The sequence below is a fragment of the Ostrea edulis genome, chromosome 1 (assembly GCF_947568905.1).
Source record: "Ostrea edulis chromosome 1, xbOstEdul1.1, whole genome shotgun sequence".
Lineage (NCBI taxonomy): Eukaryota > Metazoa > Mollusca > Bivalvia > Ostreida > Ostreidae > Ostrea > Ostrea edulis.
Window position 1 is genome coordinate 79,085,626 of NC_079164.1, and position 56,778 is coordinate 79,142,403.

Consider the following 56,778-nt stretch of genomic DNA (forward strand, 5'->3'; position numbering starts at 1 on the left):
CAGTACCCCTTGCTTGTCGTAGAAGGCGACTAAATGGGGCGGTCCGTCGGATGAGACCGCAAAAACCTAGGTCCCGTGTCACAGCAGGTGTGGCACGATAAAGATCCCTCCCTGCTCAATGGCCATAAGCGCCGAGCATAGGCCTAAATTTTGAAGCCCTTCACAGGCAGTGGTGACGTCTCCATATGGGTGAAATATTCTCGAGAGGGACATTTAACAATCAATTCATATCCTGTAAATTAACAAAGCTCGTCAGATTCAATAAAAGGGTTATATTCTCAAACAGACCATCATGTGCGGATCTAAAGTTCGGCCGGGATCCGGAACACTTCCCCCCTCTGGAATTTGCAAAATATATAGCATATACTGGTGATTTAAGGGGGCGCACACCCCTATAAGATTTTTAAAAATACTAATTTAGGGCTTGGTATTGTCTGGAAATTTCGAATTGCGATGCTTCTAACTGTATTGCAATATTTTCAACAAGAGGCCTATAGGCCTTATCGATCACCCGAGTACTAGTTAAAAATATCATTAGTCCCAAGGGCTAAAAATATAGAAAAAAATCCTGTTATGAATATCTAATATTCTAATATTCAGCAACAGTATAAAACAACATATGTTCTTAAAACTTCAATGTCCTCAAAAGTGCATATACTGGAGAGAGAGAGAGAGAGAGAGAGAGAGAGAGAGAGAGAGAGAGAGAGAGAGAGATGGTTACATACTGCTAGGATATTTGTATTTGGTTCTGCAGGTCATGAGTTCAACCCCGGGCAGGGACGTAAGTAGGTATCCAAAATATAGTAATTTTTTCTGTGCTTTGTATTAGATATTTCTTCACTAGGGCAGTTTTGTTTATTTACCTAATAAATAATTTTGCACAATCTTTGTGCTTTATATATACATGAAATGTTAAATCTATAATATCATTCTAATATCTGATTATACATTTATCTACAATAATGGGTTAGTACATGTAGTCTAGTCAGTTCACAGCGTTGGTACACTAGGAGTATCTGGTAAAGCAGCGAAGGTGCTACTCAAAGTAGAAGGCGCAATGGTCGAAACAGTTGATGGCGCTGCAGTTCCCACCGCATCTAGAGATAAACATTTTGAAACCTCTGGGATTAAAGCAAAACGAATGAAATTATGTGCTCATCAGCAATTACTACCCGGCTGACTTTAGTGTTACTGTTCCTGGACCAAGACATAAAACTTATTTGATAATGCGTTTATGTGTTGTCGACAACTGCGTGATCAATTAACGTATTCACCTAGTACGCCAGTTTCGAGAAAAGAGCTCTTCTGTGAAGGAGGTACATTTAGTGGAACTTAGAATACCGAAGTGGGACAGAGTGGACATACAGTCAGTGAGGAAGACGATAAAATGTATTAAAAGCGGTTTCTCTTTTAAATGTGTATATGTAGGAAATACAAAATACTATTTAAAAAAAAAATGTGTCACTAATGTGGAAACATAAAAACAATGTCATATTTGCAAGTAATATCCTGGGTATGAAATGTACGAGCAGCGAAATAACGTGATATGATGAGAAGTTCCTGTATCTGATTGATCCCTAAATGCTTATCATTTACTTAGTTTGTGTGTCAGTCGAATTCGGGTGATGAACCTGCCTATGAGAAACTTACTGAGCACATTCACATATGCAGTGATGAATATTTGTCCCACTCTCGTATGTAAACAAGTACGGAAGCCTATAAGGGTCAAGTTAATAAAAAATAATATGTCGAATAAACGACATAACTATGTCGAATAAACGACATAACTATGTCGAATAAACGACATAATATATGTCGAATAAACGACATAACTTTGTCGAATAAACGACATGACTATGTCGAATAAACGACATAATATATGTCGAATAAACGACATAACTTTGTCGAATAAACGACATAACTATGTCGAATAAACGACATACATGTGTTGAACTAGTGACATAAGGAAACGTCACACAATCTCATGCATGATGGATGAAGACTTGCACACGTTTCTACGGGAGAGAGGAGTTGGTCCAGATGCGATTCAAAAGATGTAAGACGATAAAATATTAGAAATACACTATTGCATCACTATATAGTATAATAAGTTGTTGACATGTTTTGATTCAAGCTAGTCCCATCAATTTTGCCAATTTTTTAGTCATGTGTATTTTATTGTGTATATACAGTTTTGTATTCATGATTGCTCTATATTAATTATGGCAAATTTAAGATATGCTCTTATTGTATTGTATGTACCTTTTTGGGTTGTTCTCATTTTCCTAGTGACAGGTGTAACATATATTTTATATGGGACAATTCTGCTACATGTATATTGTTTTTACTTACATTGGCGTTTGTAATAAATGCTCTTTTTCAATTCAAAGTATGTTGCTATTATCTATTGGCAAAAAACAGAGCAGAGTAGACTCTGGTAGAAAGATTTGAAGGAATAACAGTCTATGGTATAAAACATAGACGATGGTATAAGTTGTTATTGTATCTATTTTAATGCTATAAGTTAGCCTTACATGTGACACATCCGTAGGAAGTACTACGACATATCACAAGGTCGCGGTACATTTTCATATCATGCATATGACCGATATGCGATTTATACCTCAGAATTTTATTTAATTTCGAGGCACAAGGTGTTGTATTTTGATGCATGTTTTAGTTTTGTTAAAGATTGTGAAAAACATCTTTACGCCCTGCTTAAATTCTGTATTTGTTTGCATTATTGCAAGCTGCAAAATACCGGGTTTTTTCCTATTATTACAGTTAAGCATGTTCAACTTTTGAGATGTAGACCGAATGTTTCGTGTAAACAATAACCGATCATAGACTTCTCATAGAGCTTATTTCTGTTAAAGTTACGAGGAAGTATAATAAACCATTAATTACATTGCATATTTTAGTATTGTTTTATTTTAGTATATCATATGCACTCGAATCATAGTCATCAAAATAAGGAAACTTAGCACTGCACTAATTGAGGGGTTTGATTTCTTCGATATTGAGATCAATCATAAGCGATCTCCGCAAGTTTCTGTACAATGTTATGCCTTCTCCTACATCCACGGGATATTGCCACCCATTTGTAACTCTCCGAAACAATGCGTGTATTCAACTGTAGAACTATTAAAATATCGTTTATTCGACAGAGTCATGTCGTTTATTCGACAAAGTTATGTCGTTTATTCGACATATTAAGTCGTTTATTCGACAAAGTTATGTCGTTTATTCGACATATTAAGTCGTTTATTCGACAAAGTTATGTCGTTTATTCGACATAGTTATGTCGTTTATTCGACATATTAAGTCGTTTATTCGACATAGTTATGTCGTTTATTCGACATATAGTTTTTATCAACTTGACCCTTATAGGAACTCTGACGTATCTCGAAACCGGCGTATTCTGTTGATGTAGATTTTAACCGCTTCACGCTGCAAGCAATTTCAGAAGTTTGAAACGACTGCAACACTAAATCCAGACAGACGGAGAGAATGTGTTTGGAATAAAAATAATTCTTACTGTATTCACAGACATAGGGATAATTCTCTCGCACAAGTCCAAGTGGATCTAACTTTTTACAGGGGTAGTCGTGCCAGTGACCGGAATCGGAGTACTTCATAAGAACACAGTCCTCGTCAGCTACGCTGTCAAGGAGAAATCGTACGCTTCTGCCAGAGTGAGGCGAGTGGGGTTGCCCTGGTGCCCAAAATGTAAAGGAGTTGGTCTCCCCTTCAACATAACAATTTCAAGTTATCAAATATTGTATTGCTCAATGTCACAGTAACACCAATACTACAAACAATATTCTCGCGAGAGTAAATTTTATGGTCATATGAGACCTCTTATACTTTGCTCTTTAAATCAGATTCTAATAACTACCTGTGACCCATGCAAACGTTCCTTCTTGGTTTGTGTCGGACAAACCTATCCAAACACCAGTTGCGTGAAATGAGAGCGATTTTAGTGAAGACATGAGGAAGGTCTGTTCCTCGTTGTCGTTGACGACTACGAGTGTTCCTCCTCTAGCAGCGCAGTCTCCCTGAGCTGCCTTCCAGTCCCTCTTAATGTGAAGCTGGAACTCATAGCAATGTGTCCCGTGAGTTTTTAGTGTGGCACCATGTTGGATTTGGGAAGGACAAATACTTACATCGTCACCATCTATATTATACAGACGTTGGTTAAATTTCAAACAGTTATTTTTAATGAAATTATGACAGTCTTTGAAAAATAATCTATGCATGATTAATAAATTCCTAAATGAAGAAACACTTACATACGACAGTCGCCAGCAAAAGAATACACAAGGACAACATTGCATAAAATGTGCTGGAAATCCATTATCTTATCTATATATATGCACATTAAGTGCAAGGTAGTGCATGGTGGCTTATCACAGGAATTACACAGTCCTTAAAATATTTCATTGGTTGGTGTGAAACCTATACTTTCTCTCTAGAAACTATTCTATCAAGGATCAGATGTACTACAGGAGAACACGTTGAACTCTGACCTGTATGTCATATTGTATGTAGACTACCCAGAAGTCCCAGTCAGTGGTTATATCAATTGAAGCACAATTCAAAAGGGAAAAGCATGTAATATCAGTAAATGCTAAAAAAAAAAATAATTTACTGAACATGAAAAATTACCTAGACGTTGCGTACGGTGTATATTGGACATCTCTTTGTGAAACTTTACTGGAAATTGGATAAGCAATATTTCAACTGTTTTAACATTTCGACTTCGCACATTACACAAATTTGTCCCCATTTTCAATATGTTCGCAAACAAACACAATCCCTTGACAGTGTAAAGATACAATCATCCCATGGATATAAATTTTGAAGATTTCATATAAAAATCTCAGATATCCCTCGGTTAGACAAGACAGCTTCAAACTCTCTGGATGACAAGATATCTGAAAGTGAAATATATGTACATACAGTTCTGAAAACGATTAAAAAAGTAAATTACCAGTAGTTGATGGCTTCACTGTTGATTTTTTAAAAGTGTTTTTGGAAGAACAGTATCAGCCGTTAATAATAGAAAAAGAGTTCCTTATCTCGCAGAGACTGGGCATCATTACGAAAGATGATAAACCGAGACAGTTTCTGAAAAATTGGCGTCCAATGGTTTACAGAGAGGTTGTAGACAAGGTGCTCCTATTGCTCCTTATCTATTCATCCTTTGTGTAGAAATTTTAGCTATTCTTGTCAAACAGAATACAGATATCAAAGGTATGATAGCAAATAAGGAACACAAAATTTCCCAATACAGTATGCTGACGACACAACTTTGGCTCTCGATGGTTCACCAAAATCTCTTTTCGCTGCACTTGACTCAACTTTCTCTGAAATAGAATAGACAGTTCAAAAACAAAAAATTGCTTGGATAGGCTCTAAAAAGTCTCTGATCAAGTATATCACCATACAAGGTGGAATCTAGAGTGGGGACGCACTACCTTTCAACTTATTTGGAATAAAAATTAAATTTTGATACGCCAGTGGAATAGAAGAATACTTAGTCCCATTGGTCGAGTCATAGTTGCCAAAACACTGCTTTACCTAGGCTAAATCATATGTTTATTACACTACCAATTCCAGATAAAGATACTTTGTCTTTTCTGAGAAACTGGTTTTTTATACTAGTATATATGATTTATATAGAATTCAAAGATTGACAAGGTCAAAAGACAAATTTTCGATCAAGATTACTTTTAAAAAGGTTGCATAAAAATGGTTGAGGTGAAAAAAAATTTATCTTTAAAATAAATACAAATGTTTTACTAAACTTTAAAATTTTCCCGGATTAAGACGTTAACAGTCACAAACCATGGGTGAATATTTTTGGCAGTCCATGGCAACTATGGGGTGATGAAAATGTTAGATTTTGGAGGTGAATATGTTTCTGCTGATATAAATCATAGCAATGACCTTTGGCGTGTTGTTTTTCAATGATGGTTACCAATGGTGAGAGCAATGAATGATAAATATTCCATGCAAAAACTTAGTTCTATCCCAGTGTGGCATAATACAAATATGTGTGTTGATAATAAAATCATTTATAGTAAAACATGGTATGAAAATAATTAGACTTTTTAGATGAAAATGGAATTTTTCATTACTACAAGATTTTTTTTCACTAGGAAATGTATGTACAATGCAATACAACAGTATTACCAGTGCTATATCTAAGTTTTAAAGGATATGTCTGTTAAAAGATCAGATGTTTAAAAAATTGTACGCCCCTTATTCCTAGGCCTTTTGCTTGGAATCTATGTTGTTTAACGAAATAAAAAAAAAAACACTCTAACTATCGATCTTAATAATAATGTTTTATTTTAATAATTCTATAGATGTAAGATTTTATGTCATACTGTCATTTGATTTCATTTAATTGTTTGGGGTTTTTTTTTGGGGGGGGGTGTTTGTTGTTGTTGCTTTTCTCACCGCTACTCTTGTAAAGCGCCCTAGAGTAATTTGTTTTATATAAGGCGCTATATAAATTTTATTTATTATTATTATTCCAATTCAATCCAAAGATAGAACACTGAATTGTCTGTACATCTGGAAAGCAATTGTTCTGCCAACGAGTTGTTTTAAGTTTGTTGCAAAACAAACATTGATACCCAAGTTCAGTGGTTGCAATACCGGTTTTTTTTTTTACAAGCTTCTCCCTATGAGATATTTCCTTGAGAAAATCAATTTCATTTCAGTTGTTCATTTCATACATTATATTTATGTAGCAATATTCCGTTATCACCTGCATATGGTGTTTATATCTCTCAACTGATTCGATACGCAAGAGCTTGTTCTGCGTATGATCAGTTTTTAAATCGAGGCAGGCTATTAACTTCTTCTTCTTCTTCCAATAATCTGCATACCACCTCTGGTGTGTTGTTGCAGATGACTATTTACAAATGCCCATGGGAACCACCGTGCCATCAAACTGTACAGTGAATATTTACATTAGGTGCAGGTGCGGTTAAAAGCCATAGCTGGTATGGTAGTATGTACAGCTAAAGCATTATGGTATTATGGAAGGGAGGTCACCTGGAGGCTGTCTTTGAATATATCCAGTGTGGAAGCGGTGACAGCTCTTGTTGGTAGGTCAACAAACAAGTTGATGTTACAGGGGTTTCAACAGTATCGATTTCACAAATTCCATGGTTGTTATAATGATCTAGCTTGCCAATACAACCTATCATTGGGTCAAATCCTGTCTGACGTGTTTCATATCGATTGTTAGGCCGTTCTTGGTACACTGATGTTGACTACGAATGGCCCCGTTTACCTGATCAAGACATAGGGCTTACGGCTTGAAATTCGACAGACTTTGGGAATACTGAAAAACTATTTTTGATTTGTAACCTAGAATAAGAAGTATTCCACCAATTATGCTGTATGATGAGAAAGAGTGCGAGAATGTATAAAATGGTTTATATGTATATTCATTACTTATATTGATGATTATGTGAATACGAAAAATGAACGATTAAAAAATACCCCATGTTTCCGTTATTGATATCAGCCCATAACACAAACAACCTACATATTTATTCCTAAAATGGAAGAAATAAATGATACTGCAAATTATTCTATGCTATAATTGTTTTTAATTTCCCATTCAATAAACAACGAGCTATTCCACGATACATATAATCTCCACAAGGTAGATACAAACTAATAAAATGTATTTATTAATGGACCGGATTTCATGCAATATTTTTCCCTTTTCAACACTGCTGTAGAACTTCGAGTTCAGATATCAACTAGTAAATAAATTGGCAGTAGTTTGCACAATGCCCTATCCAAGTGAGCCACATGAAAAATGAAAAACAACGAATGGCAATTTCCCTTCATGTAGGGTATATAAATATTTTGTCATCTTTAAGCAAGCAAAAGCCACCTGTATATTCTTAGATATGTCTAATGAATTATCACATCAACCCAACATCAATAATCTTTGGGTTTTTCAGCCAATAAAAAATTCATGTGACTAGCTGTTCCATATAGTCTTCTCACTTAATGTTTCGTCATGTATTTTTAAATACTTTTTTGCATGTTGCTTTACATCCCATTCGAGAAATGTTCACCCATGTAGAGACGCCGCCAGTTGTAGGTGAAGTGCTCATGGCGTTTACCACCGAACCAGTGAGTTTTTAAAAAAATAATATACATATCGTGACATGGGGCCTCCATTCTTAAGGTCCTATCCAAAAGACCCGTGACAATTTTTAATACAGGGCAGTTGGCTACGGAACAATCACTGCCTATCTTAGGTTTCATGCGGCGCCGAGACCGAGAATTGAAACCGAGCTTCCCGGTTGCGAAGCGAGAATCCTAACCAATATTGGCGAGCTACGGTAGTAACTGTTCCATAACCAGGTGTCCAGCATCACAAGTTGCCACGGGTCTTTCGAACATGACCTTAAGAACGGAGACCCCATGTCACAAGCATTAAAGAAAAACTGGCATGCTGAGCTTTCGCGTGTCATTTTATTTTCTTACAATGCCAGTGTCGGTCTTACCCTCAATGATGCCAACACCATACTTCATTCAGTGAGATAGATGCAGGTTTTGGATGTTTCCTCTTGAAACCGAAAAAAACCTTAGTATATTATTCTGTACGAATCCGGTTATTTTAGCTACAAATGTAAATATATTCCCTTCCAGTGCATGGCATTTATATACCCTTCCAAGTGCATGACTTTTCCTTCATTCTAAATTGCCTAATGTTTGTCCAAATCTCGAAAGGAAACTTGTGTATTTATAACTTGATTTTATTAAGTACGTGAACATCATATTACGTCATCACTTTCAGCCTATAACGAGTTCGCCCACGGAACCTGAAGCAGACGCTGACGTTGTGGTAGGGACGATGTCGGGTTCTGGGGTTGTTGTCGAAGGCAATGTGGTGGTGGGGAGAGTGGTGGTGGGAATGGTGGTAGGACTAGGTGTAGATGGCCTCATAGTCTGTGGCGTTCCTACTGTGGTAGTGGTGGTCGGTCTGGGTATTTGCTCTGTCAAAGGTAATGCGGTTTTTAATGTGGTTATTAAAACATGCATTAGAATTATCAAACGTTTAAATGAATCGCAATGTTGTGTATCGCGTTTCTGTAAACTGATTTTCTGTTTTAACATTAATCAACTTACTGTATTCACAGACATAAGGGAAGTTTTCCGACACTAGACCAATGAGATCTAATTTTGCACAGGGGTAATCATGCCAATGACCAGAGTCGGTGTACTTCAACAACACGCAGTCTTCATCCACTAGATGGATCGGTAAAGGTAAGGAATCCAGTATGAAACGTTTCCTGCCAATGTTTGCTATCAATCCTGGTTGTCCCGGGGCCCAGTATGTGAAGGATGTTGCCTCCCCTGTAAATCGATACTACTGTCTCGCATTATTGCGCCACAATAATATTGAAATCCATACATGTTTCATATAACAAACCCCGTAGGATCGTTGTTCGTCGGTCAAACTCGTGTATTTATACTATACCAGAAACCCAAGCGAATTTTCCTTCTTGTTGAGTATCAGTCAATCCAATCCAAACACCCTGGCCGTTAAACGGAAATGACCTTAAGGCAGACATCATGAAATATTGTTCCTCTATGTTGTTGATCACAACCAGTGTTCCCCCTTTGGAGCCGCAGTCATTTTCTGCTTCACGCCATTGTACATGTCGATGGATCATAAATTCATAACAATGTCCATTGTAAGTTCTTAGAGCTGTGGATCGGTGCAGGTTCGGGGGGCAGTTCTGCAGTTCGTCGCCATCTTTAAAAAAAAAGAAGGTTGAATGCAAAATATTAAAATATATATATAGGAATTTCACAATGATCACTTCTAGTCAATGGAAAATTCCCTCAATACACAATGGTGTGTATATGCCTTTAAAGCAGTGTAACATTGATGGAAAAGGGAAATGAGGTTCAGAGCAGACCAAACAAAGCAAGGAATTGACGAAGACTAGACCTCAATCGTGTCCTATCACTTAGAACAATTAGCATACTGTTAACCTCTTGGGGGCATTCACGTTTTCTGTCCAGAGGTAGACACGGGTTCGCTAAGTTCAGTCAGAAAAATATTAGATTCAGGAGTAGTAGAACGTACCAGTGTACAGCTTGAAACCTAGAGAGAGGGGCGCATGCTGGACCCTGAAGCACGTGCATGCGTGTCCGAGATGACACACTCAGGCAATTATATCGCTTGGTTAGTGGTAAATTCTAACACAAGCGATACAATTGCCTGTGGTTTTGACTAAAAATAAATTTATATGGAATAATATAATTTCAGGGGCATAACTTTGAAAAATATTTCTGAAATTATTTGCACATATTAGAAACTTGTTTTCACACTTTAAAAGGTACTGCTATATCTGTAATTCAAATAACATTGTAATTGTATATAGTGTTTGAAAGCGACCCATTGTAGTGGACTGCATTTAGATTTTTTGTAAAGGTTTAGTGTCTTGATCAGGCCACCCAGTGCCACTGAATGCTAAGTCCTGAACGTAGGTGCGAGGGCGACGATGTTACGATGGCAAAGGAGCGAAAACATATAAAGGTGACGGAGAGATCATAAAGACACATTCACACTCTTAGTAAAAAAAAATTATTTTAAAAAAAACTTAAGACATTCTATATTTTATTCACATTCATGCTTAATTTCGAAGTTTTTAACCCCTCCCTCCCTCCTCCATACGTATTGGAAGTACATTTGTAAGTACATGTATATTGTATACATGCAAGGATGTGTGGCGTTTACATCTTTTATTTCTTTACCATATGCCTGTTCATACAAGTTGTTAATTATTTTCCTTTTGGACAAATATTCTTTGAAATCTGAAAAAATCAATTAGTGTCAAATCAATGAAGCCGGCCTCTTTGAGAGTAATAAGTTAAGAAAGCTTAATCTGCACTTATATCAATTACATATTTCTTCGTCTTAGAATTATAATCCTCCGGATGATTACGCCGTTTTGATGTCGACTTCAATAAGAACTATTTTCTCGCCTTCATTCACGAGATTAACTCAGTTTTTGGGCAGGGGACGCTATCTTGAATAGTCAGGTCATTTTCCCCCTGGACGTCAATTGATGAAGTTGTGATTCAGGTAAAGAAACTTTTACTTATTTGCCTTGTAGTATCAATTTTCCAGTACACTTTAGATTCTCGTTTACCTCATATGTGAAGTATAGATCATTGTAACATTTTATTTCAAAACTTGTGAATTTTATATTATATCAATTCACGTTCTTCATTGTCGAAAAATGTTTAATTTTAAAGTAATACTAGATCTAAATCTGAAAATTCTATTTTGTTGTAAAAATGTGCTATATATTAATTTATGATAGTTTTGTTTGTAACTTTAACCATAATCACTGATAAAATCAAAACAAGATTTAAGATTTTATCAAAATAAAGATTTCGGTTCTATTAAATATTTAGCATTATATAGAAATCAATTTTTGTACCATTAAATTGTTGTACGGGAGGATAATAATAGTAAGTTTGCTTCATTCAGAGCCTCTGGATAGGTTTTCTAACACAAATATTAATAACAAAAGTTTATAAATCTTAATTTAAAATGTTATCATTGAAATAGTAAATCACAATTTTGCAACAAAACTTTTCAACATGAAAATGACAGCTAGTATCGCTTTAATTCGTCCTTGTTTTATACAACTGTTACATTTTCTTTCTTCAATGACAAATCAAAATTGTCTATATAATGCTATTTTGTGCTTGATTAATTGTTGTTATTGTCCTTTATAACTAAATCCCATGCAAAATAAAATGACAACATTCGATTTGGTGGAGATACTTTATGTAACGTCCAATATCATAATGCTATTTCAGTAACTGTGAGAGACTATTGTCTTCATGATTATTTTTGTTTCTGTGTTCACACTTTGTGTTTGTCACAATAACGGTCGTGGTAGCTCAATACCTGGGAGGTCATGAGTTCGAGCCCCGCTCGTGCATAAGTTTAAAGCCATACATGCTATAACTGACGGTATTTTTTTTTTAACTATCCAATGATGCACCAAATAACACCTGTCGGTATATTACTAATATAATCCCCAAGATCTGAAGAAATATTCAACAAAATAAACAAGGGAATATTGTTTGAGAGCATATATACCTACAATGAGCGTTTCGTATACATGTGTAAACCACCATTGCGTCGTTTACATGGATATGGGGTTTGGTTTGAACATATCTTATTGCATATATAATATACAACAGGTTTGAACACAAGCTCTTACAACTTACGAAGTTCTCACCTTAGATTAATTGATAACAATTGTCATAAAACATATGTATAGACAAAATAAATACATGTACATTTAGCATAAAGTGAATTACTATCATGAGAATCTGCGTGAATTAAGTATAGATTTGTGAACAGCATTAAAAATTTTGCTGTTAGTTTCATACCCCAAATTGTCACTTCCTCAAAGTAAAATCCGTGAAAAAGTTCGTTAAATATAACATTTCTTGCTGCTGAAAATCTTTTACAAAGAAAAAATTATATGCATCTTCTCTCATACCACAATGACAGTTAAGAGAATTGACAATGTTTTTCGGTGTAAATCATAGTTAAGCAAACAGTTATGTCTTAATTTAGTATAAATTATATTTACTATTCTTTTGCCAAGAGGAAAATGTTTAGGCACTATTGAAATATTAATATTATCAGAAATGTTTCGACAGAACTGACAGATAGAGGTTGTTTTCTTTGCTTCGTTTGCTAAAGAGTTCCATTTGCGAATGGCATCTGGAAAAAATTATTTATCATATATTTCTTGCTTAGTTCTAAGAGGTATATAGTCATATTCGTAACGAGTACTGTAGCACGATGTATCCTTTCGAAAATTGTCAATATCAATATGATATCGCCTAAATATTGTGGTACAAGATTGAAATGAATTTTATACATTGTCATTAATTTTGCGATTTCCCGTCTTTCATATAGTGGTTCCCAACCTGTTTTTAAATATAATGATTCTTTGGATGCAAGAGTTGGCAGTCCCGTTACAATTCTATAGCTGCATGGAGCTGTACTTTTTTTCTTTTCTAACTTTTCAATTTCTGCAGAAGAACATCCATCCATATGACTGTAGCAAATTCTAGTATAGGTCTAACAAAAGTCATATATACAATTTCGTTCATTTGTTTCTACATAAAGCCGGTGAATTTGAATTTCCTTAGAAATCCTAGGGTTTTATACGCATTGTTTACAACACCATTGATATATACAGACCATTTTAAATCATTAGAAAAAGTGAGACCAAGATCTTTGTGGGAAGAAATGATTTCTAATTGACAATTTTGAAAAAGCAGTTTTAGAATTTCATTATGCTTTGCCTTGGTAAAAAATAAAACTTCAGTTTTATTAGGATTAAATTTCGAAAGCCAGCTATTTTACCATTCTTCAAGAATTTTGATATCATGATTCATAACATTTTCTATATTACATATATTCCTATCTGCATATTGAATTGAATTATCATCTGCGTACAATCTACAAAACGATGACATATTTTGTGCTACATCATTAACATAGATTAAATACAAAAGCGGCCCCAGTACAGATCCTTGAGGCACTCCAGCATTGATAGTTAAACTGGATGATAACAAATCCTTATACATTACTTTCTGACGTCTATTACACAAATAACTTTTTAAACCATTGAAAAAGATTTCCACATATTCCATATTTTTGTGGAACGATGATTGCCGGGTTGTTGAGACCAAGGTCACATGCAACTTTAGGCGGTAACCGACGTGAGTACATGTAATTACACGTGTCGTTTGACAAGAAGTACTATAAGTGTAAGAAAGTAATATATTACGCAAATGTGTCACCCAAATGAAATTTTTAGTTTGATTTGTTTACAAATCTAACACGTGCTCAGTGCCTCTCTCTCGCTTTTCCCGAACTGGTGACCTCCGAGGTCAATGCACATCGGAGATTACTCGTACGAGCAGGAATTACTGACAGGATGACAATGATTCAAGAATCTACAGTTTCTGCTGATTCGAAGAGTTTATTGCATCAGATTCACTCTGATTTCATTAAGTTATATGTATTCAATCACAAATATGTTAAATATCTCTTCTTTTATGTTTTAATTTACTGTGGTATTTGCCGCCAGTTACAGCTTGTATTCACTGGGGCTTGTTTCATAAACTTGGCAAGCTATACTATATAATATTATATAGTATAGCTTCAAATGCCAAATTTATTAAACAAACACCCCCGCATGTACTGCTTTAAATTAGTGGTACTTTACGACAGCTAGCGACTTCTCAATATGTCGGAGGGAAAAATCATCGAGAGGACGTCAAACAACGTTAACCCCATCGTTGTCAACAGAATTTTGCAAACAACGTAGCAATGGTTTTTTTAATAGTTGTTTTTCATTTCACTCGTTATCTCTAACCTGAAGTGGTGTTCATTAACTGTTACATGTATTAACAAATTCATGTGATAGAGCTGTTAATGAAAACAATCATTTGTCTGAATAACAATCCCTGCATAACGAAGGGATCTCTCTATCAAGGAGTTACCCCCCCCCCCCCCCCCCCATTTATACTTTAAAAATTTCCACCAAAGACTTTTCATTTAATATTATTATAATCACTGTACATAATGTTCTTTATGTCAATTTATAAGTGTCAAGAACTGATCATGTAATTTGTTATAGTGGCTGTTTTTAATCCCTCATAAACAATGTTGAATATCAGTGATCAAACCTGTAGCTATTGTTTAATGGCGTCCACGTACCTGTAATTATTGGTGGTTAAATATACCATTACGACTTGCTGCGACTCGGGGCCTCGGTTTTTGCGGATATGAAGGACCGCCCCCATTTAGTCGCCTCTCACGACAAGAAAGGGTTACTTAAAGGACCTATTCTAACCCGGATCCCCATTAGTTTAAGTAGAGACTTGTTAATGTGATGTCATTAGGTGCAATAAAAAACAAACAAACCATTTTTAAATAAAATTAAACCAGGTGCAACACACTTGAAAATTATCACGATATATTTTAACAGATTGATCTATACCACTGACAAAAAAATAGAACGAACGTTTAAAAGAATAGTTACACTTACAGACTAGACCGATCAAAAATGTCGATAAAAGCAGTGTCCTCATTGCGTAAGGATCCACGTTGTTTGTGATCTTAAGAACTCCTTATCAGTACAAAGTTCGGTGTCTTTAGCTACAGAATACGAAATAATGCAAAACCAAGCAATAGTATATTCACTCCCTGTTCTCCATGAAACGGTTCATGGTCACCAAGTCGTGTTACATGCATGTTAAAACAGCTCTGAAGAAATAATTCTAGTTATCAAAATGTCTATAATAATATTCTTTGACATACATATATATGTAAATGGAAATGATTAATTCACATTTCTAGATACGAAAGGTTTTGAATTGAACATGCATATAGTCCTCGATATGTCACCACGAACTTTTACACAAAAACTGTTTGTTTTTACAGACCACCATAATGGTAAGGAAATACAACGGTTTCCTCTCAAAGCTTACTAAAAAAAACCTGAAGCACAATAACTAAAAACGTTATCCCTACACTCCCATAACCAGACCTGTTGTTTAAATATGCTTTGAAAATTACTGATGTTTTTTTTTATATGTATAGTGTGATCAAAAATAGGTGGGGTTTTTTCCCCATGCACCTCGAAAGATTCAGGTATATACATGTACGTATCAAAGGCGTAACTCGGCCTAGATTGAACCTTCGGAGCCACCCCCAAAAAAGCTGCTCATGGATTTTACATACACCACATATGTCTTAAATATCAATACGTATTAAACGGTATAGGTAACGTCCATAGAATGATAGTAGATTCATCAAGATTCGCTCCATCAGTTGTATCTATGCAGATAATGAAAATACAGACACTATCTTATCTAACGAAGGGAAATAAAATGTTTGCAGTGGCGGATCCAGTGCAGGGCGCACCTTACCCCCCTCATAAATATGATCCATTTTGTATGGAAATAAGTCCAAAAACACTATAATATATACGTCTTATTTTGTCATAAGTTCATAACTCACTACCAGTTTCTGGACACCCCCCCCCCCCCCCTTCATAAGGTTTCGTATTTCTGTGTAAAAACCATTTACGGACATGCGTATAAAAATCCTCGTCTTTGCCATTCCTCTTCGGGAACCATCTGGAACTCCCTCAGAATCTCAAAATAGAGACCCAGTCAGAGTGACCGAATATTCTCTTGTGGACAGGCATGACCTATATATATATACTGTATGAGCCCCGGGGCCAATAGTATTGTATTGCTCCAGCCAGCTAGATGCCCAGTGACATCTTATTTCATTTTTCCTTACCGAAGTATAGAAGGAGCGTAGGGACTCTTGCTAGTAAGAGTATGTACATGTATTATACACGTATATACTATATATACTTATAAAAATATAGATATCTGAATTGATTGTCATTCATCAGGTTAAATCATATCTTGAAAGCAGGAAACAATGTGTAAAAATTAGAACATGTGTTTCTGATATCTTGACTGTCACAGCAGAAGTTTCACAAGGTTCTATTTTGGGTCCTCTTTTATCTTTATTATACATAAATGACCAGGGGCGGATCCAGGAATTGCGGTTAGGGGGCGTCACTTTATGAGGCAGGGGGTCTGGGGGCCGCCTTGAGGCCCCCAGTGGGTCCAGGGCCAAGCCCTGGTGGGGGCCCAGCTCCTGGATTTTACAGATTTTATAGGGCTTGAAATATGTCTCCTATTTAAGTCATTTGCACTATTTTCTATCATTTTTAATAAAGTGAATTTAGTAAAATGACGCAAATTTTAAGGGTTTTTGGAAAAAATTAAAGTTCTTCCAATTAAGTAATTCAAGAAATCAAAAGATTTTGTCATTTATTTCTCCGGCAGTGGAAGATATTATTGCTTCTTTTATCGGTTAGTACATTTTTCTAAACAAGATACCAAGATTTACCTAAATTTGAAAATTTTAGGGGAGGGGGGGGGCGCCGGCTGCGCCCCCTCCCTCCCCTTAAATCCGCCAAGTCAGGTTGATGACCTTCCGTTGCATGTAAATAATTCAAATATTGACATGTTTGCAGACGATGTTACTCTGCACTCTAATGGTTATAGTACGAAATATTTAGAAGATGTACTCAGTTCAGATATTTGTGACATTGAGAACTGGTGCTCTCAGAATCAAATGGTGCTAAACGTGAATAAAACAAAATATATGCTTATGGGTACACAGCAAAGAAAATCAAAATTAGAGGCCCGAAATCTAAAACTTGTTGCTAGAAATAATTCAATTGAAAATGTTCAGACTGCTCAGAAGCTTCTTGGTGTACACATTGATGATACATTACTTTACACCAATCATATTGACTCAGTATGCAAAAACGTAAACTACAAATTATTTACACTACGCAAGATAAAAAAGTTTCTACCCCTACGTACCAGAAAGCTCTATTACAATGCATGCTCGACTATTTGGGGCAATACATCCAAACTTGGTATGGCGCAATTTTTTGGACGCCTCCAAGGATTAACTCATTTATGTATATATTGTATGCATGTTCCATGTACTCTATAACTTGTAATTGTACTTCCACTACATGTATTTTTCTAGTCAGTCTCAAATGGGGATCACACTTTACCCGACACCTATGTTCATGTTTCAGCAGGTATTGTTTATTCAGGTGATCCCCCTCAATGGTTTGTTGTACATTTTACTTAACAATTTACCTTGTCATTCAATAGATGACATATTCGACAAAACTGCATTACAGTGTTGGGTTATTTGTTACTGCTTGGACGGCTTCTTCTCATAGGAGGCATAAAGTATATTTAAGTTACAAAAAAGAGCTGCAAGGATAATTCTGTATGCAAGTCCAGATTACTCTTCTAAACCATTGTTTGAGAAACTTAATCGGCTGACATTTTATGAGCTAATTGATTTACACAAATATATTTTATTATTTAAAAATGTTCGTGGTTTGGCTCCCGATTATCTTGGTGATTTATTTGAATTTCAATCCTCTGCTTCTTATCGTCTGCGTTCTGAATCAAATCACGATCTTCGATTGCCAAAGTTTAACACGCAATTATTCAAGAACTCTTCACAACACTAAGGTGGAACAAACTACCACAATGCATAAGGCTCTCTCAGTCTCAACATATATTTTTTTAAATAATGTAGAGAAATACATTATCTGCTGCCATACCACTATTTAAGCATGCTTTTTTCTTCTCGTATATAAATTCTATGCACATGATGCATTTGTCTTTTAATTGCAATCTGGAATATTAAATTTTGTGATTATTTATCACGATATTCAATTATATTAAGCGATATAGATTGAATCTTGTTACATAACCTTGTATATAATTGCATGTATCAAATGGAAAGCCGAGGAAGAATAGTGCGTGCACTAATCAGGTCACCTTGAAATAAATTATTATAATTATTATCACGCTTTAGGACCCTCCATACAATAAACAAAACACATTTTTTCAACAAAATTCATGTGTCCTTTAAAGTGATGTATAAAGAAGCCACTGAAGGCTAGCGGTGAGGACGCTCGATTTACAACCGGTAAGTCCTGGGTTTAACTCTCAATACCAGCAACACATCAAACCCAAAACGTTTAACACCAGTAGCGACTTCGGAGCGCCAAACTACCAAAATCTAAGATAATTATAGATAATCATTAATAATAGAAGATATCATTAATTCAGTTTTTGCGCACAATAATTAAATTCATGCGTGCAGCAAATCAATGGATCGATGTGCGTATCGATTGACGAGAGCAGTTATTTAGATTTTAGAGTACACAACAATTCAATTATTGCTCTCATCATTGTAGTGGAATGCTCACAAAAATTAATTTAGAGTTCGATATAATATATAATATCGATATAATATATGATGATCTTTTTTGATTAGCAGAAAGACACAAAGTCTGCTCTGTGTTTGATTAGCAGACACTAGATACAAAGTCTGCTCTGTGTTTGATTAGCAGACACTAGATACAAAGTCTGCTCTGTGTTTGATTAGCAGACACTAGATACAAAGTCTGCTCTGTGTTTGATTAGCAGACACTAGATAAAAAGTCTGCTCTGTGTTTGATTAGCAGACACAGACACTAGATACAAAGTCTGCTCTGTGTTTGATCAGCAGACAGACAAAAAGTCTGCTCTGTGTTTGATTAGCAGACACATACACAAAGTCTGCTCTGTGTTTTATTAGCATGATCTTTTCCAGAGGTACTCAATTTAAAATATCTTTAATCATATACGATTTTTTAAACGTAATTAATGCGTGCCGCAATTCTTTTAAAGCGAGCAACAATTCAATTCCAGCATGGATATGTTGAATTGAAAATATTTCCATTTAAATAATTGCTCTCTCTTTCTCTCTATAAGAATTAATGCAAATTAATTTATTTAATAATATCATTAATTCAATAAATGAGAGCAACTGAATATTCAATTATTGTGCACAATATTTGAATTGATGCACACAATAATTCCATTGAAGAGGAATAATTCAATTATTGTGTTAATTTAATTGAATTCATGCACATATTAACTGGATTGAATTTATAGCATGCATGGTTGATATCATCAATTCATATAAAGAAATCTAGAGCAACAATTCAGCAGAATAATTCATGCTATCAATAATTTAACTAATGCTTGCAATAATTCAAAATTGAAGACATCACTATCACTAAGATATCACTATTTATTTGATTATGGACACAATTTCAGCTGAAAATTTTATTTTTCCATTTTTAATGTTTAAAATGCTTCACTAAGGTATTTCTAATGATCATCAAAAATTTGAATGTCAGTTGTCGAGGTACATGGGAGATAGAGAGTTCACAATTCCTTGTTATGTAAACAAGGCTCGTGTCCTGATTTTGTTTACATGTTAGATATACTAATAAAAGTTTGCTTAAAGCAGATTTTGCAATATACAAGTTAATTCTCAACATAATTTAATAGTTGCTAGTGTTTAGCACATCTCACATTGTTTTAAACATGCTATCAAGCAATCAATATGTAAACAAAAACAGGGCACGAGCCTTGTTTACATAACAAAGAATTGTGAGTGCTGTATCTCATTTGTAACTCAAAAACCGATATTCAAATTTTGGTTGACCATTAGAAATATGTTAATTAAGCACTGTAAACAATAAATATGGAAAAATAAAATTTTCAGCTCAACTGTGTCCATGACCCTTTGATTTGATGATACCAGGGATGGGGTCAATCACATTGAAAATGTAATTTTAAAATACTTCTGATTTATACATCAATGATTTTGTCACTTAGGCCCTGCAATTACATTGATTTTAACCAATGTAATAAATAACTTTCAATTAATTTGAAGAATGTGAAGACATAAAATACCATCAAAGACTGCATGAGGCATTATCACAGGCACCTGAAGTATGAATATTACTTACACCCCCCTTTTTTGATAATTATTTTTGTGGCAATAATTTGTCTGAAATGTGTGAATTCCCTGTCTATCCATCCCTCTTTCGATTTATGTAATCATTTCACACTTTACATAAATGTATGTAAGCTTTAAAGATTAATTCCAGGCCTTCTATCGGTATTTAATAAAATACAGCTTTAGAGATTGGCTTTCTACCAGTATAATAAAATACACTTGTGTATTTTGTCATACAGGTAGAAGGCCAATCTCTAAAGCTTACATAAAGCGTAAAACAATTAGGAATACATAAATCGAGAGAGGGCTGAGATAGACAGGGAATACACATATTTCAGAGAAATTATCGCTGCAAAAAATATCAAAAAGAGGGGGGGAGGTAAGTAATATCCAAATTTCAGGTGTTTGTAGCATTATTTGATGCTTGGTATGAAATGGGTATTCCAAGCCAAATCGTCTCAGGCGACCATGAACTTCAGTGGCAACATCCCTATGATTGTCACTTTTTAAGTACCGTTAGTTGTCATTATCAGACTATCCAGATATCCTTCCATGTATTAAACAATTCAGTTTCATTACCATTATCATTGTGTATTGCACATAAATCCATTAGACACTGACCATATCTAAACAAGTATTTGACGACCTGGAAGTTTGTAATTCATGTACTAACAATTTATATGACTGCCATTATGTAACTTACAGTATAATTAAAAAGTGATTTGATTCATATCTTATTAAAGAATAAAATTAAACAAATGTTCGAATTTATGCTGTCATATTCCCCACAGTACATCCTTCAACATTAACAATCTCATTTCTTTCTCAGTCCTTCCGACTTCAGCAAGTTTGGCACACTGTAACGACTTTTCTGTCACAAGGCAAGCCATCGTTTCAAAATTGTTTCTTATTCAGTAATTCTTCATCTATCAAAGCTGAAAATACTGGACGGGAGATCAATTTACGTAAAAAATAATATCACAACAGCCATCCCAACGCATGAAATTGCGACATAGGGACTAAGTCTCTCTCCAATCCGTGCACATTTCCAAAATGTTCCAAGCAATCCCGTTTTATTTTTGTCCAATAAACTTGGGGCGATGGATCTTACATAAGCACATGTACAAATCAGCAACAAAACAACAGTCAGTAAACTTTGGAAATTGAATAGTGCAGACATTTTTGCATTTTCCTTTACTTCCGGTTACGTGTCTCTATTGAGAGTAACTTCCCCTGGATCTATTTTTAACATTTACGGACCTATAATGTGACGCAATATACCTCATGACTATAAATATATTAATCCGCGACTGCGTTTACATACATATAAAAAAGCAAAAAAATTTGTTAAAACTCTGATCAGATTATTCATTATCTAATTCTATATACTTGTATTTAAGTATCGGAGAAAATACAACTGATTTAACATTATTGTTGAATATGGATTTAAGAACTACTTTGCTTTGTGTAGGGATTTGATTGTTTATATCAGTGGTCAGCCATTTTGTTGACAGAGTAAAGGAGAAATTACGCCTGAAAAATACAGCAATAATGAAGTGGGAATACAAAGAAGAACATCCTTTTGAGAAGAGAAGAGCAGAGGGGGAGAAAATAAGGAAGAAGTATCCCGACAGAGTGCCTGTAAGACGTTTTATTAAATTATATTTAGGTGGAAGAAATGTCTGACAAAATGGTCGAGGTTTCAGCTGTGCAAGCGTCACCACACAGCGTGATATTGAGTTATTCCTTTAGATATAGAATCTACATGTATACACTCATAATACATAGTTACAATTCTTTAAGATCATAATATTCTGTGTTGCTCATAAGATGTTAAATTGTCGGAATCAATTGCATGGATGCGTATAACTTCTGTTTAATTATAATTAGTCTGAACAATGGTGCAGTTCCGAGCAAATATTAAAAGCTTTTATGTCACAATAACCAATTGTGCATCCTGTGGCTCTTGATAAATGTTGTTCCAGGTTATTTCAGAATCCAACAGGTATTATTTTAGGCCTCAATTTTAAGTAATGCTCATATATTTCTCCCTGATATAGACATAAGGCATTACTCTTTTTCTGTTTTTGCTGTATCAGCACTTTGAATAAAAAAATGCAGATATAGTTTTATTATTTTACAAGTTTAACTTGTGTTACAGGTCATTGTTGAAAAGGCACCAAAGGCTCGTGTTGGAGATTTGGACAAGAAAAAATATTTAGTTCCCTCAGACTTAACTGTTGGACAGTTCTATTTCTTGATCCGAAAAAGAATTCACTTGAGACCCGAGGATGCCCTGTTTTTCTTTGTGAACAATGTCATTCCACCAACCAGTGCCACAATGGGATCACTGTATCAGGTATTCTTTTTCATTGTTTCATCCATTCTCAATTTCTTATCTTTCCATTATACGTTGATGGGTAAGGTTTTTAAAATTTACCAGAAAGTCCTAATCAAGTCGACTAGGCAATTTTAGTTGCATTGAGTCAGTATTTTGAAATATAATTGGTTACTTGCCAAAAAAGTAAGATATAACGCAGGCTTTATAAGATAAATTCAAGTTGTATCGAAAGGAAAGTAAATCTGTAGTAGCTAGGCTTTGCGTGTAATAAAAATTGCATTACCATGAAACCCAGTTAATGGCAAGTTAGACTCTTTGTAAATCTGTTTTAGGAACATCATGAAGAGGACTTCTTTTTGTACATTGCATACAGTGATGAAAGTGTTTACGGTGCATAAAAAGGGAATTTGCGTATGATATCGGACATTCTGTGATGGTATTGCATATTGGACGAAAGAAAAGTTTATAATAATTGCTTTTCAAATCTACATTGTTGTACATTCAGTTAATGTTTCTGATCGCAACAATCATTGAGTTTACTCTAGCATGTCGCCTATTTGCATTTTTTTTATAAAAAAAAAAAAAAAAGCAACATAGTTCCTGTATTAAAGTAATTTTCTCATTTTAAAATATTTTATCATGTTCACAAGAGAAATATTTGTAATCAGACATGCATATGTGCAACTCATTTTGCAAAAACAAAAATCAACAAAATTTATAGCGAATTTGTTTTAAGGGATTTTTCTGGATATCTTGTCCCTCTCAGATCTTGGTCTTTGTATCATTTTGTGGTGTTTTATTGTACATTTGGTGTATGTTTACTTGTACATTTATGTTGATAAATTTTTATCAGTTGTAACAAATTATAAATAAAATTATGGAAAAAAAATGACTACTTATGTTTGTGAATGCTCATCCAGATAATAAGGGAAGGACAAGGTGTTCAAGGATGGATTTTTGTCATAATTCAGACAAATTAAAAGATGTGCACAATATTGAGTGTATTTTCTTCAGTTATGAACCATGTGGGTCATGGACATGATAGAGCCTCATTATACTCTTTCTTGCATACACAGTTGTCAGGAATATTTAACATTAATGATTTCTGTGGATAGGGTAGTCTATTTTTGTTGAAATCAATGACACAGTTAAATATAACTTTATTTGCTAAGTGAAATAATTGAAAATACTCTTCTTTCCCTTAAGTAGAACAATCTCACTATAGGAAATGAATTCTAAAACCATGTGAATATACTATTATTGACAACAATAACAGTATAGAAAATTTTTAAGATATTGTGAACTTCCTACCCCCAAAGAATCTATTTGGGATGCTCAACCCCTATTATTCTTTAAGGTAATTTATTCTTCCATTTTGTTTCTATAAACCTTTCATGAAGAGGTTTTGTTCAATTTTTGAAATGTGTTATTTTGTAGTAATATACAATAGTTTGTATGTTGGTCTGGTTGTATCTCCTAACTTGCAATGAAAAGGTCCTGGGTTCAATCTTCAAATGGTCCACATATTTTTCTCTTCTTTGCTACAATAACTTAGTAATGTCCATATATACAACCTTCTGTAATACATATGATTTCTTCAGAAAGAAGCAAATGAATATTTGAATTATGTAACCTAAATTGTGTAGATGAATCTCATTTCCTCACTGATTGTCCATTCTATGTTGAAGAGAGAAATATGTTTTTTTTTATGATACAAGCTCAAAATTTTATCTATTTAACAAATAAAGACAAATTTACATGGTTGATGATTAATGAAGACAAATGAGTAATTGTCAAATTGAGTTAATATTTAGTTCAAACTTTCAGAAAATAAAGTGATGCTTTAAAACTGCAAAAATCAATTTAGTTAATTATTCGTATGTTGGTATAATACTAATATTGTCCATTTGAGTAGACACCTGATTTGCAATTCATATATGTATGTACTTGTTTCCCCCATGTGATACATCCACATGTAGTTTGCAGTTAATGTTGTCTGTAGTTAATGTTGTAACCTTTTTTTTTTTTTAAATTTTCCTTCTTTATAAGCTGTTATGCCCTCTGGGCCCAAAATTGGATTAAACTTATCAGATGATTTACATGCAAGAGTTGGCAATTCAAAGATCATAAATTTTAAGTAAAGTCTTTATCGTGTGTAGCAGTCAGCCGGCGGATTCGATTGCCGATGGCCAGATAGCTCAGTTGATAGAGCACCTGACTTGAGATTCAGGGGGCCCAGGTTCGAATCCTGGTCTGGTCCGTTGCATTTTCTCCCTTCCTGCTGTAGACCGGCCCCTGGATCTGACAGGTAAAAATGCCTGCCAGGGGACCCTGAGTTGATGTCTTCAGGTGTGAAGACATTTAAAGAGGGAGGAATATATCGGTCATTCAGGTTCAATTGTCGGTGGCCAGATAGCTCGGTAGAGATTCAGGGGGCCAGGGTTCGAATCCCGGTTTGGTCTGATGCATTTTCTCCGTTACACATGTATAGGCCCAATTCAAAAGCTATATCAGTTAAAGTTGCAGAGAATCAAAGACAAAAAAAAAAGCACCATGTTCCTTGATCCACTCCTCTTTTTGCGAGGCAACATTAAAAAAAGAGCAGAGGATTGATGTTAATCAGATTGGGGCATAATTTATCAAATATAAGGATTGTGTTTGGGTAAAATGTTGAAAGTAGCAGTATTGTTTTAGTGGGGATCCATATTTTTGAGATCACAAAATGTCACTACTAAAATTGGGTATTAGTGTAAAAGTAGAACATAAATGTACTGTCGAATGAAATATTAATATTCTTTCAGAACATTTCACTCATTGGACATTGGTGTATGTCCTGCCCAACCTATGAACCTTTGTCAATAGAGTTCAGATGATCTTGACTTGAACTCTTGTTTCAAATGCTTCATCCTATAAATCCCTGGTTTTCCTTCTAAAGCATAAAGTTCAATGTCCATCTGCGCCTCGTTTACAGGATGGAGGATTCATACGAGCTATGGTAGTCCTGCCCTGTTCAAAGTCCGAGTTCCCAGATGTTTGTCTGTTGAATTTTCTCTATCAAAACTTGTATCAGTTTCCAACAAGTCCTGAACTTTTCAAATTAAATCTAGCCTGTTAAATTTATTTGCACACACTTCCCTTTCCTGTTTCATTTCCAAACTGTTTCTAATTCATGTACTCCATGATGAGGAAAAGAACTGGATTGCTAGCAATACCTTGCAAATCAGATTTTCTACAACTAAACAATATACATACCAGCATACAGCAGGATACTCATTTTACACGTGGGACATAACACTGCAGATGTCAATGAATGCATACTTTTGTACGTTGCAGGAACACCTGTTCCAATATGTATAAATATTTCACAGTGTGATGCCACTAGGCCCTATCTCAGTTTCACTGGTATTTAATGATGATTCCAACAAACATTTTTCAAATTTAAACAGCTTTATTGTCATATGCTGAAAGAATACATGAAAGACATCATTAAAGAGTTATCACATTTTGAGATTCATTCTTGCAAGATCTCAAAAGTATAAAGCATGACCAAAAAAATCACCAACTTTAGACATTGTAATATATCAATCTAATTAAAATTCTACATCTGGTGCAGCTTCTCATAGATCCAAGCATTGAATTATATTTAGATTGGGCAACATACTGAACTGAAGGATATAAAATTGACAATGATTTCACATTAATGGACCTTACTTTATAATGCCAGTAGTTATATTAAGCACACAAAATACTTTCACAAATTGTAAGTAATGATGTCTACTATTGATATCCTCTATCTACTACAGCTTGAAAAAAAATAATCAACATATAATGTAAACACACCTGTTTTAAAAGTAAGTTTTGGGCATTCATTCTCCATTAAAGCTGGCATATGGATATCAGTATTCAATGTAAACTTATGACACTAAGTATTGACTAGATAACAATGTAAATTTTATATGTTATGTACATGTAACATAATTAATTTGAAGCTGTTTGAAAACTTGAATTGAATGAGAAGGAAATGTGATTTCATGCTTACAATTGCAAAACCAGGTGTACAAGTATTTGCCTTCAATCTATGTTACAAAGTTGCAGTGTTGCATTGGAGTGCATTTAAGCTTGTGCAAATTCAAAGCAAATCAAAGAAACTTCCATGTATATTAACTCGATTATGGCAGAAAAGCTTTTGTCCATGTGATCGTAATTCTGCAAATCTGACTTGCATTTCCATTGTAATCTGTGTGATTCTGCGGATAATCATTTTCATCCATTTCATCGTAACCATCTCTACTTAACTGTAACAGCATACACTGAGCAGGATTTGGCATGAATTGTCTGCATGAAGAACTTCAATCACAGTAACTATTGTCTCATTATACCTCGTGACTGTTTTTATTACAGGTATTCGAACTGCTCTTGGTTTGCCTTCATGCACTTGAGGCTAACTGCGATCATCAAGTGTAATTTCTGTTTCACACAACAAAACATGTCTTGTAAGGGGTGTAATCATATTTTGAGTTACATACTTAAATACAAATTGTGTGGTCTTGTAATTTAAGTAGTAGCATATAGATATGGTGTGTGTATCTATATACAGGATCTCTATACGTAATATATTCATATATTCAACACCTATGCTTATGCAAAATCCGAGATTTAAAATGAGGATTTGTACGAACATGTACTTAAACTTGGAAGAAAGAAGGCCACATATTCTTCAAGACCTTAAACAAAACAATTTGTACCACGTAAAAAAAAAGTACTTCTACAGTATAACGTACAACTGGCAGAATTTCTCTTGATATTGATAAATATCATAGAAAGTACAAAGGTATTTCTAAAAACCAATAATTCATACTACTTCAACCATATCAATGATTAATGCATCATGGGATTGAACATACTCTGGTTCAAACTGAAAATACGGAATATCAAAATAAATCACAATTAACTCTCAAACATTTCAATAAAACAATAATCACATTTCAATTGTTACAATGGATTTCACTAAATGGAAAACAAAGCTTTTCTTTATTCACCTTGCTTTGCCTGTTATTAAGTACAAAATGTAATTATTTATACACAAAAGCTACAAAACGTGGACATGAACACATTGATTAATCACTAATCATAATCACAAGCACCAGAGATAAAATCTGGACAAAACATTTCCTCTAAAATTGCGTTTTGGAAATCCTGTACATGTAAATGCTAAATAAAATACAGTGATGTCAATCATTCACTCTACATTTCACCCCTTAAATGTACATACATATACCAGCTCTCTCAAATTCAAGTTTTATAAAAAATAAAGATGAAATTTGCAGAAATCTGACACTCTTGAAATGTTAGAATTAAGGATCTACAAATGAAATCATGATATATCGCACTCCTTTTGTTACGACCAGGCCTTCGTGGTAGTGAGTTAATCGTCCTGGGTGCATTATCATCCAGCCTTTACGTGTTGCAGTCACACTACAGTTGTACCGCAAAAAGCGACATCCACCTCCCTAAATTGAAAAATAAATTCCAGTATTTTATTCCTGCCATGCTTAACTGTTGGACAATTATTACAACGCCCACGGCTATCTCTAGATGTACATGTGCATACTGGCACATGTATTTTACGAATAACTCATTGTCACTATTTCTCAAACAGAAGTACCCCATTAATGGTGGAAATAGTAAAATCAGAAGCATACTCATTATTCTTTTATAATTCATCACCTCTCTGCTGAACTCAATTTTCCCCTGACATTACATCTTTTTATTACATCATTTAGTTTTCATTCATGACAATTTTGATCGGTGCGGTACACTTTCAAGGTATACCGACCGATACTATGTGATTAACTAACTGACCTCAAAATCCACTTTCGGTGTGTTGAGAGCAATGTTGATGGTGAAGGTGGAAGAGTCATGATGTGGACGAAGTCGGTCTTGCTCATCTGGTCGATATCGCACCACAAAGTTCATGATGGATCTAGGAGGCTGAAAAATCAAATAAATGGTAAAACAATGCTAGATTACTAACCTTTAATAATTCACCCGCTTTGTAAATTTCAACACACAAACTGTTGTAAGGGATTGGTTTATTGTAATAGTCTTCAATTCCACTATTATTCTATGGATTAAACTGTCCTTAGATCTGATACCTTTTTATCTATATAATCCCCCCCCCCCTCCCATTTTCTGTATGACACTAGCATTTCCCCTTTATGGCCCTCAGACTTACATCACTATGGTACCCAGCAAATGCCTTCTCCTGGAGAGGAGAAACAAAGACTTTGAGGAAATGTAGCCATTGTTCTTCCAGACCTGCCTGTCGCATGTGTGTGTCCACGGTCGGTACATTCTCATACCCTCCAGCCAGACGGGGATCCTACAAAAAATGTAGTACATTCTAAATATACATCACAACATGTATTATTAGCTCTTGATAAAAACAAGGTATGTTGACTGTTCCTTCTTTCACATTAAAATCCATGTAAAGAAATTATAGCGACCTTTGACTTATTGACATGATAATTACCAGTAACGACCCACGACCAATTATTGCTATGAAGTTTGATGACTGTCAGGTAACTTTATACTGGTCAAAAAATATTTGCACTAATCATAAATGAGGTATCTAGAACACATTTGTCCTTTTCAGATTTGACAGTGAAAAATTATGGGAAATGATCTTGTCCTAAAGCAACTATACTCTGAAATCTGATGACTTATGAAAAGAGTTGTTGGTGAATAGGGGAAATGATCTTATCCTAAGAAACTTGCCCTGAAATCTGATGACTTATGTAAAGAGTTGATAGGTTCTAAATACATGTACTGATCTGATATAAAACAGGTGGGGGGGGGGGATGACTACATGTTTGTCCTTATCAGTCATACATGTACAGCTCTTTTTCTTATTTTAAAACAGAAGCAATAAAGTGTGATGATCCATGGAAAAGGGCAACACTAAATACCCTAGCCTTTTCATTGTGGGGGCATAATACTGGGAAAATGTATGTATGTAGTGGAAATAAGGATTCCTTTTCCTACAGTTTAGAAATTACTTGTTGAGTTTTGGATCTGCTTCTTTCATAGACTAGGGGATGTCCAACATAAGGAATAAATACCTTTAGTATTAAAGGAAATAGCACTGTTTTTGGAGGAAAATGTTGGGGTATCTCCAAATAGGACTGTACTAGGCTGATAATGTATCTGCTAGTATAGCCCAACCTGCAGGTAAGTCTGTTTAATTCAATGTTCTGAAAGGTACTCACTTCATGTCTGCCACCAGACCACTGGTTAAGATGTTCCAATTCCTCCACAAGCTCATCACAAAACTTGACATTCACAATGGGCATCCAGAAAACATCTGGACATGGCTTTAAGTAACAAAATCAAGTGATTATTTTCTATCTTTCTTAGTGGTACTAATCAATACTAAATGCCATACACCAAATTTTACTCTCCCGCATGGAGTATTGACAAGATTCACAAACACCCCTCTCATAAGATCATCACAAACCAATCTGTCTTTCCTTTGAGATATGTAAGCTGATGCTTGATTATTACTAATCTGATATCAATACTTTTCTCTTCACTGCTTCTTCTGAATACCTAACATTTATGTAGAATATCTAATCACAAACCAACTACATTTCACATCCCAATAAAGTTATCGATATTGAGTCTTAGACAATCTTGTACAACATTTCTGTTCATCTTTATTGTTTTATTAATAGACGATTCCACATTATTTATTATTTTATCAATAGACGATTCCATGTTATTTATTATTTTATCAATAGACGATTCCACGATGCAAAATTATTCTGTAGGTTTTGCACTCTCTTCAACCCATTCTACACATGACCTTGGGTAACCTTGCATTTCTTTCCTTATGTCCTCTAGACATGACCTTAGTAACTGCTGGTATTGCAGCACCACAACATAACAAAGTAATGTAAATTCAGATATATGTCCTCAACTTCTTTCGATCAGAATGTCTTTAATAGCATATTGGCAAATCTTCATTATTGTTTTTAATTTACGCCTACGTTTTGCACTCATGGCCTTTGAGCTGGGAGGGATCTTTATCGTGCCACATCTGCTGTGACACGGGGTCTCAGTTTTTGCGGTATCATCCGAAGGACTGCCCCATTTAGTCGCCACGCAAGGGGTACTGAGGACCTATTCTAACCCAGATACCCATGGGACCATAAGATTAGAAACATATCAAAAACTATAATGGTTCACAATGATATTTGAACAATTTTTGTTTTTATATAAATCAACATACACAGTTTTGATCATTCATTTGATTTTCTCATTTTTCATGAATACTAATCATACTTTAGACAATTTTTACTGCAGCAAACTTCTCTATCTTATAATTTCAAAAGCAAGACGTGACTGATAATTAAATAGATTAAATATTTAATAAGATGTATGAGCAAGTACACGTTTTGGGTTTTCTGAATAAAGTATATGTTCTTTGTTTTCTGAATCAATACACACACACTCACACTACACATGAAGAAAAGGCATTAAAAACTGGAAATTTTATCAAATCACAACTCTATCTGTGGCATCTGTATCACTGAAATCAATATGTATTCATTTTGCTTCAGAAATTACCAGTGTTTATAATAATGAATTATGAACTGTCTGCATTCATATGAGAGTCTCACCTAATGGGCTAAACTGACCTCTTAACATAACTTAATCTTAATCTAAACAAAAATGCTTTTAGCGTTGAAGAACTCTGTACCTGTTCCAGTTGGCTGTCTTGTTCGAGACTCTGGGAATAATTTTCATGTATATACTTCAGCTCCCAATCCTGAAATGAAAATTGCCTTTTGCTTAAAAATGAAGCTTCTTAAAAATGCTTATAACCAGAAATACTGCCATATGGCAAATGATGATACAATATAATGAATGCTTACATAGGGGTTCCGCATGAGTTGATACAGGTCATTGTGAAGATGAGAGGTATCCATGTCATCGTAATCCACAAGATGACCCAAGGTCTTTCTGTTGGTGGCATACATGAAAATACCCTGGAAAGCAATGCACATCAGTCAATTCACAATTCAAACAGTTTCTAATTATTTTTTTCAAAATACAATTTTACGACTGTATCAAATACATGACAAGACAAACGAGGCACACAGGCCACACTGGTCACCTGAGCATTATAGTTTAAAACTATCAGTAGTCCCAAGGGCTATAGAATCTAGAAAAAAATTCCTGTTCTGAATTCTAATATTCAGCTAAAGTATCAAACAAGATGTGTTCTTAAAACTTCAATGCCCTTAAAAGTGCCTATATATTGATGAAAGGATTAATTTTACATAATACAATATTAACATAAATACTATATACCAAGTTTGACCCTGCCCTGAAGTCCGAACCTCTATCCCGGGGATTATGAAGTTTACAATTTTGGTAGAGGTCTTCCTACTTTACATCACTATGCATTTATTTATTTTTTATTTTTTCTTAAAGATATGCAGTTGTGAAAAAGATTTTTTAAAATTGGTCAATTTTTTGCCCCATTATTAACCCTTTAACGCCCAGTGACGCCTTTTAAGTGCCGACAGGATTAAATTGGTGGCGTTTTGTTAATAATTGGAATATAGCAAAACAAATTATATTTTCCAAAAGTAGAGTAAACACTAAACAATTTTTCTACTCAAAGTTTTTCTGTACGATGTTGGAACTCGTCGAAAACATGCATTCAAAATCGCACACCATTGCCGGAAAGTAAGAAATTAAACCAAGATGACAAAAATTGTGTTATCTTCTGTTAGTAAAATCTTTCCTACAAAACACAATAATCAAAAATGTATATCATATTCGGAAAGCTTGAAACATTTGCTACATTTTTTTCTTACGGTCATATTTAGGTACCAGCAAGTATCGTAGGCCTATTTCTTCATGAAAGTAATGCATTTTACAAGTTGAAACGAGAAAAATGCACTTTGACGTCACTTGAGATTAGTGTGTGTGTATTGCGCAAATAGATTATGGAAAGATACATAACTATATTTATGTGGAAAAAGTAAATAAATTCATATCGGTAAATCGGTGATTGGGTTTTGGTTTTTGACAAAGAATATATATTAGAACTACTGTTTTACAACCTAAATATATCTATTTCCCTATGAAAGCATGTCAGCCTTCAGCCCAAGTATATGCGTGTGAACAAATGACTATTGCATACAGGATCTGTATTTTTTGTCTCTTTATCTTTTTGACGAATTATACAATCTTAAAATAGTAAAGTTTTGTTTACAGTTAAGCGGCTCACATGCATGCCATATTTCCATTAGATGAATAGGCAATCAATATAATGTAATATAATTCACAATTTTTTATAAGTTAATCATTACGAGCGAGTTTTCAGTGCGAGTTAGATGTAAACTTCTATGTGTACTCATATAAAAGCTTTAGCGTTTAGATAAGATTTTCCCCTTTAGTTGAAATAACAATCCATTAGAAAGAAAAAAAAAAAAATAATAACTTGAGTACAAGTATAAGTACAAGTATGTCAGATGAGTTGTTTTGACTTGTTCCGGTTGTCATGACTGTAATGTAAACAGCGTGTAATTCAATCATGGAGGACAGCGCTGTCCAGCGATACTGACTCTGAAGTTTTGTTGTCAGATGGGTCAGGCATTTGTGTAGATGTCTAAAGTTATGAAGAATTTTCTTCTGATACGAACATTGAATCAGAATATATAGATACACAGTCACTGCTGTGTACATTGGACAGTCATTTGAGTGACACTGCAGACGAGGATTTCTACCTGGAACTCCTCACGTCAACTCCATAGCGTAAATATTGTGGATTTCCAAGAGGTTGGTCATTCTGGTATTTTGATATCTTGAAAACCATGTACATGTATATACATGTAGATATTAGTATCTTCCTTCAGCAGGTCTCCAGTATTGAAGATACATATCTACCAGTAAATATACAAACCTGAACATATCTACAGTGAAACTTCTCTAAACCGGCCAGCTCTCGGACCGAAAAAAATGGCCGGTTTAGAGGGGTGGCCGGTATACCAAGAATTTAGCATTTAGAGACATTTCAGCTCAATCTTTATTAGATATTTCATTGACATACCACAAACCATATAATATGGTGTTCAAGGACTATTATTTCACTATTGGAAATAAAACAAAATAATTTACTAACATGTTTATTTTCAATTTATAGCACTAAAACTAATTAAACATGAATAAACAGTTTTACATTGACATGCATAAATAATGGAAAACATTCAGTTTAAATAAAACTGCATTAATTAATACACAGAGTAGGTACTGCTCACTTTGATATGGGGATCTATGATCAATTAATTAGTCCGCCTGTACCTCCAGGTAATTATTAGGAGAAATAGTCTTGCTGCAATCATCTAATTTTAAACTAAAAATTTATTACAGGATACATAAAGAAAACACAGAGGCCTATTATTGGAATTCCTCTTACCTATAAAAATTCTGTGTATGTCCATTGCTTATATCGTTAACAAATTTGTTTTGACGTTTTTTAAAAGTACAGTAGTAAATATAAAATTTTAATTTTGATGTTTCTTAGGAATTTTAAGACTATGGAAACCCCCCAAAAATCATTTATCTTTTGAAAAGTATCATTAACAGTCATGGGTTTGTTGTTTATTAACTACCACTTATATCCATGGTGCAACAATATGGCGTATTGATTGTATTCATTCTTTATGTGCATATCTGTTTATAACATTTCATAAAGAATTTGAAAGGGTCACTTGGATTAGCCAAGCACCAATTAACACCCTGGACAGCACAGGTAAACTATAGAACTTATAGAGGCCACTTGTGTTTTTCACACCTCCGGTTGATAATTTCCTGCCAGTTGGTCAGTCATTTTTCACATCTGGCTGATCTTAATCACCCTTTTGGCCAAAATTTTCTAGTCTTCAAACAGTGGCCAGTATTACAAGGGTAAATTAAACATTGTTAACAATTGTACTTTAAAAAGTGGCCGATGTCCGGTTTTCAGGGGTGGCTGGTTTTGTAAGACCTTTGTAAGGAAATGTTAAGGTTTCTGCCGGGACTTTGAAAATAGGCCGATATTCAGGGAGAACCGGTTTTCTGAGGGGCCGGTTTGAAGAAGTTTCACTGTACCAGTATATATTTCTATATCTAACAAACCTTTTTTCTAAGACCTATACAAAATGCCATGTCTGGTTCTGTGTTTTCCATAGCAAAAATGTCTCTTATATCCTTCATCAGAGATCCATGGATGAGGTATGCACTTGTGATGTATGGTACATTCCACAGTCCTCTGAAACACCAAGCACAAACAAATTAGAAATCGGAAACAAATCCATGTACATAAAGATTTATTATGTATCTTGATACTTTCCCTCTAGATTCTATAAAGAATATCCGAGCTTTTACTTGACCTTTTGCACTGTGATTGCCAAGGGACTATTTTAACTCAATGGTGATGTTACATGTATATCTGCTTACATAACTGATCAATGATTGTGATGTCATATCGGCTTACAGATATTAATGGATATAAACACTTTGTGCTACTGAAAATGTAAACAAATGTGCATTTCTTTAATTAGAAGTGCATAGAACTTAATGAAAAATTTCCAAAACTCTGTCACGGTCACAAGGTCAACAAATCTGGCATCGTTGGAAAGTTCTTCATACAAAAATTCCATATGCTTAATATAAAAACAATACCTCTTATGATTTGAAAGATATGGCTTATATTCAAATTTTCTAAAAGTAAGAGAAAGGTCAATGTAAAGGTCACCAGGTCAAAGATTTTGGTGTCAATAGAAAGGTCTTGCCACAAGGAATACACATACCAAATATGAAAGGTCTACCTCTTATGGTGTAAAAGATATGATCAAGGTTAGTTTTTTGAAAAATTCCAAAAATGAGGTCAAAGTCACAAGGTCTGGTATCATTGGAAAGGTCTTCTCACAAAAATGCACATGCTACATATAAAAGCAATACCTCTTATGGTTTATATTTGAATTTTCTAAAAGTAAAACAAAGGACAAGATCTTGGTGTTAATGGAAAGGTTGATTGATTGTATCTTGTTTAACGTCTCTCTCTCTCTCTCTCTTTCTTGAGAATTTCTCACTCATATGGAGACGTCACCAAGACCGGTGAAGGGCTTCAAATTTAGGCCTTTGTTCGGTGTTTACGGCCATTGAGCAGTGAGGGTTTCTTTAGTGTGCCACACTTACTGTGACATGGGACATCCGTTTTTAAGGTCATCTCCGAGGACCCGTGACATTCACACCTGATGACGAGAGTTTGGTGATGGAACTGTCAGTACCTGTTTTAATGACTTAGGTCTGTTGCGGCTGGGATTCGAACCCTGGCCTTCCGCATGCATGGCAAATGCTCTAATCTCTAGACCACCACGGTGGTCGTTAATGGAAAGGTCTTGCAACAAGGAATACATGTAAGTTTGATCTCTTACTGCATGGTGTAAAAGATATGACTAAGGTTAAAGTTTTTTGAAAATGTCCAAAACTAGGTCATATTCAAGGTCGTACTCAATGTCAAATATTCAACAAATCTGGTATCATTGAAAAGGTCCTCTTACAAGAAATGCACATGTTAAATGTAAAAACAATACCGCTTACGATTTGAAAGATATGGCTTATATTCAAATTTTCTAAAAGTATGAAAGCTCTACCTTTTATGATGCAGAAGAGTTACCGACTGAATATTGGAAAATATACCCACTCATGGTTGTTGCACAAAGTGGACTAAGTGGCGGGCATATTTCCTCAATATTCAGTCAATAACCTATAATCAATTTACTCTTATAAAATCTTCAAGCAAAGACAGTAAGTAAAATATTTTGAAAATTTCATAAACTAGTGATTATTCCAATAAGCACCAACCCTGCTGACTAATTAATTTAATACTAAAAGCATTTTCTGCTTATCTACTATAAAAACACCCGTTTCATCATTTTTTTCCCCCTTTACTCTTTGGTAAAATTCTACCTATTAACATGAAATTCTTACTTTTGTAAAAATTGTGTAACACCCACCCCCTTTCAATACATGTATAACAATTAACTAAAACATACAGTAGTGCCTTACATTCTCTTCCTCTCCACAATGTCTATGTAGTCCTCTGATCTAGCATACCAGCCTTCCCGGTTCACAGCTCCCCAGAAATTGGACCAGAGCTTGAAGGGGCGTGTCAGTGTGGGAGCCAAAACAGTCCTTCAATGTAGATAATAACGGCAATTATTCGAAAGCAAAAATAGGCATTGGAATATCTCCCACATATCACTATTGTAGAACATGCACATTCACTGCTCAACAGTACTGTTACAAGTCTCTCTATCATTACTGAATCACTGTGTCGGAATCTAGTTTCTCTCCATCATTACTGAATCAATCACTGTCTCTGAATCTAGTTTTTCTCTATCATTACTGAATCACTGTCTCTGAATCTAGTTTCTCTCTATCATTACTGAATCACTGTCTCTGAATCTACTTTCTCTCCATCATTACTGAATCAATCACTGTTTCTGAATCTAGTTTTTCTCTATCATTACTGAGCTGAGTATGGTGGGTTATTTTCTGTTCTATATGTCTCTGATAATTCATGAGCTGAGTATGGCGGGTTATTTTCTGTTCTATATGTCTCTGATAATTCATGAGCTGAGTATGGCAGGTTATTTTCTGTTCTATATGACTCTGATATTATTTCATGTCAAACTGAGTATGGCGAGTTATTTTCTGTTACCTGTTTTGTTCCATGAGTTATATGGCAGGTTATTTTGTTATATATGTCTCTGATATTTGATGAGCTGAGTATGGTGGGTTATTTTCTGGTACCTGTTTATATGGCGAGTTATTTTCTGGTACCTGTTTTGTTCTATGAGTTATATGGCGAGTTATTTTCTGGTACCTGTTTTGTTCTATGAGTTATATGGCAAGTTATTTTCTGGTACCTGTTTTGTTCTATGAGATCTATCAATGCATCTGGGTCTGTGATCTGAGCATACACATCTGCTGAAAACAGGTACTGGTCACTTTTCTGCTTACACACTTCACTACAAAAAAAATAGACATTATGGTAAATAAATGAATTCTTCTATCTTTATATTTTTATCGCAACAATTTCAGAATACAGTATGTATATTTTTCATCATACAGTGTATTTCATTCTGGTTTAGTCCTACTGCAAAGTAATTTTGAAGGTCTATTGAATATGTAAAACATCTTTTAATAAAATTACTGTGAACCCAAATCTGGTTTGCTAAATTTTGATACAATTTAAAACAAATCAATAGCATTGCAAAAGTATATGAACATTAAAATGTCTGTATTTAGGTAAATTACTATATTCTATAACAAAAAGAATTTCATTTTAATTTCAACACATTTTAATACTACATTTCACTATAACCATACAGTAAACAAAGAAAATAAACCTATAGTTTAGAATTCTCTTACATGGCCCAGTTTCTGGCTGCCGATTCACTGATTCCGTCCGATGGCATCAATATGGTGGCAGACCTATACAGATCATTGTATTTCTCCAAGAAATTCGCCACATCCTTGTTGTGGAATTCCACCTGTCAGATGAAACATATTACATCTATATACATGCTTCAATAGACCAATTCTTTTACTACTGATATTATAACGTTAAACAATACCAGCATTCATCATTGCAGACCAACTTTTTGAGCGATGAAAACATGCTTGAGAAACACTATCCACCTCATTACAGTAAAATCCTACTGAGACAAATCTGTATTTTTGAGTTAATGGCATGTCATTGATGACACATTAGATAATGAATCTTTGAAGTGTTTGATTTACACATACAGTATGAATATGATTTTGTAAGAGTCATATATACTTGCCAAAACTGCCACAGTTCCTGGTGAATGACCTTTATTTTTGTTACAGTACCCTAGCCTTTTCATTTACCCTCAATCTCATATAAATTATGGTTAGAAAGTCATGGCACCATGGTTAAACAGACAAACCAAAAATACAGGTGAAAGTTCGTAGCACAATGTGTTCGGCAAATACTCTACGCATGTATTGAATGAACCAGTTAAATCATGAAATTTACACTCAATTAGAACTTTTTAACATTTTAACAAAGACAAGAAAAACAAGACTTGAAAGAAAATGCTTTGCACCATCAACAACTCCAAAATGCATGTACATACGTTGTTGTGAATGAACAGGTCAACCCTTGATTTGGGATACTTCTGACTAGCTATTCTCTCCAGGAATTCCTCAGCAAATGGACTTGGACGTTCAAAGAAAAGTGACAGCAAAACAGTGGGGAATTCTTCATCCTGAAATACACCAAAAACAGAGTTACATATACAACAAAACAGTGGGGAATTCTTCATCCTAAAATACACCAAAAACAGTGACATTTACAACAAAACAGTGGGGAAATCTTCATCCTAAAATACACCTAAAACAGTGACATATACAACAAAACAGTGGGGAAATCTTCATCCTGAAATACACCTAAAACAGTGACATATACAACAAAACAGTGGGGAAATCTTCATCCTGAAATACACCAAAAACAGTGACATATACAACAAAACAGTGGGGAAATCTTCATCCTGAAATACACCTAAAACAGTGACATTTACAACAAAACAGTGGGGAATTCTTCATCCTAAAATACACCTAAAACAGTGACATATACAACAAAACAGTGGGGAAATCTTCATCCTGAAATACACCAAAAACAGTGACATTTACAACAAAACAGTGGGGAATTCTTCATCCTGAAATACAACAAACACAGTGACATTCATCTGTTAAAAAAGCATAATTAGAAAACAATAAAGCTTCTGCATCAGCTTGAAGTTTGAACAGCCTCCATTCTATCATTCAATTAAGCATATTGTTCTTGTATAACATTGTCCAAATAATTTGAAAAAGTATGTTCTGATGAAGAAGGAAGAAGAGAGAGAGAGAGAGAGACACACAGAGAGAGAGAACAATTTTGTTCTTACTTTCAAATTTCTGATGCTGATAGTGTCTTCCTTACAGGCAAGACATCCACTCTGTGTTGTCCAGCCATCTGCCAGATAATTGGAGAATCTGTTAAATTCAGGCTGCAAGAGACAATCAGAAATCATAAGACTTAGTTAGATCAAAGGACTGAGAGGTTTAGATGGTGTTTTAACAAAGTCAATTCTTGAAACCTGAACCACATCAAAGTACTGTATTTCACATTATCATTTTACCTAGTATTTAATTCAATGATATTAATGGCATTGCAAAATAAAATTGAGATCAAATATCCTATACAATTGAACTATACAGGGTCAGCATGATACTTAGCAGAAGAAATAAGAAGAAGAAGAACTGTAGCTCTCTGGGGAAAAGATTGGGACAGATCTAGGAGATACCAGTTTGACCAGAGCATCAACAAATGTTTGAAGTACATGCATGTCTTGACACAATCATAAATCGGGAAAATATGTTAGGATTTTTTTAATGATATCAAATCTAGAGATAACAATGTAAAATACAGAGATGAAATGCTTGAATCATGCACAGCAAAAATAGCACTGAAAACTGAAGGTTTTTAAAATGAGTGGATCTATAAACAGTAGAATTTTACAATGGGTGGATCCGTAAACTGAAGGATATTGCAATGGGTGGATCTGTAAACTGAAGGTTTTTACAATGGGTGGATCCGTAAACTGAAGGATATTGCAATGGGTGGATCTGTAAACTGTAGATTTTTACAATGGGTGGATCCATAAACTGAAGGATTTTGCAATGGGTGGATCTGTAAACTGAAAGTTAGTACAGTGGGTGGATCCGTAAACTAAAGGATTTTACAATGGGTGGATCTGTAACTCTCTCTTGTATATTTCAATTTTTTGCCTAATTAAGCTAGTCCTGCAGATACTGTACATGACACCAAAAAGTAAAAAAACAAGAGATGTTTGTAAAACACATATGCCCCCCATGGTGCAAAATTGAAAAGGGTTATACACACACATCATTTAATTGATAGTAGTATCATCAATTCAAACTATTGAGAAGACAATATCTTCCTATGTCAAGAGTGAATTGACCATGTGACCTAAAAATCAATAGGGGTCATCTACTTCTTATGCTGTACCAGTGTACCAAAGTTGGTGTCAATCAAGCAAATAATTCTTAAACAAGAGATGTTTGTAAAACACATATGCCCCCCATGGTGCAAAATTGAAAAGGGTTATACACACACACATCATTTAATTGAGAGTAGTATCATCAATTCAAAATATTGAGCAGACAATATCTTCCTATGTCAAAAGTGGATTGACCATGTGACCTAAAAATCAATAGGGGTCATCAACTCCTGAAGATGTACCAGTGTACCAAGTTTGATGTCTGTCAAGCAAAGGGTTCTCAAGATATTGAGCGGACAGTATATTCCTATGTACAGTTTAACCCTCGACCTTTGACCACGCGACCTCAAAATCAATAGGTGTCATATTCTCCTGAAGATGTACCAGTGTACCAAGTTTAATGTCTGTCAAGCAAAGGGTTCTCAAGATATGGAGCAGACAGTATATTCCAATGTCCAGTTTGACCCTTGACCTTTGACCATGTGATCTGAAAATCAATAGGGGTCGTCTTCTCCTGAAGACGTACCAGTGTACCACGTTTGATGTCTGTCAAGCAAAGGTTCTCAAGATATTGAACGGACAGTATATTCCTATGTCCAGTTTGACCCTTGACCTTTAAACATGTGACCTCAAAATCAATAGGGGTCATCTTCTCTTGAAGATGTACCAGTGTATCAAGTTTGATGTCTGTCAAGCAAAGGGTTCTTGAGATATTTAACGGACAGTATATTCCTATGTCCAGTTTGACCCTTGACCTTTGACCATGTGACCTCAAAATCAATGGGGGTCATCTTCTTCTGAAGATGTACTGGCGTACCAAGTTTGATGTCTGTCAAGCAAAGGGTTCTCTAGACATTGAATGGTCAGTATATTCCTATGCCCAGTTTGACCCTTGACCTTTGACCATATGATCTCAAAATCAATAGGGGTCATCTACTCCTGAAGATGTACCAGTGTACCAAGTTTGATGTCTGTCAAGCAAAGGGTTCTCAAGATATTGAGTGGACATTATATTCCTATATCCAGAGTAGATTGACTCTTGACCTTTTGACCTGAAAAACAATAGGGATCCTCTTCTACTCATAACCAACCCACATATGAAATATCATTATCATCAAGTGAATGGTTCTCAAGATATTGAGCGGACAACATGTGGTCTACCGACCGACCGACAGGTGCAAACTAATATGCCCCTCTTCTTTGAAGGGGGGCATAAAAAGATCCCTTTCTCATAAATATTTAGTATGTCTTTTATAACCTTATAGTTTTGCCTACTTTAAGTTACTATGTTAACCTCAGTTGATTATTATTTTATGTCTTTTTTATGTATTTATTGTTCTTTGTTTTAGTTTGTTTTACATGTAAAGCACTTTAGGGTAATTGTGTTGATTAGATAAAGTGCTATATAAATGTACATTAATAACACAATTATATTGAATGATAATGTAAGAAACTATTAATCAATCGTAATGAATGTGTGTATGTGAATTCTACAGTTACAAGTATGTATCAAATTGTCTATTGTGCTAAAATTACACATATAAAATTGTAGATGTTGTTGATTCATCTGCTTGAACAACACTATTTCTGTCAATGCATTTAAGTCTTTCTTTCTGTTGCTTGAATTGCAGGGATCAACATCAATGACTGCCAATCACTCCGGATAAGTAAAATTTGCATTTGGGTATGTGAAAATCCAAATATGGTTGCCAAATTGGCCAAGCAAAAATAAACCTCTTTAGAAAAATTTAATTGTAGAATCTGCATTTATCTGCAGTTCATGCATTGCATGTAAAGAAAATCAGTTTCACTACTTTTCTTTAACACACACATCACCAACTTGATGGCAAAAGCATCAGATTATTGTGTTCAAACATCTGTAGTGGCACTAACCAGCTTGACATTATGCATAGTTAGCATATTCATCAAATACATGCATCAATAATGAACTGTATACCTTGATAGGACCATTTCCATGCACCACAATTGGAGTACTCCCAGTTTTTTCATTGTAAGCAAAGCTATGTTCACTTTTGAATTTGATTGTGACATCATCTAATAAGAAACAATAGGAACTATAACTGCAATGTGTAGACAAGGTTTTATATTTCTCTACATATAATGCATAAATTCTTTACACCATAACAGAATCACAAATAAATCTGAAGAATTTCATATGCACTAACTTAATTTGAAAGTGAAAATCTGCATATAAGACTCCCCCCCCCCCCCCCCCCCCCCTTTTCACATACAATTAAATGTCATCCCCCTTCCTTCTTATAATTACAGTAACCATGTAAATGTAAATATCTACATGTGTGCTATCAACAAAATCTGGTATTTTTTCTGAAAAATTGTGCATGCAGAGTTTCTAAAATCCTGTACATGAGTGCCCATGAATAAAAAATACCGTTTAGATCCACTTTTTTATTCATGGAAATCAAACAGAATAATTTTAAATGGAAGGTAGTTGGAATGATGCCAAGGTTACGATATACAAATAATGACTAAACACATTGACTTTAATATATTTTCCATACTTCGTACAATGCAGTTTCTAAAGACTGTTGGAACTAAAAACTCAATCTCCTCATTTTCAAAATATTATAGAACAACTCTGGTATGTGATGATATGTATATTAATATAAATGAAGAAACGAATAAGTCTTTTTCCATTACCTAAAGCTCCATTCATGTTCTGGAAAATCTCAGATTTTACATCAAGCTTCATACTCCATTTTTTCTGAAATAGAAAACAATAGATATTGTCATGTTATTTTAATCAAACAAGTTTTGTATTCCACGTTCATTTTCTTAATTGTTTGTTGACTTTTTATGAAAAATCAGAGTTCCCTGTCACAGATTTAATAAACAAGTATTCCTGATGAACTGAATATCATGTCCCATAGTCAATCAATAAACAGAATAGTATGCCAGACCTGCCTACCCAAAATGGATGTTATCTGTAGTTTTCTAAGATTCTGTCAGTAAGATTGGACTTTTTATGCAAATGATTTTCTACTTTCAAAGCAGAATTTTTAAAAAACAAAATTGTAAATAAAGGATTGTTTACACAGTACAAAACATTTGTCTTTACACTTGGTTTTATTTGGTTGAAATGTTGTTAAAGTGGAAAAACAATGTCAAAAATATTGAAACCATGTACCGTATATACTCGCCTATAAGTCGGTTCACCTATAAGTCATTTGTATAGTTTTAAGGTCATTTTGGAGGGAATTGCCATTGACCTATTCATAAGTTGGTCTAACTTTTTTCAAGAATCAGTTGACAATTTCAAATCAATGCTCTATTGTTTTTACCTGTGTATTAAATAATATTTTGCGAAATGCGCCAATATTTGATATTTTCCCCAACAAATCAATTTCATATCAATACTCTTATGTATTTATCTGTATTCCAATAATATTTTGGGATATGGCATCTATATTTCACTTTTTATTCTCAACAAATTAAACAGTTACTATTTTGTTTACTTCGTCCATGTTTTTGTTGTTTAAAAAATACTAGGCTATACATTACGCCATCCAGACATCCAGAAAAATACTAATCTTCTTAGGACACTCCTATAAGTCGGACACAGAGATTTGGACCAAAATCTAACTCCCAAAAATTTGACTTATAGGAGAGTATATACGGTAATAGGAGACTCTTCAAATTAAGACTTTTCAATCTACTTTTTCACATTACTTAATGAATTCATTTATGTTGACCCCTGAATTTAGTTGTTTGTTTTTTTTTAAATGAAAACTCATCTTACAATTTTACTATCATTAAAGCATCTCTACTGGTGCAACAATTTTAGTGATGAATTCAGAACAAAAAAATTGAAGATCAGAAAATCAAGGGATTTTGAATTGAAATCATAAATCATATTTAGGGGGTCAAATTAATTGTAAAAATGATGAGCAAATTGGGAGGTTAGGCAGGTAAGTCTGTTATGCCCCACAGTCAATCACTAAACTGAATACATATCATGCCCCATAGTCAATTACAGAATTGAATATTATGCCCCATAGTCAATGACAGAATTGAATATCATGCCCCATAGTCAATTATAGAATTAAATATTATGCCCCATAGTCAATTATAGAATTAAATATTATGCCCGATAGTCAATTACAGAATTATATACCATGCCCCATAGTCAATTACAGAATTGAATATTATGACCCATAGTCAATTAAAGAATTGAATATTATGAATTGAATATTATGCCCAATAGTCAATTACAGAATTGAATATTATGCCCCATGATCAATTACATAATACAATATTATGCCCCATAGTCAATTACAGAACTGAATATCATGAATTGGATATTATGCCCCATAGTCAATAAGTAAGAAACCTGATCCTTGAATGTAATACTAGTACATGTATATGCTTATGAACAGAAAGTCCAATATACACAGAAAAGGTATCTAAATCATCACGACACTACCAAATATTTCTACAGAAGTGTCATTCATTCATGTGTACCTATACTATTTATGGACATGATTATACAGCAGGAAGGAAGTGGTCAGGCATGGCTGACCAGAGACTCACCCGCAGTGTCTTGTCCAGGAAGATGTTGGTGAAATACAATTGATCATCATCTGTATCCTTTATTTCACGGTGGGTTATCATCTCATACAGGTCCTTTGCATAACCAATGTATCCTGCGAACACACAATAGCACAATAGGTACATGTAATCAAGAGTTGGAAAATCAATGAAATTGTGTACTAGTTAGGGCTGAAACAACACCAAAATATCAATACTGTTCAATATAATGCTCGATTCATTTCCTTGATCTTTGGTTCGATACGTTTTTTAAAATCGGGTTTGGTAAAATATATCGGACTTAACCATGTACGAGGGACAAAATGATGTCCGATAATGATCAGACCGTTGTTAGCCTTGAGTCTGACGAAAACAATAAACTTAATCAGTTTAAATTACAGGGCCAACAGGCATCTTACCATTCGGCAGTTTGCAAACAGTTTAGTTTTGAAATTGTGACGTTAATTAAATTTTTCTTCTAAGTTATCATTGGTTTCTACTATAAAATGTATCATATTGAAAATATTCAATCATGGTACTAGTATTGCAATATGTATCGTATCATGAAGGGGGCATATCGTTTCAGCCCTAGCACTGCTAGTTACAGGGCTGGGTACACTTACAAGTTGCCAGTTCTGTTCAAAATCTGCCAGACCTGATTTTAAATTTTGTAATGTTTATTATCCTATATGAATGAATTTACAAATAAAGCGTATTTTTGATATTTGTTGTTGCTGTTAAATTAGCCCGACCACCGGGCTATTACATGAACTTTCATCCCCGCCAGCCTGAGAAATAGACTGCTTCAGGAGGTTGGGCAAGATGTAATTTCTGACCCTGATGTAATAAACATGCTGTAAATCTACTCTATTTAATTTCAGTGTATATTGCTAAATTTTATTGTCTATTTTGCATTCTGCATATATGGATTATTTTTAATATGCAATAATGGATCTATATTTCATAAGTGCTCTTTCCAAAAAAGATTTTCTTCCCAAAGAAAATTGAAAGTAAAAAGCAATACCTCCTGAGTTAAGGTACCGATTTTCATTTGGCTTTACTTGTGGATATGATTCCTGAAAATAAAACCATCAAATGTATCACTGTTACCTTTAGCCCAATTTTCTATATATAATCTAATTAAATTTCTTACACTGCAAAAATATTGGGGGTAATGTAATCCTCAATGAGCAATAAGAGGTCAGATGCTGCTCATGAAAAAATATAATTTTATCTTACAGGTAAGTAGACTGTAAACTGTTCTTTGTAATGGATGTATAAATCAATTAGCAGCTCATCTCCTGATGTTTAGATCAAATAAAATGTGAGAGATCCTTTCCTAAACTTTCAATAATTTTCCTTTGAATCCATCACATACATTCTCATTCCATGGTGTTCCATAGGCAGATCCAGTGAGTGGAGTGAGGTTTGTTGCCATGTTAGGGATAAGAAAAAAAGCCAAAATGTATTTATAATTGTGTGTAATGTTTAATAACTTCATTGACCACCACTGCTGTTTAGAACAAGGAAGATGAACACATTAAACAGGTACTTCTGTGTAACATGTAACAGTGGACTGCCATATACTGTAGTGACAGTCCTATTACCACAGGGTGTGCCAAAACCAATAATGCATGATATATTGAGATTTAAACTCATGGGAAATATTCAAGACACAGTTTGATTGGACATTAAATTTGTGCCAGGTCAATGTTAACCAACTTCAAGTTTGACTCCCACTGACAAATTTCTTGGATCTGCCCTTGCAATCACATGTAATCAAGCATGACACAATCTTCGTTTGATTAAGTACATACAGCTAATGAGGGATCTGGCCAACAAAATCCTTCCGCAGAAAACACAACCCTGGAGTTAAATTTGTTGAACTTTTCCAAAATTTCTGCCTTGCCAGCTGTTAGAACAACGTCATAGCTACAAGAGAGAGAATTCTATTTCACTCTATTTCACACACAGCTGCCGTGTTACACAGATTTATCCACCTTGTAAAACTAATGCAGTGTATCAACTAAACATGTACAACATTTGCTTTCAAATTTGTTCACGCCTGGATAAAAATAAGACAACACTACTTCAAATACTCCATTTCTAAGTTGCCCAATACAGTAGTTGTTTCCCTTTGTTTAACTTTATTATATTCATTCATTATGCATTCATATATTGCCTAAATGATGATTACCAGATAGCATGCAACCACCAGAACTGCAGGGAAACACAATTCAATATCAAAGTTTATGATTATTTGAGAAGGAAATTAATAGTACCAACAAAAATGAAATTCGCCATCTTTTTTTTAAGAGTAGCAATCATGTCAGAGAAGAAAAATTAATTTAATTTAAATTTAATGGCCTAATTCAAACATTTTCTTCTTGATATGACCAGTTTAATAATAAACAAAATTCATAGTTTCATTAACTTTTATCAACATCTACACATTAACAAGTCTATAATATATGTATACACCTGAACCCATCCAAGCATTCAATAGAATAACAAGTACTTCTATCACAGAAGAGCTGACATTGCATAAATTCTGTAAGTTCTGTATTATCGATAAATGGCAAACACAGCTTCAGTCAAATACAGTTATAGCACCATCTTTTGTAAGTTAGTTGTTTTTGCTTCTTATTTTTCAAATGTTAGCTCATGCTTAAAGTTTACTAACCTGTCTCCTTTACCTGTTTTTACTAACCTGTCTCCTTTACCTGTCTTTACTAACCTGTCTCCTTTACCTGTTTTTACTAACCTGTCTCCTTTACATGTCTTTACTAACCTGTCTCCTTTACCTGTCTTTACTAACCTGTCTCCTTTACCTGTCTTTACTAACCTGTCTCCTTTACCTGTTTTTACTAACCTGTCTCCTTTACCTGTTTTTACTAACCTGTCTCCTTTACCTGTCTTTACTAACCTGTCTTGTCTTTACTAACCTGTCTCCTTTACATGTTTTTAATAACCCGTCTCCTTTAACTGTCTTTACTAACCTGTCTCCTTTACCTGTCTTTACTAACCTGTCTCCTTTACTTGTTTTTTTTACTAACCTGTCTCCTTTAACTGTTTTTACTAACCTGTCTGTAAACATGAGAATGAGATTTTCTTGGTCCTTGTATTTCTCAAGTTCTTTTTTTAGGATGTTGACTTTGTGACCTCCGCCAGCATGGTTGGCCACATCCCCACCCCTCCAGTCTTGTCCCATCCCATACACCTAAAAAATATATACAGTTAACAATGAAATATACACCTGAAAAAAATACACATCCAACAATACAGCTGAAATACTGCCAAAAGGGTGTAAAACCATAATCAATCCAACAATGAAAGTTCTCTCTCTCTCTCTCTCTCTCTCTCTCTCTCTCTCTCTCTCTCTCTCTCTCTCTTCCACATAAAAAACATTACTGGCAACATATTTAAAATAATTTTGGAGAAGAGAAGATTCAGGACAAATAGGATTACCAACCTGAGCCCCCTGCAAGGCGCATTGGAAGGCAGGAAATAGATAATTTGTGCTCAATGGAGAATAAATGGTTTTTAAGATATACACTCTGGACATGACAACATAACACCCCCAACCCTATCCACCCTTCAAGTGGAAAAACATCCATATTTTTCTTGAATGTGAAAAATATCAGTTGCCTTAATTTTTTTTTGGTCTGTAGGGGGCTGAAATTCATACCATTCCCAATGCTGACCCATGGGGATCCGATTTAGAATGGCTCCTGAGTATCCCTTGCTTGTCATAAGAGGCCACTAAATGGGACGGTCCTTCGGATGAGATCGCAAAAACCGAGGCCCTGTGTCACAATAAAGATCCCTCCCTGCTCAAACGCCATAAGCGCTGAGCAAAGGCCTAAATTTTGCAGTCCTTCACTGGCAATGAAGTCTCCAAATGAGTGAAAGATTCTTAAGCAGGATGTTAAACAATATACAACAAACCCACCCAATGCTGAGGAACAGGTGTTAAACTGTTTTTCCCAAAATGACAGCTAAAGATTTCCCAAAGGATAAAAAAAATCTTAGTCAAAAGTTCTTTTTTCTTTTTGTTATGAATTCTTCCTGGATACCTGGAGTATTTACCTATTTTATTGCAATGAAGCTCGGGACAGGTATTCTATGAATCTATCAACGTGACTAAATGTAAGAGGATATAAAAAACATGAAGCCTATATTTCTATACTTCAAAACCGAAGAGTTTAAACTGAGGAACCCATGTCCATTGAGAAGAGACCAGGTGGTTGATTGATTGATTGATGTTTTCCACCACACTCAACAATTTTTCAGTTATCTGGTGGCGCCCAGTTTTTTATTGGTGGAAGAGAGAACCCAGATACAATGTACCTGGGAAGAGACCACCGACCGTCCGAAAGTAAACTGAGAAACTTTCTCACTTACCGGCGTGAGCGGGATTCGAACCCGCGCCGACCAGAGGTGAGAGGCCATGTGATTTTGAGCGCGATGCTCTAACCACTCGGCCACGGAGGCCCTGAGACCAGGTGGAAAATCAACAACATCGAACAACAGCATGACAGTGACAAAAGTCTTTCAATGAAAAATAATTCCAATATCATTTATTACACTTGTTTTGATTGGATAGAAATAAAACTAATTGAGAATTTACACATCAATAAATCCAAAAATGCTAATGTATACATACGCACATGAAAACAAATAACATAGTGCAAGGAAACTATTCAAATTTTTGAAATTTATAATACAGGGAACGAATTTGAATTACAAGAATCAAACATTCCTTTTGAACAATTTATCGATGTGCAAACTCTGGACATTTTACTCACAAACTTCGCACTTTTATTCGGTTTGTGAGTAAAATGTCCCGAGTTTAACGAATGTTTAATCCTATACAAATTCCAAGGGTTTTACTTCGATCTTTGAAAATGCTAAAGAAAATGAAAGTATTCAGAATGTTGATGATTAAAGATCTGAGTATTCAGAAAAGGTAAAAATCATCATCTTTAGCCACCACCTGCACTGGAGACAGACGCTAATTTAATTTGGCAAAATCTGACTCAAGACTATGCCTGGGTCATGGTTTAACTGGAACATTTCCATCTTTCTTTACCACCAAAAACAGGAAATTGAAGTTAACTTAAATCAGTAGATAAATCAATTAGTTTAGCTTTTTATTAAAACAAATGCAAGTGTTTTTCCAACTTCAGTTAATATTCATACGAGATATAACTAAGTTTTGATTGGTGTTAAAGATAGGGATGGGGTCAATGACATACAAAAGTAATTAACTAAATTACAATTACTTTGCCAAATTCTTCAATTAATTTACAACTACTACAGTTTACAAATGTAATTAATTAATTACAATTACTTTGATAAAGTTATTAATCAAATTACAAATTATATTTTGTCAGTTATCAACAAAAATTTATACAAGATATAGTTATTCACATATGTATAAGTATATGATGTTGTAGATGTTTCCCAATGAATACTTAAAGATTTTATCATGATAAGCTTTTCAAAGGTTAAGACATTCATACATTAAGTAAAATGATTGATTGATTAACTATTGTTTAACGTCCCTCTCGAGAATATTTCACTCATATGGAGACGTCACCATTGCCAGTGAAGGGCTGCAAAATTTAGGCCTATGCTCGGTGCTTAGAGCAGGGAGGGATCTTTATTGTGCCACACCTGCTGTGACACGGGACCTCGGTTTTTGTAGTCTCATCCAAAGGACCACCCCCATTTAGTCACCTCTTACGACAAGCAAGGGGTACTGAGGACCTATTCTAACCCAGATCCCCACGGGATTTAAGTAAAATGTATAAAGGAACATGGTGGAAGGGAAATTAAAGATTTTAATTCTTCATTGAGCATGTTGAGAATTTGATTTTTTTGTATGATTTTATTGTCTTATGATGTAATTGAAAAGTAATCGGAATTACGTGTTATTTGCAATGTGATTAATCAAATTACAATTACTTGTAATTAAAAAAATCTTTAATAAAAAATTACTTCCAATTACTTGAAAATATGTAATTACACTAAATTACAATGACTTTTTTTAATTACCCCATCCCTAGTTAAAGATACACTCTGGACAAATGATGTCTACAGACAGACAGACAAGGTGATTCCAGTATACCCCTAAACTTTGTTTGTAGGAGGAGGGGGGGATAACTTGATAAAACTTTCATAATTTCTAAAGTTGATATTTACCTCCACATCCAAACCATACTTATTTGTTGACCTCAGATATCTTCTAAATCCATCAGTGACATCAGTGGCTATTGTTATCAGCTTTAGCTCTGCAAGATATTAAATTGAATACTCAAATATACAGGAACATGATGAAAGGCGGCATACTCCTGTCCGTGGAGTAACTTAATTTTTTGTTGTTTTAGAAAATTTGAGGAGCATAAGAACTTGATTTTGTGTTTCAATGAGTTGTTTTGTACCATATTTTCTATTGTTCATTGAGGATCTAAATTTGTGAGTATATCCGTATCACTAAAACAACGAAAATCCAACCTAAAAAATATTGATTTTACAGCTCGCACATTATTTTTAATTTTCTGACGAATTCATTCAATTTAAATGTAAGAAAACAATCTTAACTTGCAAGTTGCATCTTATGTTGCAACATACCCAATAGAATACAAGATATGGACTTATCTAAAACCTGAATCTTGAATATAAACATATATTCCAAGTGAATATAAATATTGGTAAATTTATGAATTGCAAGATAACATATTTTTCTTCATTGTCAACATATTTCTCTTTGCAGCTTAACATTTAAAAAATTTCATATTGGTATAACAATATTTTGTATGCTGCATGTTGGCATATTCAATAGATCCAGATTTATTTCATCATCATGCATGGATATTCCTTTGCTAGAGATGGATTGTAACATATTCCCTTTAGAGGAGTAAATACAGGCATTGCCTACATCCACTATAGAATACTGTAACAATGACAAATTTTAATCAGCAGTCATAAATAATGCATAGAACTTTGGTTGCAGAACTATAGCTCTTTTAGGATAGACACCACCACTCCACCACCCACCCCCAGTCATTGAACTGCAGTTGGAGTTCTGCAGCTGAACGGACAAAGGACTCTTTTGCACCTTGTGAATGGTGAATTAGTTTTAACAATGTGTGTCGATATAAGACATTCAAAAATGTCATTCTGAATCAGAAAATATATTTCTTCTGTTTAAACTGTATAAAACCTGCACAAAATCTGTACGGCTTTAATCAACTTTCGTGAGAATAGATAACACATAATTCGTGAGGTTACATATCAATTGTCACGTAGAGCATTAGGCCTTACCGTTATCTGTCAAAGCCACCGAATAGGAAACAAAACTCAAGATAAGAGTGTTCATAAACACAACCAGTTTAAAACTTTCCATCTTAGAATGCTATAACTCCTAAACTTTTAATTCATTCCACCAGTTCTCCAGAATCGATGATGTGGCAACTAGAAGCTTCTGCGATGTAATCCGACACCACAGCCGAAATCTACAGCTTCAACCCTGACCCATGTGTTTTCTTCTTGTTTGCAATCCGAAAATTCCTTCGGAAATGCTCTAGAGTTTATGTAGTCTATATGTAAAATTCAAATACGTCTGTGGTCTATCCGGAAATATCTACTGACGACAGGAATGTTTACAAATAATGCATAATGTTACAGGAATTTTTCTACCATGTGTAATGAACTATGTAACTTATCCTGAATGTAGAATCCGCCACACAATAGCAAACGGACGAACGTGACAACCATCATGATAAGGTTCAACGCCCACGCGTTTGTTTTCTTTTGGGTGGGTGGGGTGTCCACAGCTGAATATTTAGCATATAAATATACATGTAATAATTTTACTCCCTTCTTCACTATAAAACAGAGATATGTGTAGATTCCAACACAATAATATCATATTTACGGTTGTGGATACCTTTTTAAAAAAATAGTGTGTTGACTTTAAACACAGCCAGGTATCATCCTTATAACGAGGACGGGGGGGGGGGGGGGGGGTGTCAGAGAGAGAGGGGGGCGGGAGTAGATCAGAGAGAGAGAGAGAGATTACCTTATCTTCCCTATTGATTAAAATTCAGATACACTTGTTCTTCAAGACATATTGCTTTTGTGGCCAATGAATGTAAGCCTTAGATACATTAGATACTCGTGATAAAGGGGGGGGGGGGGTGATAGATCAATATTTTCTGACCGAGATTGTCCTCCTTTTAAGAAATGGCTTGTTTTGAATCGTTATGGGAATTTTTAGTATGTAATTGATTCTTAACGTTAACACATTAAAGTGATCGGGGAGATTGATTCCAGCATGTGGTGAGAGCATACATTGCGGTATATCGATATACATTTTCTTTATATTACTCAGTGGGGAATCGATCAGAAGCACATGGCCCAGCCAGCCCACCCCCACCCCTCCCTGGTTAGAATGCCACGTTTTTAATAACAGGCGGCGATCGCTTAACATTATTAACGTTGAGTGTCTTGCATCAATTTAGTGCAAGAAGATTAAGAGCGCCGAATTAACATAAAAATTATTTGAAGACATCGTTATTTCATTCCATGCACACAACAATTCAATTAAAGATATCTTCAAATAATCAATGATACCTTCAAATAATTAATTATATCTTCAAATAATTAATGATATCTTCGATTCTGTATTATTACGAGCATTATTGAATTGATGCGCGCTACATATATGAATTATTGAAGAGAGCAAATTAATGGTGTGCAATAGTTCTTTTAGAGAGAGTAACTATATAATTGGAGATCTTCAACTCATCACATTCACAAATGAATTAATGATATTTTTAATTGAATTGTCGCTCCCTTTAAAAGGATTGATGCGCGCATTAATTTCTTATACAAGTGTTGTAAACAATTAAGAGATATATTCAATTGAATTATAGATCTATTCCATTAAATTGATGAAAGCAATTTAACGCGCATCAATTCCATTATTGCGCGTAATAATTGAATTGATGATATCTTCAAATAATTCAAGATATTTTCAGTTATTTGAGTATATGTCAATTTGGCGCTCTATGTACATTTTGTAATAAAGGAGAAATGGAAGATGAATACTATTTTATTTTACAGTGTCCAACTTTTATACATAGACAATTTTTTTTATGAAAGACCAAATATTCTGAAGTTTTCTAATCTATTGTCAACTCAAGATATGAAAATATTAAGAAATCTTTGTATTTTTATTTCTCATATTTTTGAGATTGTCTGTTGTTCTTCGTAATTGTTCTTCTGCTACCTCTTAAACGTATTACTATTATGTTTATTTATGCATACAGTGTATATTATCTCATTATTACAGTGTTATAACATCTCAAATTACAAGTTTTAAAAACCCTAACTGCAGAACAGGATATTTTGCTGCAACCTATTTTCGATAGTTTCCCAATGTCCATAGGTAGCACGCACACCCCCCCCCCCCACACACACACACACACCATAATCAGGTTTACCTTGATAACTGTTGAATTTTTCACTTGAGCAATGTCCCTCTGTAACATAAGGACTCTCTTCACATGTTTCTCTGGTAGATAGCGTCAACTGACCATCTGTTTATTTAAAGTTTGCATAAAATTACCATATATCAAGTTTTATTCGTTTTTGAAAATAATCCCCTCGTGTTCGAGAAATATCCACATATTTGTGAATTTCTCATCAATGTAATCTGTTTCGTCCGATACTAGAAACTTACTCAAAATGAACTAGAGTGAAGTTTGTTTTTTTTTGGGGGGGGGGGGGTTGTTTTTTGTTGTTGTTTTTTTTTTTTTTTTTTTTTTTTTTTTTTTTTGCATTTGCGATTAATGGTGACAATTATACATTACAAAGAAGAAGAAGGTAACTCAAGTAGAGCAGTACACTAGCCTTTCTCGATACATAGCTTCTGTGATAGTACACCCAGCATATAAACACAGAAACAATGATACCGTCTATGATATTGCACCCAGCATATAAACACAGAAACAATGATACCGTGTATGATATTACACCCAGCATATAAACACAGAAACAATGAAAAGTATATAAATAAAACATACAAACATAAGATAAATTACATAAAATGAAAAGTGAACGTTAATCTTGACATGGAGACAAATCCCTACTTATAAAGCGTTTAACATCATATTTAAATCTAGATGTATAATTGATGGTGAATTGTGTATCGATAGTGGAAGTTCGTGCCAGAGTTGAATACCATAGTAGTGGGGAATTGTTTTAATAAACTAGTTTTGAATACAGGTCAAAGAGTACTTAATTTGATCGAGATTATGATTTATAACTTTGAGATGAAACATATACCTTTGACTCATGCCAGCGAAAAGATTATATAGTGCTCAAACGTAGTCACAGAACCAAGTTCCTCACTTGTCGTGCTAGAGATGGTGCGTCATAGGTTGTATCAAGTACCGTAGTCACTTCTGAAGATTTGTAATGCGGTTTAACACTTCTGAAGATTTGTAATGTGGTTTAACACTTCTGAAGATTTGTAATGTGGTTTAACACTTCTGAAGATTTGTAATGTGGTTTAAACGTGAAAAGGAAGCGCTTCCCCAGTGTGAACCAATGATATTCAATACTAGTATATTAGTATTATATTAACGTTTTCTGGCTTGAAGTGGCAGACATTTTTATATTCTTTTTGAAAGATGTAATTTTGAAGCAATATGGTTTACAAACTGAGTTTTTGTGAGTGCAGGTGAACTCACGAGTACTTTAGAGATGAACCTCAAGATTTTTTCCCCAAAACAAACATTTTATTATGATGACGAAATATCTAAACATTACGCATTTGTTGATTTAATCATTCAAGATTTTCTTTGAATTTTATCCATGAGCATACATTTGATAAACGCCTCACGCCTACCATTTTGAAGTAAATTTTCAATAGGCGATTCATTTCTGTCAAATGCATACAAAGTTCCATCATTGGCAAAAGGATTTAGGTGACAATGTTTAATAACCAATGATAGATCATTGATAAACAACAAAAAGAACAAAGGCCCCAAGAAGAACCCTGTTGTACTCCTATTTAGATAACGAGTGATATGCACCATCACAGTGTGCACTCAACGGTGGATTACAAGTTAAGAGTCTTGAACTTTCATACACAGTTACACTAATCCTTATGA

General features: G+C 34.5%; 4 protein-coding genes and 1 non-coding gene across 6 annotated transcripts; 2 read left to right on the forward strand and 3 right to left on the reverse strand.

Moving 5' to 3' along the window:
• Positions 1-935: 935 nt before the first annotated feature.
• Positions 936-4,373, reverse strand: LOC125679778 (macrophage mannose receptor 1-like). Its single transcript, XM_048919246.2, has 4 exons — positions 4,293-4,373; positions 3,899-4,177; positions 3,539-3,748; positions 936-1,097 (listed from the first exon to the last, which is right to left on the reverse strand). Exons 1-4 carry the CDS (start codon positions 4,330-4,332, stop codon positions 991-993), a joined length of 636 nt encoding a protein of 211 aa, XP_048775203.2. The 5' UTR covers positions 4,333-4,373; the 3' UTR covers positions 936-990.
• Positions 4,374-8,783: 4,410 nt separating this feature from the next.
• On the reverse strand, positions 8,784-15,308 carry LOC125679768 (macrophage mannose receptor 1-like). Its single transcript, XM_048919238.2, has 4 exons — positions 15,156-15,308; positions 9,527-9,805; positions 9,175-9,402; positions 8,784-9,041 (listed from the first exon to the last, which is right to left on the reverse strand). The coding sequence occupies exons 1-4, from the start codon at positions 15,196-15,198 to the stop codon at positions 8,839-8,841; spliced, it is 753 nt and encodes a 250-aa protein (XP_048775195.1). The 5' UTR covers positions 15,199-15,308; the 3' UTR covers positions 8,784-8,838.
• Positions 15,309-19,340: 4,032 nt separating this feature from the next.
• Positions 19,341-23,866, forward strand: LOC125679632 (gamma-aminobutyric acid receptor-associated protein). Of its 2 annotated transcripts, XM_048919016.2 has the most exons (3): positions 19,341-22,171; positions 22,692-22,889; positions 23,204-23,866. In XM_048919016.2, the coding sequence occupies exons 1-3, from the start codon at positions 22,082-22,084 to the stop codon at positions 23,267-23,269; spliced, it is 354 nt and encodes a 117-aa protein (XP_048774973.1). In that variant the 5' UTR covers positions 19,341-22,081; the 3' UTR covers positions 23,270-23,866. The 2 variants fall into 2 exon arrangements, with proteins under 2 accessions (XP_048774973.1, XP_056018006.1); XM_056162031.1 differs by having other exon boundaries at positions 21,994-22,171; positions 22,692-23,866.
• A 1,192-nt stretch (positions 23,867-25,058) lies between these two features.
• Trnas-uga (transfer RNA serine (anticodon UGA)) lies at positions 25,059-25,131 on the forward strand. Its single transcript has one exon. It is a non-coding gene; the product is annotated as a tRNA-Ser (tRNA).
• A 1,168-nt stretch (positions 25,132-26,299) lies between these two features.
• On the reverse strand, positions 26,300-53,195 carry LOC125679627 (multifunctional procollagen lysine hydroxylase and glycosyltransferase LH3-like). The gene is made up of 20 exons (XM_048919003.2): positions 52,922-53,195; positions 51,800-51,888; positions 48,676-48,812; positions 47,410-47,524; positions 46,617-46,668; positions 45,596-45,708; positions 43,706-43,769; positions 42,984-43,081; positions 39,911-40,012; positions 39,098-39,229; positions 38,367-38,488; positions 37,862-37,963; positions 36,999-37,124; positions 35,064-35,196; positions 31,808-31,921; positions 31,633-31,701; positions 30,140-30,244; positions 29,107-29,253; positions 28,734-28,862; positions 26,300-28,381 (listed from the first exon to the last, which is right to left on the reverse strand). Exons 1-20 carry the CDS (start codon positions 53,001-53,003, stop codon positions 28,226-28,228), a joined length of 2,187 nt encoding a protein of 728 aa, XP_048774960.1. The 5' UTR covers positions 53,004-53,195; the 3' UTR covers positions 26,300-28,225.
• Positions 53,196-56,778: the final 3,583 nt, after the last annotated feature.

Excerpts from the sequence above, each read along its gene's own strand:
- LOC125679627 (XM_048919003.2), bottom strand. The coding sequence starts at position 53,003 with ATGGAAAGTTTTAAACTGGTTGTGTTTATGAACACTCTTATCTTGAGT. Across the intron at positions 51,889-52,921 it reads GGTGGCTTTGACAGATAACG|AGCTAAAGCTGATAACAATA; the intron begins GTAAGGCCTAAT and ends AATATCTTGCAG. Across the intron at positions 43,082-43,705 it reads GAACATGAATGGAGCTTTAG|ATGATGTCACAATCAAATTC; the intron begins GTAATGGAAAAA and ends GTTTCTTATTAG.
- LOC125679768 (XM_048919238.2), bottom strand. The coding sequence starts at position 15,198 with ATGAGGACACTGCTTTTATCGACATTTTTGATCGGTCTAGTCT. Across the intron at positions 9,403-9,526 it reads AAAATTCGCTTGGGTTTCTG|GGGAGGCAACATCCTTCACA; the intron begins GTATAGTATAAA and ends ATCGATTTACAG. Across the intron at positions 9,042-9,174 it reads CCCTTATGTCTGTGAATACA|AGCAAATACCCAGACCGACC; the intron begins GTAAGTTGATTA and ends TACCTTTGACAG.
- LOC125679632 (XM_056162031.1), top strand. The coding sequence starts at position 22,082 with ATGAAGTGGGAATACAAAGAAGAACATCCTTTTGAGAAGAGAAGAGCA. Across the intron at positions 22,172-22,691 it reads AGTATCCCGACAGAGTGCCT|GTCATTGTTGAAAAGGCACC; the intron begins GTAAGACGTTTT and ends CTTGTGTTACAG.
- LOC125679778 (XM_048919246.2), bottom strand. The coding sequence starts at position 4,332 with ATGTTGTCCTTGTGTATTCTTTTGCTGGCGACTGTCGTAT. Across the intron at positions 4,178-4,292 it reads TTTGCTGGCGACTGTCGTAT|ATGGTGACGATGTAAGTATT; the intron begins GTAAGTGTTTCT and ends TGTATAATATAG. Across the intron at positions 3,749-3,898 it reads AACGTTTGCATGGGTCACAG|GGGAGACCAACTCCTTTACA; the intron begins GTAGTTATTAGA and ends GTTATGTTGAAG.